Source organism: Musa acuminata, chromosome BXJ1-2 (assembly GCF_036884655.1).
Source record: "Musa acuminata AAA Group cultivar baxijiao chromosome BXJ1-2, Cavendish_Baxijiao_AAA, whole genome shotgun sequence".
Taxonomy (NCBI): Eukaryota; Viridiplantae; Streptophyta; class Magnoliopsida; order Zingiberales; family Musaceae; genus Musa; species Musa acuminata.
Genome location: NC_088328.1, coordinates 4,174,194 through 4,246,282, shown reverse-complemented (window position 1 = coordinate 4,246,282; position 72,089 = coordinate 4,174,194). Strand labels below are relative to the sequence as shown.

Genomic DNA, 72,089 nt, shown 5'->3' with positions numbered 1-72,089 from the left:
ATGATGCTAAGACATTAAAAATTTTAAGCATTTATCACTTCATGCATTAAATCAATATTTTGATCATGATACCAAATATTCATCATTTCTCCCATGCATAATACTAAAGCATTCATGATACCAAACATTAAATTAATATTTTTAAGCATTTATTACTTCATGATTGTTGATACCAAACATTCATCATTTATTTTCTCCCTCTTTGTCATAGGCAAAAAGGAGAATCATTCAACAATGCAAGTGTTTGAAAGCATGTCAAGTAAGTTTTACACCAATTTATCTAAGCTAGCAAAACTATCTCCCTTAATATGCAAGCTTGCAACTTTTGCCTTTCTTAGTAATATGCTTTTCTTGATATGTACATACTAGCAATTCTTTCTCCCCTTTTATCATAGGCAAAAAGAAGGGAATAACACAAAGGTGTAAATATTCAAGTCATCACATGTGAATATAAGGAATTATACAAATCATATCATGAAAGATGAGAATATATAAATACCAAAAGATATGATTAATTTTGACAAATCTCCACTTAAATAATCGAAAGAAAATCTTAGGAGATCAAATGGTAAAATATGTTCAAAAGAAGTTTTAAGTCATGAATTCTGAAAAAGATACTCTTTAGTAAATCACAAAAAGAAACATAGGAAAAAATGATTTCAATTCATGCATAAAAAATCTTATGATTCATATAGAAAATCTCCTCTTTAGTAAATGGTAAGAAGAAACATAGAAGAATAAATAAGAGATCTTGATTCATATAAAATAGAAGATATCTCAAGAGAAAGTTCATGATTTGATTAGAAAAATCCCATTTAGATTCAAATCATCAAATCATCAAAATCTTTTTCATAGACCAAGAGATTCATACAAATAGATTCATCAATCTCCTTTTTGAAAACTCGATAAGATAGGGATTGAGAAATTCTTAAGAAAAATATTTTTCTCCCTTTTTTTGTTTGATTTATTTCTCACAAGCATGCCCAAGTTTTTTATGCTAAATCAAAACATGCATCATCGTTTAAGACCGAAAAATAAATTTCATCATCAAAATCATCATGACAAAAAATATAACACATTAAACATAAGGCTTCTTTAAACAAGAGATTTGATTTATCATTTTAATTCCAATGATAATATTTTTTTTATGTGATTAATTTCATATAAGTATGCTCAAGTATTTCATATGAAAACCATCCATCTTGTTTAAAACAGAAAAGCAATACAAAATTATGAAGATACACGTAATTGTTTCTTATAAAATACAAGGAATTAATCTTATTTGATGTGTAAGCATTATTACAAAACATACAATTGCCATAATATATATATATATATATATATATATATATATATATATGTATATATATTTAAAACTAATCATGAAAAGTACTAAGTAATTTCATAGTAAGGAAAAAGAGATTCGATTGAGTCGCTTACCTAGTTGACGAAAGTCGTCAAAGCGCAATTCGCCACCTTGCCCTTGTTGGTTTGCTCCTCGTCTTCGGATGAGCTTGATTCGTCCCAAGTTACCTTGAATACTTTCTTCTTCTTTGGCAACTTCTTTTTAAGTTCACTTTTATTCTTTAATTCTTATTTCATGAACTTTTTAAATTTTATAGTGAGAAATTCAAAGTAGTCATCATCATCACTTGAGTTATTGCTCAAGTTGTATTCTATTGTTCGAAGTGCTAAATCCTTCCTGTTCTTTGGAAGGTTGTTCTCATGTTCATTTTATGCCATACAACTCATTTCATAGGTCATTAAAGTCCTGATAAGTTTTTCAAGTAGAAAATAGTTCAAATTCTTGACCTCTTGAGTGGCCGTTACTTTAGGGTCCCAACTCTTTAGAAGGGATCTCAATATTTTGTTAACGAGTTCAAAGTTAGAAAAACTTTTACCAAGTGCTTTTAGACCGTTGACAACATCCGTAAACCAAGTGTACATGTCTCCAATGGTCTCACTTGGTTCCATCCGAAACAATTCAAAATCATGCATCAAAAAATTAATTTTTAAATATTTAACTTTATTATTACCTTCGTGTGTGATTTCAAGTATATGCCATATGTCAAAAGTCATTTCGTAAATAGAAACTCGATTGAATTCATTTTTATCCAAAGGGCAAAATAAAACGTTCATAGCTCTAGCATTTAAGGAAAAAGTTTTCTTCTCCAAATCATTTCATTCATTCATTAGAGTAGAAGACTTCTAAAAATTGCTTTCGATAATATTCCATAAATTCAAATTCATAGAAAGCAAGAAAACTCTCATTCAAGTTTTCTAATAAGTATAGTACGTCCCATTGAATAGTGAAGAATGAATGATAGAGTGACCCTCTTGAAAGTAGAAAAGAGTCATTTCTTTTAGGTATTAAACCAAATGAGAAAATAACATGGCTCTGATAACAATTATTAGGATCAAGTCAGCACCAAGAGGTGGGGTGAATTAGTGCAGCGGATAAAAATAATATCGGTTTAAAAATCTTTCGTTCGATAAAAGCTTGTATCGGAAATGTGAGTTTAACTTGAAAATATACGAAAGCACAGTGAAAGTAGTAAGCAAGTAAGGGGCAGTAAAGGAAATTGTACAAATAGAAATACAAACCGAGTTTTATAGTGTTTCGATCATCGTGACCTACATCCACTCCCGATTTCTTTTCCGTCGAGGCCACCGGCATCCACTATAGGTCTTCCTTCAATAGGCGAAGACCAACCACCTTTTTATTAGGAACGAGTCGGCACTAAGAAGGGGGGTAAATTAGTGCAACGGTAAAAATTATGTCGGTTCGAAAAATCTTCATATAATAAAACCCATTTCGGAAAGATATTAACTTTGAAAGCATACGGAAGGGTGTGCAGCAAAAGTAGTGAGGAAGTAAAGCAGTTTGCAATAAAGATAAACAGCAAAACAGAAATGCAAACCATTTTATAGTGGTTCGATCGTCGTGACCTACATCTACTCCACCGATTCCTCCTCCATCAAGGCTACTAGCATCCACTAATTATCTTCCTTCAGTGGGTGAAAATTAACCACCCTTATAACTCGATTCTCCTTTTGATTGGTTTAGGAGAGAACCTTTACAACCCCCTTACTCCTCTCTCAAACTACACTGACACTTCGAGCTTTGAGAGGAGTTTCTTACAAGATTATAATAGCGTTTTTATTTTATTTTGCTCTTAATTCTTATGTATGTTAACCAAGGATGAGAGGAGTATTTATAGGCCTCAAGTAGATTCAAACTTGGAGCCTAAAAAGATCTTATCCTGGGTTTTCCAGGTCCTGGCGGTACCACTGCCTGTGTTGGGTGGTACCACCGTCTGCAACACTAATATTGGGCGGTACCACCACCTAGTCTAGCGGTACCACCGCTTAGGTGATTGTGTCTAGGCGGTACCATTGCCCAAACTGACGATACCACTACCTGACAGTCTCGGAGACTGAGTCTAGGTGGTACCACCGCCCAGACTAGTGGTACCACCGCTTGACACAGTCTCAGAGATTGTGTCATGACGGTGCCACTTGTTGGGTCACTGTTTGGGCCTTGCACTTGGCCTAACACAACCTAATCTTGGGCCTAGTTTGCCCCTAATTGAGTTGGCTCAATTCCAACCCAATTATGTGCTAACTATGAATTTTAAGGCATACACTAAGCAAATGAATTTGATTAGTCTAGGTTTCTTCCAACGAGCTTCTATGGATCTTCTGGCGAACTTCCGACGATCTCTCGGTAATGTTCCAGTGAACTTCCAACAAGCTCTTGGATTTCATGATAATCTTCTTGGTAAGTTATGATGAGCTTCTTTGGTAAGCTCTTGGACTTCTCGATTAATTCTGGTAGAACTTCTAACGAACGTTTGGACTTCCGACAAACTCTAAAACTCCCAACAAAATCACATTCTTAACTCCGGGACTTCATTTTACTTTATGCCTTGCTATCGTAGTTAATCCTGTATACTTAAAACCCACCTAGATCTAGACAATTATTACTAAGCTAATCAAATGTTGTCTGCCATGTCATTGGTTCATCGATGCTTCGTTCGATTCTTCAACGCATCGTCCTCTCTTGTAGCCTATTGCCTAATCGGCCAGTTGACCTCCGCAACTCTGATTTCCTTAGCGCAACATCCACTCTTCTTGGCCTGATGCACGAACTCATGGCCCAAAGCCTTCTGTCGATACGTCGATCGATCTTTCGGTGCAACGTCCAATCTTTTAACATGTTTTTCTCCGGCCTAACATGATTTTTCCTGCTTTATTTGTTTGTCCCTGATTAAAGCTTCTTGCATCACTCAAAATGCAGATCAAATCATAAATACTATCAATTAGTTTAATCATCAAAATATGAGATTCAACAATCTCCCCCTTTTTGATGATGATAACTAATTGATGACGCAGTTAACCTTAACCCCCCCATCAATATGCCATATTGATAGAACTCTGGAATTCAAATTAAATTCAAGTCAAAGCAAATTTAATCATTAATATTTGTAACACATCATCATAAAATTATGCATAATCAAATCATTCAATACATTATTCCATGCACGAAATGGAGATAATATTTTTGATAATAGAAGGAACAAAATAACATGCATCTAATGCAATAATAGCTCCACCAAGTAGATGTAGGGCGACCTCGCTAATAGCTACTACAGCTACTTTTGCTCCATTGCCCATCTTGAGGTCCATCTCGCCTCTCGCTAATCTCCTAGGCCTTGGTAGAACCTACAACGAATTGCATATATAATAAGCACTATCAATATCCAATACCTATGTGTTATCATAAGAGTCTAACAAATGGAGACTGATCATGAATGTACTTGAAGCTTCTCCAAGCTTTTGTTTCGCCCTCTCTGCAAGGTACTCTTTGCAGTTCCTCTTCCAGTACCCATCTTTGCCATAGTGAAAGCATTGCCATTTGTCCTTTGCCGAGTCTTTCTTAACAACCTTTGCTTTACCTAGTCTGCCCTTGCCCTTGCCCTTGCCTTTCTTAAGGGATTTTTCTGCTTTCCTTTTCTTTCTAGTCTTACTAGTGTAGAGAACTGGCTTCTCTTTCTTGATAGTACTCTCTACCTCTCTCAACATATTGAGGAGCTTCGGGAGAGTCATCTCAAGCTTATTTATATTAAAATTTATTATGAACTATGAAAAGGAATCTAGTAGGGACTGAAACACAATGTCCACACACAAGTTATCCTCTAGGACCATTCCTAGACCTGTGAGTTTCTCTATCCACTCAATCAATTTTAGGACATGGTTCTGAACTGGTGTCCCCTCAAAGAGGCTCTTGGATATCTTATATCGCTGAGTCCTTCCCTATTCCTTAAATAGTTTACGGACATGTAGTAGTATGGATCTGGCATCCATCTTTTTATGTTGTCTTTGTAACTCAGGAGTCATAGAGCCTAACATGTAACACTGAGCAATAGTGGAGTCATCAATGTACTTTACATAGCGAGCGATCTCATCATCACTTTCCCCTTCCTCGGGCGTAGGCATAACTGTATCAAGGACGTACGTAATTTTCTCTGCCATGAGAATAATTCTCAAGTTACGAAGCCAATCTATATAATTTGGACTAGTGAGGTGGTTGACATCTAGTATGCCACGTAAGGAATTTGAAAGCCACATTTTCTGAAAATAAAGATGCAACAGAAATAAATAATATGCAAATTTTACAAAAATAAACAATCAAGATATGGACTTCTATCTTAATATGCTACCACTATTTTATTGGCGAGACAAGCGACACCCTCAACACATGAAACGAAAGTCTCCGGCAGACTTCTAGTGGGGATCAGGATTCAATTAGCGTCTTAGTATAACCTCGAGGGACTCGACCAATCACACTAAGCCCGAATGGTATGCAACTCTTGTCGATCACAACTCCTTGTGATTCCTATCCTATTCAGCCTCCGAATCACCATGGTCTCGAGGGACTCGACCAACCATGATGTTCGGTTAAGTCAACACCATCGTTACAAGATGAGTCTGATTCGATGATATACCCTCGAAGGACTCAACCAAGCATACCATGTTCTCAGGTCACCGGTGACATCTCTATTTCATAGGCAAGATAGCAAATCGTAATATAGGTGAGCCTCGAGGGACTCGACCAACTCAGCCTACACCGAGAATCAGTCCCTATCTATAACAATGGAAGGCCACGTGGGTCAATCTAATTGCCTCACGTTTACTGACTTAATATTATCAAGCAAGGGGTTTCTATGATTTGGTCTCCTAATATGGCATGTCACATATATACATATTTAATATATATCTACATCGCATGCAAATATATATACATATCTAGTAGGTGTATAAGCAACCACACCAAATGATCATGGACCACAGCCTAATGTGATTAGGCCCGAGCTAGTGGGCCTAATCACTTACATCAAGATCTATGTGTGCAGTCGTGCATCTCTATGCCCTATGATCGTCCATCTCATCCTTGTCGGTTCCATCGACATCTCGACGCATCTCCATGCATCGCGATTGTCTGTCTCGTGGGTCCCGCTATCGCTTCCATGCTCCCGCTGTGCCTCCTCGTATGATTACAACTTAATCATAGGCACGCAGGCCTGACAATAAATGAGAAATATAATGGAGGCTCGTAGGCCCCAATAATAATAATCACAAATACACACATCACACGGTCCATGATTATTCGTCCACACATTATACATCACATGTATAAATCATCATCATGTAGGACTACTAGATAATAATAAAAATAATAATCAATTAAATATTTTAATCAATTAATATTTTTTGAAATCAGGAACATATAGTGAATTTTTTAAATTTTGAGGGGTATTTTCATAATTTGGACAAAAGGACAGAATCTAGAATTTTTAAAATTCTGAGGGGTAAAACTATCTTTTGTCCGCCCCTCGGGTGGGCGCCCCCATGGGCGGCGCTGCACCCCACGAGCACTATGCTCGGGGGCGGGCGCTCTGCCCGCGGGCGGCACCTCATGAGTGTTGTGCCCTCGGGCGGCACCGCGTGAGCGTTGTGCCCGCGAGTGGCGCTGCCCCTGTGGGCGACACCCCCTTCTTGTTTGCACTAAACCACCCGCAGGAGCTGCGCTCGAGGGTAGGTTGCCCCTGCGGTCGGCGCTGCAGGCGGCAATTGCCTCTACGGGCCACTCACCCACGGGCGAGCGTCGCTGTGGGCACTTTGCTCGCAGGTAGCACCCGCGGGTGCCACCGCCTGTGGCTACAACTGCGCGCAAGCAACCTACTTACATGAAGATGGCAACAAGGCTGCCATCATCGATCGCAGCAAGGGCAGCAACAATTACTGCCCTTTCTCTCCTTTTCCATCAATAATTTTGATGCTAAAATCTTCTCTAAAACATAACACACGTAGTTCAAAACCAATCTATCACACGAACAACTTGGCTCTGATACCACTGTTGGAAAATCTTAGGGGTGACATTACATTCTTAACGGAAGAACAGAAAACAAAATCCCTAATTTTCTAAAGATTTGTTTGTCATTGTGCCAAGATTGGTACATAAAAATTCGTGAAACTTAAAACTGTATATAGAGTAGATTGTGTTACTTAGGGAAATCGTATATCCCTGAATCCTTGTATCTCTAGGAGAGGTTGAAGGAGGTCAAGCACCCTCCTCTCTACCGGTGATCCACACAACAGGGCTATGACGATGCTCCTCAAAACTCCAAGCCTGCTTTGAGATGGAGAGGGGGGAAGAGAATATGAGAGGTAAGCAAAGGCTCTAAACTATGAATCACTAAATCCCTCCTATTTATAGAGGTCACCTATCAACTTAACCCTAATGGATCCTCTCCTATTGGGTATTGGATCTTCATCCAACTACCCAAGTCTCTTAGATTAGTGGATCTCTATCAAATAATCTCTCATGGGCTTTTATTGGATCTCATCCATAGGATCCAATAATTCAAGGGCTTATTGGATACCTAATAAGATAGGAGCTCTAGCGGATATCTCATATTCGAACCTCTACTCATCACAATGCCTACCATTTGTGTGTGACCCTCTAGGCCCAATACCGAGCCGGTCGTGAGTCATACCTGTAAAACTCCTTCTGGTTCAATAATTATTATCTCCATAATAATTCACTCGACTTATTGACTGTGGACATACTAGGCTACTACGCCGCAGTCCCCAAACGATCCTAGGGAATCCAATCCATTAGATATGTATGTCCTCAATTACCATGTGCCTATAGTCCCTCATCCATCTAATATCCCAAATACCATATACCGGGCATGATGCTGTCAAACCCATATGGTTTCTACTCGAGTCTTGCTCTAATTGGATTCTTTCAGAGAATTCTTTCTCTCTCAATCTGAATGACCATGGCTAGGGATTTGTCTGAGCAAGAATACATGGGATATTTGTCTCATAATACTGAGAGTGGATGATCCTTTATCGATACTCAATAGCCCTCGTAAGGTTGACTACCACTCCCAATGACCGGTTATACTAGATCTGGGACATCCAAACCTATAAGTCTAGTATCAAAGAGTGGAGCACTCATACAAGGCATCCTTGGTATCTCAAGTCTAAGGACCAGATACACCACTGATTGTGTGTCAAGTCACACGTGCCATCACTCACGTGATTGGCTTGCTGGACACCTATGACTAGCAGATTCAAACTTGGAGCCTAAAATTGTCACATCCCTAATTTTTAGGGTACTAGCAGTACCACCACTTGCGCTGGGCGGTACCACTGCCTACTACACTAACACTGGACGGTGCTACTACCCAGTTTGGCGGTACCACTGCTTGGGAGACTATGTTTGGGTGGTACTACCGTCTGATAGTCTCGGAGACTGAGCCTGGGTGGTACTGTTGGAAAATCTGCAGGACGACATCACATGCCCAACGAAAGAACATAAAAACAAAATCCCTAAATTCCCAAATATGTGTTCGTCATCATGCGAAGATTGGTGCGCAAAATCCGTGAAACTTAAAACTACATATAGGATAGATTGTATCACCTAGAGAGATTGTATATCCCCGAATCCCTACAGATCTCTAAGAGAGGGTGAAGGAGGTCAAGCGTCCTCCTCTCTAGCGGTGATCCACACAGTAAGGCTGCGACAATGCTCTCAAAACTTTAGGCCTGCTATTTGAGGTGGAGAGAGGGAGGAGAATAGGAGATGCAACCAAAAAGCTCTTGCCTATGAACCATTGATTCCCTCCTATTTATAGAGGTCTCCTATCAACTTAACCCTAATGGATCTTGTCCTATTAGGTATTGAATCTTCATCCAACTACCCAGGCCTCTTAGATTAGTGGATCTCTATCTAATAATCTCTCATGGACTCTTATTAGATCTCATCCATAAGATCCAATAATTTAAGGGCTTATTCGATATCCAATAAGATAGAGGCTCCAACGGATATCGTATATCCGAACCTCTACTCATCGCAATGCCAACCATATGTGTGTGACCCTCTAGACCCAATATTGTGCTATCCATGAGTCATACCTGTCAAAACTCCTTTTGGCTTAGTGAATTATTATCTCCATAATAATTCACTCGACTCATCGACTACGGACGTACTAGGCCACTACGTCGTAGTCCCCAAATGATACAGGGAAATTCAATCCATTGGACCTGTCTATACTTAGTTACCATGTACCTATGGTCCCTCATCCATCAAATATCCTAGAGATAGTGTATCGGGCATGGTGCTGTTAGATCCATATGGTTTCTAATCGAGTCTTGCTCTAATCAAATTCTCTTGGAGAACTCTTTCTCTCTTAATCTGAATGACCATGGCTAGGGATTTGTCTAAGCAAGAATACATGAAATATTCCTTTCATGACACCGAGAGTGGATGATCCTCTATCGACACTCAATAGTCCTTGTAAGGTTGGCTACCACTCCCAATGACTGACTATGCTAGATATGGAACCTACAGACCTATAAGTCTGGTGTCAAAGAGTGGAGTACTCATACAGGACATCCTTGGTGTCTCAAGTCTAAGGACCATATACACCACTAGGACTACAAAATCGTTGTTTGACAATAAGGCATCATCAACCATCCAGCATTCCATAAGCGGATCAATCAGTGAACTCATTCTTCAATGAGCACCTTCACTGTATCCCTAGTGTCCTCACACAAGCGGCTATAAAACCAGCTACATCCATCGTATAGATGGGTATAATGTACCCAAGTTTGTTCGATTATCTCGATGTCCCTCTCGAGTAACCTATGACCGAGATTATTTAGGATATGTGTTTAAGGGTGAATCGGTCTCATTATCTTGATCTCATCACGATCCAATTCCTATTGCATAGATCCATGGACATCAAAATATATTCGAGCAATAAACAATATAAAGTGATAAAGTATCAAATAATAATAATAAGCAAAAAGACTGCGTGTCAAGTCACACATGCCATCACTCACATGATTGGCTTGCATGACATCTATGACTAGCAATCTCCCACTTGACTTAAAGCCAATCACCTATGTTTATGATCCCCATCAAACCCCTGTGATGCTCAAAGACAATTTGAGACAACAACTTTGTTAGTGGATCTGCAATGTTATCTTCGGATGGAACTCTTTCCACTGCTATATCTCCTTAGGTCACGATCTCTCTATAAGCTAGAACCTCCTAAGAACACTTCTGATGAGACTCGAGTTCCCTCATTTGAGAAATCGCCTTATTGTTGTCACAATATAAGGGAATCGGCTCCTCACTGCCCGGCATGACTCCTAGGTCTGTGATAAACTTCTTTATCCAAACTACCTCCTTTGCTGCCTCTACTGTAGTAATGTACTCCGTCTTTGTGGTCAAGTCAGCAGTAGCATCTTGCTTGGAACTCTTCTAGTATACTGCTCCTCCATTTAGGGTGTATACATACCCTTGTTAGGATCAGAGCGACACTAAGAGAGGGGGGGGGGGGGGGGGGGTGAATTAGTGCAGCGGCTTAAAACGTTGGTTTCGACAAATCTTTCGTACGATAAAAATCGGAATCGGAAGTGCTTAACTTGAAGGCGTATTCGCAAAGTTGTGTAGTAAATGTAATGAGGAAATAAAGCAAGTAAGAGGGTTTGCAGTAATGTAAATAGCAGTAATGAAATGTAAACCAGAGATTACGCCATTTTTAAAGTGGTTCGGTCAAGTGACCTACATCCACTTACGAGGCCCCTCTTCGATGAGGCTCCCACCTTCCACTAGCAAATCTCTTGAAAGGGAAGGGTAAATACCCCTCTTACAACTTTTACAAGCGGTTCACTCTCTTACAGATTTTCAGCAAGAAAGAAGGAGGTGAACACTAGCAAATTGAAAACAAGAAAGGCAAAGACTCTTCTAAGACTTTTCTCGCAATCACTTGCTGCTCAAAAAGTTGTATTCTCAACTGAGACTTGAGGGGTATTTATAGGCCTCAAGAGGATTCAAATTGGGGCTCCAAAAATTTGAATTCTCTTATGTTCCCGACGCTGGCGGAGCCACCGCCCAGCGCTCGGGTGTTCTCATCACTTGATGTTCCTTTCAAGTACAATGTCATTGTCACTGTCCTCATCACTTGATGTTCCTTTCAAGTGGTCTTCTTGTGATTTGAGTGCCATATCCTTCCTGTTCTTTGGAAGGGGGTTCTCGAGCTCGTCATGAGCTTGACATGTCATTTCGTAGGTCATTAGAGACCCAATGAGTTCTTCAAGAGGGAATGGTTTAAGGTCTTTGGCCTCTTGAATGGCCGTAACTTTTGGATCCCAACTTTTAGGGAGGGATCTTAAGATTTTAGTTACTAGTCCAAAGTTAGTAAAATCTTTACCAAGAACTTTGAGTCCATTGATGACATCCGTAAACCGGGTGTACATGTCTCCGATGGACTCACTTGGTTTCATTCGGAAAAGTTCGTAAGAGTGCACAAGGATATTGATTTTGGACTCTTTCACTCGGCTAGTGCCTTCATGAGTGACCTCAAGAGTTCTCCAAATATCGAAAGCCAAATCACAAATTGAAACACGATTAAATTCATTTTTGTCTAGTGCACAAAAACCTTCTTCTCCGATTCATTCCATTCGCTCGTCGGAAGAGAAGATTTTTGAAATCCGTTTTCAACAATAGTCCAAAGCTCGAAATCCGTAGAAATGAGGAAGATCCTCATCCGAGTCTTCCAATATGTATAATCCGACCCATTAAACAAGGGTGGACGTGTGATAGAATGACCCTCATGCATGCCGGAGTAAGCCATCTCTCTTGGGTATTAAACCAAATATGAGAGTGAGCCTTGCTCTGATACCAATTGTTAGGATCGGAGCGGCACTAAGAGGGGGGGGGGAGGGGTGAATTAGTGCAGCGGCTTAAAACGTTGGTTTCGACAAATCTTTCGTACGATAAAAATCGGAATCGGAAGTGCTTAACTTGAAGGCGTATTCGCAAAGTTGTGCAGTAAATGTAATGAGGAAATAAAGCAAGTAAGAGGGTTTGCAGTAATGTAAATAGCAGTAATGAAATGCAAACCAGAGATTACGCCATTTTTAAAGTGGTTCGGTCAAGTGACCTACATCCACTTGCGAGGCCCCTCTTCGATGAGGCTCCCACCTTTCACTAGCAAATCTCTTGAAAGGGAAGGGTAAATACCCCTCTTACAACTTTTACAAGCGGTTCACTCTCTTACAGATTTTCAGCAAGAAAGAAGGAGGAGAACACTAGCAAATTGAAAACAAGAAAGGCAAAGACTCTTCTAAGACTTTTCTCGCAATCACTTGCTGCTCAAAAAGTTGTATTCTCAGCTGAGACTTGAGGGGTATTTATAGGCCTCAAGATGATTCAAATTTGGGCTCCAAAAATTTGAATTCTCTTATGTTCCCGATGCTGGCGGTGCCACCGCCCAGCCAAGCGGTGCCACCGCCCAGCCCAGGAGGTGTCACCGCCCAGCTCTCGGGTGCTTGGTGGTGCCACCGCCCAGCCCAGGCGGTGCCACCGCCAAGCTCTCGGGTGCTGGGCGGTGCTACCGCCCAGCCAGGCGGTGCCACCGCCTGGCTCTCCGATTCACTGGTTTGGCTTAATTTTATCCCAAACCAAATCTGACTTTGGGCCCAATTGGCCCCTAACCAGGATATAGGATTATCTCTTAATCCTAATCCTAATTACAAGTGAACTACATAACAAAAAAAACATCCTAAGCAAGTTTTCAACCGCGAACGTCGAGTCTTGTTCCGGCGAGCTTTCCGACGAACTTCTTCCGACGGACTCCTTGCAAGCTCCCGATCTTGCGATGACTTTAACGAGTAGCCGAGCCTTCTCGGTGATCTCCGTGAACCTCCGACGATCTCTTCGGCGAACTTCCAAAAATTCCGATTGGTTCCCGATTTCTTCTCGGTTGGTTCCGGTAGCATCTCCGACGATTCTTCGGACTCTTAAACGTCCATCGATCTTGACTCTGGTATTCTTGCTTTTTGTTTTCTGGTTATCGTAGTTAATCCTGCACACTTAACTCAATAATATGGATTAGATCAATTAACCCATCAATTGATTTTATCATCAAAATCCGAGATTCAACAATCTCTCCCTTTTTTATGATGACAATCAATTGATGACAGAGTTAAACATAACTTCCCCTATCTATATGCCATATTATGAGAAGATGAAAACACTTGAATTCCATCCATAGAATTCAAGCATAAACCGATAAGTTCTAACCGTAGAACTTATCGTTATTCTCATTAAGCAATAGTAAATACAAAACTTCGATGAAAATCATTTTCAAGTAGAATGATAAGAGACAATTTTTACTACGATAGGAGATAAAGATTTTCAACGTGAATTTCATAATATAAATATAAGGCAAGCTTTTAATATGATCAATCAATCTTGCTATATTTTCAAGGATTTTGCAAGGCATATAAGACATTCATATCACACATGCTTTTGAAATTCATATCAGTCATGCTATCAAAATGGTACAAGTCATCACTTTTCTCCCCCTTTGTCATAAAAAAAAAGGGAATGAGACTTGAAGAATATAACTTGTGATTATAATATCAGGAATTCAGCATTGATCATACGAAAATCCATCATTCAAAATTAAGTATGCTCAAATATTTACGCAGAGTTCACCTAAAGGAAAATTCAGCATTCATTCATTTTATCAAATCTCTTCTTTCTATAAATAACACAAATTGTAGGTGTGCAAGGAAGAGATTGTGATTAAAAAATATCAAGTAGTAACTCCAATAAGTCAAGATCATAATTCGAATACAAACTCATTTAAATTTACATCGTCAACTTGAAACTCATAATCAAGCCATCAAAATCAATTTCGAGATTCATAAAATATCATAAAATCATTAATCTTGATCAAATGGGACCAGTGTTTGACTCAAGATAGGATAAGATAATTTAACATGTCATTTAGAATCGAAAGAGAAGGATCAGATTCATCGAGGAACAGAGAGAGGATGAAAAACTTTACGAAAAATCCATTCAAACAAGTTTATTTTTAGGGACAATTTAACATACCTAATTCCCTTCTAATGAATTCAAATTGGTCTTCGTTCAAAGCTTTTGTAAATATATCTGCTAATTGATGCTTTGTGTCAATGAATTCTAGAACAACATCATTGTTAAGGACATGATCGCGTATGAAATGATGCCTAACGTCGATGTGCTTAGTTCTAGAGTGCTGAATTGGATTTTTAGTAAGACATATGGCACTAGTATTATCACATTTTATGGGAATATTTTTAAAGTGAATTCCATAGTCTTCTAATGTATTTTTCATCCAAATAACTTGTGCACAACATGCACTTGCAGCAATGTATTCGGCTTCCGCCGTAGATAGTGCAACTGAATTTTGTTTCTTGGAAGTCCAAGAAACAAGTGCATGTCCTAAAAATTGGCATGTTCCAGATGTACTTTTTCTATCTATCCTGCATCCGCCAAAATCGGCATCTGCATAAGCTATTAGATCGAATTTTTCAGATTTTGGATACCATAATCCTAAATTTGGAGTTCCTTTAAGATACCTAAATATTCTTTTAACACTCTTAAGATGAGATAATTTATGATTAGATTGAAACATAGCGCAAAGTCCTACACTAAACATAATATCTAGTCTAATCGCGATGAGGTAGAGTAGACTACCTATCATTCCCCTATATGTTTTTTGATCGAAATTTTCACTATTTTTATCCATATCTAACTTAGTCGCAGTACTCATAGGGGTGTTTATTGCTTTTGAATTATCCATGTTAAATCGTTTTAACAATTCTAATGTATATTTGGATTGGTTAAGAAATATACCATCACTAAGTTGTTTGATTTGTAATCCTAAAGAGAAAGTTAATTCACCCATTAAACTCATTTCAAATTCATGACTCATACATTTGGCAAATGATTCACATAGTGATTTATCCGAAGAGCCAAAAATAATATCGTCAACATAAATTTGCACAATAAGAAAATTATTTTTAAAATATTTAATAAACAATGTAGTATCAACCTTGCCTTTGGTAAAATTATTTAAAATAAGAAAGGAACTAAGCCTTTCATACCAAGCTCTAGGAGCTTGTTTCAAGCCATAGAGAGCTTTAGTCAATTTGAATACATGATTAGGAAGAAGAGAATTTTCAAATCCGGGAGGTTGTTCGACATATACTTCTTCGGAAATAAAACCATTCAAGAAAGCACTTTTGACATCCATTTGAAATAGTTTAAAATTATTACTACTAGCATAGGCAAGGAGCATCCTTATGGCTTCTAATCGAGCCACGGGAGCGAAGGTTTCTTCGTAATCGATACATTTTTCTTGGTTGAAACCTTTGGCCACTAATCTAGCCTTGTTTCTAACCACGATACCATTTTCGTCTTGCTTGTTTCTAAAGACCCATTTAGTACCAATGACTAAATGGTCACTAGGTCTAGGAATAAGCTTCCATACCTTATTCCTCTCAAATTGATTCAATTCCTCTTGCATTGCAATAACCCAAAAATCATCTTTTATGGCCTCATCAATGCATTTAGGTTCAATTTGATAAAGGAAGGCGTCATTAGCACAAAAATTCTTGAAAGAGGAACGAGTTTGAACCCCTTTTGATGTATCTCCTATAATTAGCTCCTTTGGATGAGCATCTATATACTTCCATTCCTTGGGTAAGGAAATTTCGGAAGAAGGTGCATCCAAGTTGCTATTTTGAGGAGGAGGTTCATTTAAATTCAAATTATCAAAACCAAGATCATCATCAAAATCATTTTTCTTTGAATTAGAAATTTCATTAAAAACTACATGAATAGACTCTTCTATTACTAACGTTCTTTTGTTAAAAATCCGAAAAGCCTTAGAAACGGAAGAGTAACCAAGAAAGATGCATTCATCGGATTTAGCATCAAATTTTCCTAAGACATCCCTTTCATTCAAAATAAAGCATTTACAACCGAAAACTTTAAAAAAGGAAATATTTGGTTTTTTGTTATTCCACAATTCATAGGGAGTTTTTGATAAGGATGGTCTTATTAGGACTCTATTCATGATGTAGCAAGCCGTATTTACGGCTTCGGCCCAAAAATACTTAGGTAAACTATGTTCATTTAACATAGTTCTTGCCATTTCTTATAGGTTTCTATTTTTTTTTCAACTACACCATTTTGTTGGGGATTCCTCGGAGTGGAGAAGTTGTGATTGTATCCATTAACTTCACAAAAATTTTGAAAGTCACGGTTTTGAAATTCGCCACCGTGATCACTCCGAATTGATGAAATCATGAAACATTTTTCGTTTTGAGTGAGTTTACAAAATTTAGAGAAGCACTTGAAGCAATCACTTTTGTGGACTAAGAAATAGGTCCAAGTGTACCTAGTATAGTCATCCACAATTACAAACGCATATTTGCTTCCTCCTAGACTTGTTGTGTCAATTGGTCCGAATAAGTCCAAATGGATCAATTGTAGTGGTCTAGTGGTGCTAATTTGATTTTTTGGTTTGAAACTAGTTTTTATTTGTTTACCTAGTTGACATGCATCACATACTTTGTCCTTAGTAAACTTCATATTTGGAATCCCTCGTACTAATTCTCTAGATGAGATCTTAGATATTAGTTTCATGCTTGCATGGCCTAATCTCCTATGCCAAAGCCAAGCATCATCATTTAGAGCGGAGAAACACATTTCATTACTTAGTTCATCAAGGTTGATGGTGTAGACATTATTTTGTTTTAATGCAATCATAGTCAAGTTATTGTTTAGTTTTCGATAATACACATATTTGATTCGAATCTAACGATATAACCTTTATCGCATAGTTGACTAATACTCAAGAGATTATGTTTCAATCCATCAACTAGTAAAACATCATCAATGGAAAAACTAAATTTGTTACCAATAGTTCCCTTGCCAATGATTTTGCCTTTGTTGTTGTCTCCGAAGGTGACGTACCCTTCTTCTTTGCTAGTGAGCATAGAGAAATGAGATAGATCTTCAGTCATATGTCTTGAGCATCCACTATCGAGATACCATCTCTTGCTCCTAGCTTGTGGGTTTGTCTACAAAAGAGGATGACTTTTAGGTACCCATTTGATTTTGGGTGCCTCAAAAATTGATCCACTAATTTTGTTATTTATTATTGAATCCTTTATAGTTCCTTTAGGAACCCATATTAATTTTTGTGAACTAATTTTCCTAAATAGACATTTGTAGGCAATATGTCCGGATTTGCAATAGAAGTTGCATTTCATATAAGAGGAAACATGTAATGTAGGTCCTTTTATGAAAGTGGTAGGATTTTGATGTAATCCTTTTACAAATCCAATTCCATTTCTATTTGCGACGTGACCCTTGTGTGCAAGGATCATATCTAATCCTTTGTTACCAACCTTAAACTTGTTTAAGGTTTCTTTAAGAAGCAAATTTTCATTTTTTATTGCTTCTAAATGCTCACACTTAGAGCATGGAGGAGTTTGAAGACTATCAAACTTATCGTGTAGCCAAGCATGCTCTTTCTTTAAGATACTTAACTTCTTGCTAACAGTTCTACATTCATCAAATAATTCATGAAAAGCGATAGAGAGTTCTTCAAAAGATAAATCTTCATTAAATAAATCACATACCTCTTCTCCTAAAGCCATTAGCGCGTAATAAGCAACTTGCTCGGTGTTGGACTCCTCTTCTTCGGACGCGCTTGAATCATCCCACGTTGCCTTGAGCGCCTTCTTCTTTGATGTTCTCTTTTTGGCTTGAGGACAATCGTTCTTGTAGTATCCCGGTTTTTTGCATTCATAGCAAATCACTTGGTTCTTCTTTTGTTCAAATTTATTTTTTGTATTATTTTTAAATTTGTTCTTTCTTAAATATTTTTCAAATTTTTGAGTCAAAAGTCCAATGTCATTGTCACTGTCCTCATCACTTGATGTTCCTTTCAAGTGATCTTCTTGTGATTTGAGTGTCATATCCTTCCTGTTCTTTGGAAGGGGGTTCTCGAGCTCGTCATGAGCTTGACATGTCATTTCGTAGTTCATTAGAGACCCAATGAGTTCTTCAAGAGGGAATGCTTTAAGGTCTTTGGCCTCTTGAATGGCCGTAACTTTTGGATCCCAACTTTTAGAGAGGGATCTTAAGATTTTAGTTACTAGTTCAAAGTTAGTAAAATCTTTACCAAGAGCTTTGAGTCCATTGATGACATCCGTAAACCGGGTGTACATGTCTCCGATGGACTCACTTGGTTTCATTCGGAAAAGTTCGTAAGAGTGCACAAGGATGTTGATTTTGGACTCTTTCACTCAGCTAGTGCCTTCATGAGTGACCTCAAGAGTTCTCCAAATATCAAAAGCCAAATGACAAATTGAAACACGATTAAATTCATTTTTGTCTAGTGCACAAAACAAGGCATTCATAGCCTTTGCATTTAAAGCAAAAACCTTCTTCTCCGATTCATTCCATTCGCTTATCGGAAGAGAAGATTTTTGAAATCCGTTTTCAACAATAGTCCAAAGCTCGAAATTCGTAGAAATGAGGAAGATCCTCATCCGAGTCTTCCAATAAGTATAATCCGACCCATTAAACAAGGGTGGACGTGTGATAGAATGACCCTCATGCATGCCGGAGTAAGCCATCTCTCTTGGGTATTAAACCAAATATGAGAGTGAGCCTTGCTCTGATACCAATTGTTAGGATCGGAGCGGCACTAAGAGGGGGGGGTGAATTAGTGCAGCGGCTTAAAACGTTGGTTTCGACAAATCTTTCGTACGATAAAAATCGGAATCGGAAGTGCTTAACTTGAAGGCGTATTCGCAAAGTTGTGCAGTAAATGTAATAAGGAAATAAAGCAAGTAAGAGGGTTTGCAGTAATGTAAATAGCAGTAATGAAATGCAAACCAGAGATTACGCCGTTTTTAAAGTGGTTCGGTCAAGTGACCTACATCCACTTGCGAGGCCCCTCTTCGATGAGGCTCCCACCTTCTACTAGCAAATCTCTTGAAAGGGAAAGGTAAATACCCCTCTTACAACTTTTACAAGCGGTTCACTCTCTTACAGATTTTCAGCAAGAAAGAAGGAGGTGAACACTAGCAAATTGAAAACAAGAAAGGCAAAGACTCTTCTAAGACTTTTCTCGCAATCACTTGCTGCTCAAAAAGTTGTATTCTCAACTGAGACTTGAGGGGTATTTATAGGCCTCAAGAGGATTCAAATTTGGGCTCCAAAAATTTGAATTCTCTTATGTTCCCGATGTTGGCGGTGCCACCGCCCAGCGCTCGGGTGTTGGGCGGTGCAACCGCCCAGCCCAGGAGGTGCCACCGCCCAGCCAGGCGGTGCCACCGCCTGGCTCTCCGATTCACTGGTTTGGCTTAATTTTAGCCCAAACCAAATCTGACTTTGGGCCCAGTTGGCCCCTAACCAGGATATAGGATTATCTCTTAATCCTAATCCTAATTACAAGTGAACTACATAACAAAAAAAACATCCTAAGCAAGTTTTCAACCGCGAACGTCGAGTCTTGTTCCGGCGAGCTTTCCGACGAACTTCTTCCGACGAACTCCCTGCAAGCTCCCGATCTTGTGATGACTTTAACGAGTAGCCGAGCCTTCTCGGTGATCTCCAAGAACCTCCGACGATCTCTTCGGCGAACTTCCGAAAATTCTGATAGGTTCCCGATTTCTTCTCGGTTGGTTCCGGCAGCATCTCCGACGATTCTTCGGACTCTTAAACGTCCATCGATCTTGGCTCCGGTATTCTTGCTTTGTGTTTTCTGGTTATTGTAGTTAATCATGCACACTTAACTCAATAATATGGATTAGATCAATTAACCCATCAATTGATTTTATCATCAAAATCCGAGATTCAACAACCCTGAGTTTGACTTGTTATCATCGACATCGGACTAGAAACTCGAGTCCATATAGCTTTCAACCCTAAGGCTACTACCTCCATATATCAATAAAAGATCCTTAGTCCTTCTCAAGTACTTAAGGATACACTTTACTGCTTTTCAGTTCCCTAAGATTGGATCCACTTGATACCTGCTCGTGACACTCAGAAGATATGCTATATCAGGCTTGGTATATAGAATGACATATTTGATAGACCCTATCACTGAGGCATAGGGTATCCTATCCATGTTTATCATTTCTTCAGGAGTCTTTGGTGATATACACCTAGAACATGATATCTCATGTCTCATCGGTGTAAGACCTCTCTTGGAATTTTTCATACCAAACCTTTTGACAATGGTGTCTATGTACCTGGATTGGGATAAGCCAAGCATCCTCTTGGATCTATCTATATAGATCTGAATCCCCAAGATATAGGATGCTTCCCCTAAGTTCTTTATGGAGAAGTGTCTAGATAACCAAGCCTTTACTGTGGAGAACATTCCTACCTCATTCCCAATGATTAGGATGTCATCCACATATAACACTAAGAAGGTGATAGCACTCCCGCTTACCTTCCTGTACACATAAGGCTCATCTTCGTTCTTAACGAATTCATAAGATCTAATTGCCTCATCAAATCTTATGTTCCAACTTTGGGAAGCTTGCTTTAGTCCATAAATGGACCTAAGCAACCTGCACACCTTATCTGGGCAGTCCTTGGATACGAATCCCTCAGGCTGCATCATATACACCTCCTCCTCGAGGTTGCCATTGAGGAATGCAGTTTTCACATCTATCTGCTAGATCTCATAATCATAGTGTACTGCAATAGCCAATAGAATTCGAATTGATTTTAGTATATTTACGGGTGAGAATGTTTCAGCATAGTCAATACTTTGCCTTTGATAATACCCTTTAGCCACTAGCCTTGCTTTATAGGTCTCTACCTTTCCATCTACTCTGATCTTCTTCTTGAAGATCCACTTGCAACTAATGGGTACAATACTCTTGGGTGCATCAACTATGTTCCAAACCTTATTGGAGTACATGGAATCCATCTCATAATTCATGGCTTCTTGTCACTTCCTGGAGTCTATACTCGTAATAGCCTCCTATAAGACTGAGGATCAATATCCTCAACATCCTCTTCTCTAATATGTCCCACATATCTCTTTGGAGAATGGGATACTTTGTTAGACCTACGTAAAGTTGGAACTTGTGTGCTAGGTACTTAGACAGACTCAGGCTGTGGAGTGGTGCTTGAGCTAGGTTCTCCTACCTCACTCAACTCTATCATGCTCCCACTATCTCCACCAAGAATGTGTTCCTTCTCAAGGAACACTACTCTCTTAGCTACAAAGACCTTTTGGTCCTCAGGATGATAGAAATAATACCCACAAGTTTTCTTAGGGTATCCCACGAACTTGCACCGCTCCGTCCTCGATTCCAACTTATTGGGGTTGTGTCTTTTAACGTGGGCAGGGGAGCCCCAAATCTTAACATACTTAAGATCGAGCTTTTTCCCTTTCCAAATCTTATATGGTGTTGACACTACCGACTTAGTTGGAACTTTGTTTAGAAGGTAAGCTGCGGTCTCTATGGCGTATCACCAAAATGAGATGGGTAGGTCAGCGAAACTCATCATGGACCGCACCATGTCTAATAGTGTATGATTCCTCTTTTCAAATACACCATTGAACTGAGATATATAAGGAGGTGTCTATTGGGCTAGAATCACATGGTCCTTGTGGAATTGGGTGAACTCCGTACTCAAGTACTCACCTCCTCGATCCAATCAAAGAGTCTTGATACTCTTTCTAGTCTGGTTCTCCACTTTATTCTTATACTTTTTGAATTTCTCAAAGGCCTCGAACTTATACTTTATCAGGTACACATTTTCATACCTTGAGAAATCATCAATAAAAGTAATAAAGTAGGAGTAACCACCTATGTCATGAGTTGACATGGGTCCACATACATCAATTATGTATGAGTTCCAATAGCTCAATGGCTCTCTCCCTAGTTCCACAAAAAGGAGAGTTGGTCAGTTTTCTATAAAGGCAAAGCTCACAAGTTGTATATGACTCATAGTCGAATGGATCTAGACATCCACCCTTTAACAACTTTTGGATCCTTCCCTCATGGATGTGACTTAGCCTACAATGCCACAGGTATGCATTATTCACCTCATCTCATTTTCTCTTAGACACACTTATATTCACGATATGTGGAGCAGTGTTTAGCATAAACAAACCATTATGCAATGTTCCTCTCATGATGATCTCTTCATCTAATAATATTGAACAATCATTGTTCTCAAAAACTAATTTATATCCACTAACTATCAAACATGAAATGTAAATAATATTTTTGATAATAGAAGGAACAAAATAGCATGCATCCAATGCAATAATAGCTTCACTAGGCAAATGTAGGGTGACCTCGCTGTTGAATCTCAAATTTTGATGATGAAATCAATTGATGTGTTTGTGATCTAATGAGAGTTTTGAGTAACACAAGGCTAACTTCGATAAGAAAAGGTAAATTAATGAAAGCAAGAGGAATTAGACGTTTGGCCAGAGCAAACATGTCATATGATTGGAAGTCGGGCCGGAGGATCGGTCGACGTATCGGTAGAAGGCTTCATGTCATGAATTCGGGCATCGGGCCAAGAAGATCATACTTTGTACTAAGAAGATCATATGTTGCGAGAAGACAACATATTGATTGAGCAATACACCGAAGGAGAGGACGATACACCCAATGATTGGACGAAGCCCCAGATAAACCAATGACATGTCGGACAACAAAGATTCGCTTATAATCGATTATGACTAGATCGAGTTAGTTTATAGTCTAATTGAGTCAGTTTAAAATATAATTAAGTTAACTCAATTAGGAGCCAATTGGACCTAAAATAGGGTTGTTTTGGGTCAAGAGAAAGGCTCATTCAGTGACCCAAAAGTTGGGTCAGGCAGTGGCACCATCGGTGGCTCAATCTATGAGATATAGCATTTTCTTAGTAAGCTTATAATATTTTTGATATATTATCAAAATATTATAAATCTATTTAAGATATTATAATTAAGTAATTAGACTTATTCATTGTGTGAAAAAGGAATACCTTCGTGAAAAAGCCTTTCTTTTTTTTAGAATTCATCCAAAATGAAACATGTTCTTTTTTTTTAATTCCTACCAGATGAAAATCCAACCTTTAGATATTGTGTCGGATAAAAGAGCATTCTATTTTTTTCTAAATAAAAAAAATATATTTTTGATTGAGGACTAAATAAATAAATATGCCACCATATTTAAAGTTAGTTGAATAATATCAAGGTACTTACTACCAATCATTAAATCATTAATCATTCTTCAATGACCATCAAGCATATTGGTAACCTATATTAGGTTTTGAGATTTTCATGAATAATCTTATTTTTATCTATTTATTATTTACTTTTTTTTATATATTTGATAAATGTTGTTCTTGAAATTGTACTAAAAATTTTAAAAATAAGATTGTAATTCCAAACTAGTAAATATTCACAAGAATGTTGATATATATATATATATATATATATATATATATATATATGTATATATATATATATGTATATATATATATATGTATATATATATATATATGTATATATATATATATATGTATATATATATATATATGTATATATATATATATATGTATATATATATATATATGTATATATATATATATGTATGTATATATATATATGTATGTATATATATATATATATGTATATATATATATATATGTATATATATATATATATGTATATATATATATATATGTATATATATATATATGTATATGTATATATATATATATATATGTATATATATATATACATATATATATATATATATACATATACATATATATATATATATATATGTATATATATATATATATGTATATATATATATATATATGTATATATATATATATATCTATGTATATATACATATATGTATATATACATATATATATATATACATATACATATATACATATACATATATATATACATATATATATATATACATATATATATATATATGTTATATTTGGGGTTGATTACATATTGTCCTTATGTAATTAGCTACCTTTAACATCCCGATCCTTATTGTTAGTGAATAGATGTGTCGTGGCTGATGTGTCAGCACAACTTGTGTTAGGATCAGGGTCGGCACTAAGAGGGGGGGGTGAATTAGTGTAGCGGACAAAACATCGGTTTCAAAAAATCTTTTGTACGATAAAACCCGAACTCAGAAATGCTTAACTTGAAACACGTGTTCATAAATGTATTGAAGGCAGTAAGCCATTAAAGAGGTTTGCATTAAAGATAAATGGTAGGAAGTAAATGCAAACCAGAGAACACGTCAATTTTATAGTGGTTCGGTCGTTGTGACCTACATCCACTCCGTCGATTCCTCCTCCGTCGAGGCCACTAGCATCCACTATCAATCTTCCTTTAATAGGCGAAGATCAACCTCATTCTTACACCTCTCTTCTCATTTTACCGGTTTTAGGAGATAACCCTTACAAGCACTCACTCCTCTCTTACAGAATTCTAACACTTAGACTAGAGGAGGATTCTCCCAAGAGATTTCTACAACGTTTTTCTACTTTTAAACTCTTTGTGCTTATATACTTTAACCAGATATGAGAGGGGTATTTATAGGCTTCAAGTTGATTCAAACTTGGAGCCTAAAAATATCTCATCCCGGGTTCCTTGGGCACGGGCGGTACCACCGACTGCACTAGGCGGTACCACCGCCAGTGTCAGTCTGACACTGACATTGCACTAGGCAGTACCACTACCCAGTCCGGTAGTACCACCGCCTGGCACCCTGCCAGGGTGGTACAACCGCCCAGATTAACGATACCAACGCCTGACATAGTCTCGAAGACTGTGCCACGATGGTGAGACTTCTTAGGGCACTATTTGGGCCTCTTATTGGGCCCAACACAGTCCTTACATAGGCCTAACTGGCCTCTAATTGGTTTGGCCCAAATCCAAACCCAATTACGTGCTAACTACGAAATATAAGACATAATCTGAGCTAAACAAGTCCGTAAGTATATTCTTTCGGTGAGCTTCTAGCGAACTTCCGACGGTCTCTCGGTAATATTCCGGCGGACTCTCGGCAAGCTCCTGGATTTTACGACAATCTTCTTGGTGAGTTCCGACGAGCTTCTCTAGCAAGCTCCGAGACTTCTCGGCTAGTTCTGCCAGAACTTTCGACGAACGTCCGGACTTCCGACGAACTCTCGAACTCTCAATGAAGTCATGTCCTTGACTCCGGAACTTCATTTTGCTTCATGACTTGCTATCATAGTTAATCCTGCACATGTAAAATATACTTCGATCTAGACAATTAATACTAAGCATTAATCATGTTGTCCGGCATGTCATTGGTCTCTCGACGCTTCGTCCGATTCTTCGGCGCATCGTCCTCTCTTGTGGCCTATTGTCCAATCGGCCAGTTGACTCCGCAACTCCGATATCCTTGGTGCAATATCCGCTCTTCTTAGCCCAATGCCCGAAGCCTTCTGTCGATACATCGATCGATCCACCGATTCGATGTCCAATCTTCTGACATGTTTTCCTCCGGCCCAATATGATTTTTCTAGCTTTAATTGTCTCATCCTGATTGAAGCATCCTGCGTTACTCAAAATGCATATTAAAACATAAACACTTATCAATTGGTTTCATCATCAAAATATAAGATTCAACAATCTCCCCTATTTTGATGATGACACCCAATTGATGATGGAGTTAACCTTAACTCCCAGAGTTTAAATAAACTCCCTCTATCAATATGCCATATTGATAGAAACTCTTGGATTCAAAAATTCAAGCAACATGTCATGATCAAATCATGCATGACATCAACATACTTCTCCTCCTTTGTCATCAACAAGAAAGAGAAGTTCCAACTCTCATGTGTTTAGAAATACAAGTTCAAATCGTTGCATATTAAATATAATTTTCAGTTTTATCATTATGCAAGCTAGCAAAAATTTTATAATATGCAAGCCAGCAATTTTGAGATGTGCAAGTTGGCATATTTTTTTTTCTTTTACAATGTGCAAATTGTAAGTTTTTGTTTGTTGAGATAGGCAAGATAGCACTTTTGTTTGAGATTAGCAAGCTAGCAAGTTTGCCTCTTTTCGAATTGTGTAAGCTAGCAAATTTGCTTTCTAGCAAGTTTTGCTCCCCCTTTGTCATTGTCAAAAAGAAGGGAAGACCCTTTACATCAATTTTCAAATCATGATAAAGGACAATAGCATAGATGAAAATTCAAGTCATAAATGTCAAAACAATTATTTTATCATGAATATTTCATTATTGCATGTATCATTATCATAAGTTAAAGTATTGCATGCATAATACCAAATTATCATATATATAAAATATAAAATCATCATTCTAGAGTGTTATTTCAGAAAATGATAATTATCGATTTTCACATTATTTTAAAAAATCATAGTGTTGCATGCATTTTTATCTAAGGAAAAAATCATAGTATTTCATGCATCATTCCAAAACATTTCAAGTCATACAAGCCATAAATACAAAGAAATTATGTCACGAAGGATAAGACCAATTAAAGACCAAAAGACATGATTCATATAGTGAATCTCTTCTTTAAATAAAATACCAAGAAAAAATCATAGGTGTACAAAGAAGAGATCTTGATTAAAAAAAATCTTAAGTAATAAATCCAAGAACTCACAAGAAAAAATCAAGATTCATTTAGAAAATCTCCTCTTAAGAAATAACAAGTATAATCATAGGAGAATGATTAATAAAAAATATTGATTCATAACAAATCTTTCAAGTTATAATCAATTCATGAATACCGAAAGAACATTCATGATTTATTTAGATAATTTTTCTATTTTATAAATGACAAAAAGAAACATGAGAGTTCAAAAAATAAGATCTTGATTCATAAATAATTTCAAGTTATAAATCACGAGAAATCAAGATCGTGATTTCGATAAAACCCATTAAATTCAAACCATCAAAATCAATTTCATGGTTCATAAAATTCATAAATAGATTCATATTTTCCTTTTTATGTGATACATTTTAAGTGATTGATTTCATATAAGCATGTCTTTGTCATTTTATGCCAAACAAAAATATGCTTCATCATTTAAAATGAAAGTGCAAGATTTATCATAAAAATTATCAAGATCAATAAATCACAAACATCATCATGTATAACTTACTTTAAAATCTTATGTATAGAATAAAATCATCAATCATGGTATCAAAACTCTTAATATTTTCATCATTATGCATCATTAAATCATTAAGCATGATTTCATTAAACATTAAGCATCTTCAATCAAAAATCGAGAAATAATATGGAAATTAACATGATACACATTAATGCTTCTTAAAAACATTCATAGGATTTATCTTAAGAATTAGATTTAAGTCTAACATTTTGTTCCTTTATCATGTAATTTTCATGATCATTTTCAAAAAATTACTAGAAGGATAAGCATGATTCCTAATTTTTTACATTTTCATTACACATATAATTTTCAAGAAAAATAATTATTCAACAAAAAAAATATATCATGAAAAGCATCATGTAATTTCGAAATAAATTAGGGAGATTTTGATTATCTCATCGTCGAAAGTCGTTAAGGCGTAGTTTGCCTCCTCGCCTTTGTTGACTTTCTCAATGTCTTCGGAGGAGCTCGATTCATTCCAATTTGTGTTTTTCTTCTTGCGTTCAAAGCAAGTAGTTGCATTCTTTTTGTTCGTTAATTTTTGTTTCATTAACTTTTTATATTTCTTAGTGAGTTCAAGTTCACCATCACTTGAGCTTATGCTTAAGTGGTCTTCAATTGTTCTAAGTACAAAATCCTTCATGTTCTTTGGAATGTGGTTTTGTTCATCATGTGCATTGTGCATCATTTCATATGTCATCAATGAACCGATAAGTTCTTCAAGTGAAAAAATATTTAAATCTTTTGTTTCTTATATTGCTGTTACTTTCGATTCTTAAGTTTTAGAAAGTGATCTTAAGATCTTGTTAATGAGTTCAAAATTTGAAAAAATTTTACCAAGTGCCTTTAAACCATTGACGACATCCGTAAAACGGGTGTACATGTTAACAATTGTTTCACTTAGTTTCATATGAAAAAGTTCAAAATCGTGCATTAAAAGGTTAATCTTAGAATCTTTAACTCTATTCGTGCCTTTGTGTGTGATTTCGAGAATATGCCAAATATCAAAGGTCGTTTTGCACATAGAAACCCGATAAAATTCGTTTTTGTCTAAAGAGCAAAATAAGACATTCATAGCCTTTGCATTTAGAGAAAACGTCTTCTTCTCCAAATCATTCTAATTGTTCATTAGAAGAGAAGATATTTCAAATCCGTTTTTGACTATGTGTCATAAATCGAGATTCAATGAAAACAAGAAAACTCTCATTTGAGTTTTCTAATAAGTGTAGTATGTCCTATTGAAAAAAGGAGGACGAATGAGAGAGTGACCCTCTTGAAAGCCGAAAAGAGTCATTTCTCTTGGGTGTTAAATCAAGTAAGAAATAATAAGGCTTTGATACCAATTGTTAGGATCAAAGTCGGCACTAAAAGGGGGGGGAGGGTGAATTAGTGCAGCGGATAAAAACGTCGGTTTCGAAAAATCTTTCATACGATAAAACCCGAAATCGAAAATGCTTAACTTGAAACACTTGTTCGTAAATGTATTAAAGGCAATAAGCTATTAAATAGGTTTGCAGTAAAGATAAATGACAGGAAGTAAATGTAAACCAGAGAACACGTCAATTTTATAGTGGTTCGGTCATCGTGACCTACATCTACTCCACCGATTCCTCCTCCGTTGAGGCCACCAGCATCCACTATCGATCTTCCTTTAATAGGTGAAGATCAACCTCCTTCTTACACCCCTCTTCTCCTTTTACCAGGTTTAGGAGACAACCCTTACAAGCACTCACTCCTCTCTTACAGAATTCTAACACTTAAACTAGAGGAGGATTCTCCCAAGAGATTTCTATAGCATTTTTCTACTTTTAAACTCTCTGTGCTTGTATACTTTAACTAGGGATGAGAGAGGTATTTATAGGCTTCAAGTTGATTTAAACTTGGAGCCTAAAATCATCTCATCCCGGGTTCCCCGGGCACGGGCAGTACCACCGCCAGTGTCAATCTGACACTGACACTACACTAGGCGGTGCCACCGCCTAGTCTGGTGGTACCATTGCCTGGGGTGCTATGCTGAGTGGTACAACCACCTAGACTAGCGGTACCACCACTTGGCACCTTGCCAGGGGCGGTACAACCGTCCAAACTGGCGGTACCACCGCCTGACACAGTCTCAAAGACTATGCCACGATGGTGAGACTTCTTGGGGCACTGTTTGGGCCTCTTATTGGACCCAACACAGTCCTTACATGGGCCTAGCTTAGTGTTGGGCTCCTTTTCTTCGGATACGCTTGAGTCATCCCATGTTGCTTTAAGCGCCTTCTTCTTTGATATTCTCTTCTTGGCTTGGGGACATTCACTTTTATAGTGTCTCGGCTTTTTGCATTCATAGCAAATTACTTGGTCTTTCTTGGATTCAAATTTATTTTTAGTGTCATTTTTAAATTTATTTCTTTTAATAAATTTTTTAAATTTTCTTATTAAAAGTGTCAAGTCATCGTCAAAGTCCTCATCACTTGAGTTTTCTCTCAAGTGGTCTTCTTGAGTTCTAAGTGTCATATCCTTCCTGTTCTTTGGAAGGGTGTCCTCATGCTCTTCATGAGCTTTGCATATCATTTCGTAAGTCATTAGTGACCCAATTAATTCTTAAAGAGAAAAGTTATTTAAATCTTTGGCCTCTTAGATGACCATGACTTTAGGGTCCCAACTCTTTGGAAGATATCTTAAAAGTTTATTAACGAGCTCAAAATCCGAAAAACTTTTATCGAGTCTTTTTAGACCATTGACGACGTCCGTAAAACGGGTGTACATATCTCCTATAGTCTCACTTGGTTTCATTCGAAATAATTCATAAGAATGTACCAAAAGGTTGATTTTTGACTCTTTCACTCTTCTCATGCCTTCGTGAGTCACTTCAAGTTTATGCCAAATATCAAAAGTAGTTTCACAAATTGAAACTCGATTGAACTCGTTCTTATGTAGTGCACAAAATAAGGCATTCATAGCCTTTGCATTTAGAGTGAAAGTCTTCTTCTCCAATTCATTCCAATCGATCATTGGAAGAGAAGATTTTTGAAATCCATTTTCTACAATATTCTAAATCTCAAAATCCATGTAAATAAGGAAGATCCTCATTCGAGTCTTCCAATAGGTGTAATCCGTCCCATTGAACATAGGCGGACGTGTAATAGAGTGACCCTCTTGGTTTCCAACAAATGCCATCTCTCTTGGGTTTTAATTCAACTAAGAGTGAACCTCGTTCTGATACCAATTGTTAGGATCAAGAGCACATTAAGAGGGGAGGGGTGGGGTGGGGTGAATTAGTGCAGCGGAAAACTTTTACGATTTAAAAGACTTATTGCGATTAAGGCCGATTTAACAAAAGTGGTTTCAACTCAATCCTTTTGGATGAACATTGAACTTGAAACCTTTCGGGACATACCAAGAGAAGACTAAGGTGATTTGCAGGAATGCAAATCACACAACTGAAAAACATCGGTTTCATAAAGCTTTCGTACAAGTAAAATAGATTTCAGAAAATGTTTACGTTGAAGCATAAGTAGATGTAGTTAAGCACAGTAAGGAGGAGAGACAGTTTGCTTATAAAGGAAAGATACTCAAAGTAAATGCAAACCAAGATTTTAGAGTGGTTCGATCAACATGACCTACATCCACTATTGGCTTCCTCCTCCGACGAGGTCACCGGTGTCCACTAGAGGCCTTCCTTCAATAGGCGATGGTCAATCACCCTTTTACAGCTTTTCTCCTTTTGACAGGCTTAGGAGACAACTCTTACAAGTTTTCATTCCTCTCTTGGATGATCTCAAAGACTCAAGATTAAAGCAAGTTTTCATTACCCTTTCATGCAGGAAAGGGTGGGGTTTATATAGGCCCCAATGAGTTTGAAAATGGAGCCTAAAAATATCCATTCCCAGATTTTCGGGGTCCTAACGATACCACCGCCATTACTTGGTGGTACTACCGCCTGTCATATGTCACTGAGCAGTACCACCGCTCAATCTGGGCAATACTACCGCTTGACAACGCTCGAAGACCGAGCTCAGGTGGTATCACCGCCTGACAGGGGTAGTACCACCACTAGCAGTAATAACTGCCGGAGGTACCACCGCTTGACAGGGGCGATACTACCGCCCAGAATCCCTGGGAGACTGAGTCTCCTGGGCGGTGCCACTGTCGGCCCTGACGATGCCACCGCCAGCTAGGAATTCTAGGTCTGAATGGACTGTTCCATTCGGCCCAATTTGGGTCTGTTAACGGCCTAGTTGGTCCTTGATTAAGTTAGTGGGATCACTTACCAATCCTAACTTAATCTACATACTAACTATGACAATTAAGACATTATTACTGTAATTCGTGTTCCGGTGCGTCAATCGCTTCTTCCAGCGAGCTTCCGGTGAACTTCCGGCGAACATTCGACGAACCCTCAGTGATGCTCCGGCGAACTCTCGGCAAGCTCTTGGACTTCGCGATGATCTTCTTGTCGAGTTCCGACGAGCTTCTTTGGCAAGCTCCAAAACTTCTCAGATGGTTCCCACAGAACTTCTGACGAATGTCCGGACTTCTGATGAGCTCTCGAACTCCCAATGTGATCTTGATCTTGACTCCGGCTCAACACCTGCTGCATGTCTTACTGCCACCATAGTTAATCCTACATATTTATCTCAATATATAAATTAGATAAACAAATAACAATTGACTTCATCATCAAAATCCGAGATTGAACAAGGATGACGTTGTAGGCCGAGGTCAGATCGACTACTATGAAGGTAGTCATTATTGTCTTTGCCCTCGGCTCTTCCCCGATGGTGACAGGGAGGATGGTGGTCCCAAGTGGGGAGATGGAATCCCCCCTAAATCCAGTGAGTGCCAATGCCATGGGGGTGAGGTCCTCCTTGGTCAAACCGAGCTCCTTGAAGGCGTCAAGGTACAAGACGTCGACGGAACTCCCAGTGTCGACCATCACCCTTTTAACCCAAGCATTGGCGTTCCGGACGGAGATCACCAAAGCATCGTCATGATGGGAGCGCTCGACTTCTTTAGCCCCGAAAGTAATTTCAGGCTCGAGCTCATGCTGGGGATGTTTCTCAACCATGCTCCGGGCATAGGCCTTCCTCACTGTTGAGCTGTTGCCACCGGTTGCTGATCCACCAGAGATGACGTCGATCTGTCTTTCGCTGGGTCCCCTGGGGCGTGGAGTCACTTCTCGGGGTTCCTTGAGATAGTGCCCGAGGTGGCCTCTCCGGATCAGTTCCTCGATTTGATTCTAGAGGTCGCGGTAATCTTCCGTGTCGTGGCCGTAGTACCGGTGGAACCTATAATATTTAGACCGATCTTTGTGAGTAGTTTTCATGGGGTTAGGCTGTCGTGAGAGACCCTTCTCCCTGATTTGGAGAAAGATCTCGGTACGAGACATGTTCAGCGAGAGAGGCGAGGGCCTCGGGAGCAGTAGCTCTTGTCGGTCGGCCCTCCGACGGGGTTGCGCCGGGGCTACTGAGGTCATTCCCCAGGATTGTTCTGCCCTTGGCCTCTTGCTGTCCATGCGCTTTCCCGCCACCAGAGCTTCGGCGATGATGTACTGGTTGGCGTGCTGGAGCATCTCAGGGATGGTTACTGGCGGCTTCTCGATGAGCGACCAGAAGAACCTTGAAGGCTTCAAGCCCATCAAAAATGCTTGCACGATTAAAGAGGGGTGAGCATCCAAAAATCTCTGGATTTCAATGGCGAAACATGCCACAAACTGAGAGAGTGACTCGTCTTCACGCTGAGGTAATATGAGCAAGGTGGCCATGGAAGGTCTGGGTCGCACGCTGGCGAGGAAATTCTACTCGAACTCCCTAGCGAGCTGGTCGAAGGAAGAGATTGAGGACTGGCGCAACCGGCTGAACCACGCTCGTGCTGGTCCCCTGAAGATGGTCGAGAATGTCTGACACATCAGTGCATCAGAGGTGCTATAGAGGGCCATCTGAGCCCGAAACATGGCGACATGCTTCGCGGGATCGGAGCCACTGTCGTATGTCTCCAATGCCGACAACCTGAAGTTGAGGGGCACAGGCTTGTCCTGTATTTCCTGAGTAAAAGGGGATCCGCTCAAGCTGCCTTCGTTTGACTCGCTCCACGATTTCTGGAACTCACGTTGGAACTCGTCTAGGCGTTGGTTGACCCGAGACAGTTGGATCCTGAACGGGTCATCCGCCAAGTCGGATGATATGGTGTTAGGCTCGGAGCGGGGCAGTGTGATTTGGCAGGGTGCGGGTATGCTCTGCTCGGGCGGACCTCTCGGGTCCATCATTTGCTCTCGGGCTTCTCCCATCCTGACCTGCTCCCTGCCCGGCCTTTGTTGGGTCGAGTCAGTCGGGGGAGCTGCTAGCCACATGATCTAGGGAAGGAGGGGGATGAGTGTCTACATCATCCCTGCCATTGCTTGTACTTGCTTGGTTAGGCTGAGGAATGCCTCGGGCGACACAGCCGAGGGTCCTGTGGTAAGTTCGAGGGGCGACAACCCCGGGTCATTGAACAGGCGCCAGTAGCGATCTGGCGTCGAGGTCGGGATCCCTCTGTCTTTATGGACAGGAAGGGACTAATCTCCAGGCCCGATAGAGGGGTGACCGGTCGGTGGTTCTCCTTCGGGAAGAGCTCTTGCCAGATGCTCCTACGACATGGCCCTCCTTCTAGCGCCAAAAATGTTGGTGAATACATGTGTCGTGGCTGATGAGTCAGCACGGCTTGGTCCATGCGTCGATGTCGGGAGTCTTCTGTCAACTGAGTTGGATGCCGAGGTAGGCCGGGCCCTCGTGACGGGGTGTTGATCAGCGTTTCTTGGTCCGGGTGTCGTCTGCGTTGAGCAGCGTCTCTCCGTCTCTAGGTTGGTTGGCAGCTCGTCTTCGTTCACTAGATGGCAATTCCCAGGTTGAGACGCTTGTGGCTCGAGGGTGGCCACTTTCCTGTAAAAAATGACCTTCATCAAGTGATTCCTAACTTTGGCCCCTCCGACAAGTAAGTCAGTAGTTGTTTTTCTCTTATTTTGTGTCCTCTCCCCCTTGGCCGGATACCGATTAGGGGCTTTTATATTATTGTACGAGGGTCGGTCGCACGCGGGTTCAACGTGGTGGCTGATCCTCGGGGAAGGAGACGGTACTTCTGTGTGGTGGCCGTCATGTGCTTTCGGGACGTGACATGCCAAACAGCACCTCGGTACAGATTCTAACTTAGCACGTAGGGCTGCTCCTCTTGCTGACTTGACTGTAGCGTAGCGTGGCATCGATTGTGATGTGTCTTGGATCCAAGATATACCTTATCACTTATAATTTCAAAAGTTATATTACTATCCTTATACTTATGAAAGTTAAACATTTAATTTATTATTTTAAATTTTTAATCATATAAAATTTTATTTTTTAATCTTATATAATAGGGATTTTAATATTTTATTTTCATAAGTATAGAACCCTAATGTAACTTTGAAAGTATAGGGATTAAAATACTAAAGCGAGCTAATTAAAAGAAGTAATATGTAATTAATCCATCGGTGACATAAGCATTTGTGAGAAAAGCTAAGTCTTAAAAGGAACATATTTTGAGATCAAATAATAAGAGGTTTGCTCGATTTCATATGAAAAACAAAATAAAAGCTAAAAAATCTCTTTCGAGTTTATAGAATCCCGTCTCAAAGAGGATATAAAGAATTCTTTATCGATCTTTCTAGATCTAATAAAGAAAGAAAACCTAAGACTTTCTCATTCTTTATAATCAAAATACTAGAATATATACGAATTTAGATGACCAATCCTTAAATTTTAAGGATTTATTTCCCTTAGAATAATAGTATTTCAAATTTCCAGACATCAATTTATTGTTGATGAAGGAAACAAATCCCCTAAATCAATCTTGATAACTCTAATCTTGTTGAATATTTTTGTTAAGAATACATATAAAATTCATTAATCTAGAAAAACATCGCAGCTACATAAGCATGACTGCTTTTACGGTCTAACGCCTAACTATATAAGCCATCAATGCTAAAATAAAATTAATGATGATGCTTGATTCAACAAAGAACTATTCTCCTATCTACAGCCTGAAAATAATACATATCATCACCCTTCAATTCAAATGAATGCAAATCATCTCTCGGATGTACATACTATTCTAGTTGTTATGCCCCTTCTGAAATGTATTATTTTAATGATTATTTTATGAAATGCAATATCAAGTAATCTTTAAACAAATCCACTTTTGTTTAATTTATTAATTATTTATTGTATGATTATTTTTTAAAATAAATAAAATCAAAATACCGATTCTTTTGAAAAGTTACCACAATATATCATTATTATTTCATCATCCTTCGTGTCGTGTAAAAGGGTACACTTTACGGGTATGTATGTTATTAAACTTTATTCAAATATTTGAATTTAGAAACCCGTTATGCCGTATTGGTATTGATCTCTATCAAATAATGGCCTTCATTTTTCCTAACCTTTAGTATATGGTATTATCATCTATATTGAGTTTATTATTTTTCACCAGTGTGATAGCATGGAATACTAGATTTTCTTGTATAAATTCCAGAATTTTGCATCTTTCTCAAATAGAAGCATAAAAAGTATAAAAGCAAGTCATTATCTTCTTCATTTATAAGGTTATTCTAACTGACTTATCTAAATAACATTATTTATAGTTTATTTTTTTAGTAATGGGTTGGGATTTGATCCTAAGACTTATTAATTTAGTTTTATACGATAATATGATATAAGGCAAATGATAGTTACACGCTCTTTTAACTCATGTTTCTCCGAATCAACATCATTTATATCTTTCGGCATGACTACCCACCCTTTTAATTTTTTCAAGCATTTTTACAGTAAAACTGGTAGAAATATTGAAAATTTCAATTATGTTGGATCCTTTGGAATTAATTGAGTACTGTGGCGTGCAAAATCTTTGCTTTGATAACACTTTTATATAACATATGGCTTAGTGCCAAAATATAATATTTAAGTTATTAATCAATAAACTAAAAAAATAGTGCCTAAAATATTTATATCCACAAATAAATAACCAAATTCTTTACTATGATATGAACAACAACAAGTAAGTATTTAGGGTTTGTATCTTATATAGCCTTGTATAAAGTAGTATTTCTAATTAAATTAAGAGAATTTAATATTTAATTTACAAGTTTTAGTTAAAATTTCTTATAATATCTCGCTTTAAGTCTCCTCATACCATTTGTATTAATTATCTATCTTATATCTTCTAATTACAATATGTATAAATCTCTTAAGCGTATCACCTATACCAACTTATTTTAAACAATTATTATTTATCTTTTAATGAAGCAGCAGCACCTAATTGTTGGCATACTAAAAAAAATATTTTTCTTTCTAATTTTCCTAATAAATAAATATACACATACATTTCAATATTATTTATCCAAAGGACATAAATATTTTGTACATATTGATTGTCAACCACCCAACACTAAGATTCTTACTACACCATTGGCCTACAAACTATGCCATATATTTTTTAATCTTAAAGGTAATGTTGTCACATGAAACTTCCAACACACCTCTGTTCATTTTAACCATCAAAATTTAATTTTGATAAATCATATTTTTATTAATATCATTAACCTGTTGAATAATTAAAACTATATCTCGTATTCAGTTTAAGTCTTAATTAAAAATTTTTAGTTATTAGGTTTCTCTTTGAAACTCAAGCTTAAGATAAATTTCATTTAAACTCTCATCTCATCACTTAAGGAGATGTATCTTGTACATGACTAATAATTGTGCCTATTTCCAAATGCAAAATAGTATGAACTTTGATAAACTCTCTTACTAATAAAAAACCTGACATAATTTTATTTAGTTTTAGTCTTGATTAAAAACCTTTAGTTAGTAGGTTTCTTTTTGAACTCAAGTTTAAGATTAATTTTATTTAAACTCTCATCACATAATATCATTGGCAAATAAAATATATACTAAGGAGGTGTATGTAAGACATGTAAGATGTACAAAAGGCTACTTACTTGGTTGTTCGACATTTAGAAATTAAAACTAATTCGAATGGTGTTGCAGGGAAATTATTAACCTAAGTGTACAAAGTTTTAGAAATTTTGTACTATATATAAATTTTAGAAATAAACCAAAAAGTAGTAAAAATACCAGCCAAATGAGTAAAATACTTTTACGTTTCGCCAAGTATAGCTTCCTCGAGCAAGCATCGGACCTGGTCACCGCGAACGGGTCGAAAGAGTACGTCGGATTCGAATGCTCCGGAACACGATAGCGATGACGGGCATGCACGTCCAGCAGCCAGTGGGCCGCAAGCGAGTCGACCAAATCCGGGGGTACTTTCCGTGCGGGTCCCTCAGCAGTTTGAATCGATCGATGCGGACTGGGGGGGGGGGAGCACGTGGGACCCACGTGCCCCGAACCATTATCATTGTTACTTGTCTCTCGATTTTTTATTTCCTATACACCATATATATATATATATATATATATATATATATCACAATAGATAACAGTATATACGTCATTCAAAACACTTCCGCTCATGTCATTAATTCAGGTTCTCTCACGAGAGATAGATAAAGACTATATATATATATATATATATATATATCAGAATTAAAAGAAATATTAAAAAAATAAAGTGTCATGAAATCCCTCCCCCCCCCCCCCTTTCACCTTTTCAACGTTCGAAAAAGTCCGGTCATCACCCACTCCAGAACACGAAGCACACCTCCACCGTTTCCAAATCCTTGCGGTTCTCCTCCTAAATTAATACATGAGATTTGATCGGGAAAACAATGGACCGCCACAACAAAATCCATTCCACCCTCTCCCAACTGTCTTCTCTAACGCGCTTCCCCCTTTCCTTTGCTTTCATCCTTCTTCCTTCCTTTGTCTTCTTCTTCTTTCTCCTGCTTCATTCACCTCTCTCACAGAGAAGTTGAGTCGCACGCGTAGGAGTGTGCTTGCGTGTGCTTGCGAGAGAAATAGTTGCTGAAACATGGATTGGTGTTCTCGCCCGTCTTTTGTGATTCTTCTGGTTGTACTTTTGCTTTCCGTGGACGATTCTCGGTCTCAAGCGCCGGCAGCCACCCCCACCCCAGCCCCTGTCCCCGCGCCCTCGCCGGACGCCATCTGCAATGGCATCTACCTCTCCTACGTGCTTGAGAAACGGGAGAAGATCCACCCCTTCACCTCTGACCCGGCGGACCAGCCTTACTCCTTCGGTGCCACCGCCACCGTCCTCAACCACGGCGCCTCCGACCTCCTCTCCTGGACCCTCCTCATCCCTTTCCGCCACCGTGAGCTCATCGTCTCCGTTGGCGGCGGCGTCCTCACCAATGGCTCCACCTTCCCCTACAACACCACCCTCGACGCTAACGCCACCGCCTTCTCCGGCTACCCCAACACCGACCTCAAGACCGCCATCGAGACCGCCAACGACCTGTCCCAGATCGAGGCCAAGATCACCCTCGTCGGTACTTTTTTCGGCTCCCCGCCCCCCTCCGTGCCACTCCCCGAGTTCCTCGTTCTGGACGATCCCTCCTACAGCTGCCCGCGGCCCACCGTCTACAACGATTCCTATGCCGTGGATACCTGCTGCCTTCCCAATCCCAACTACGTCCCCAAGGAAATCAACGTCACTGGCTTCCTCCCTCGCCTCTCCGGCGACCTCATCATCTCCTACGACGTCTTGCAGTCCTACGGCAGCAGCTACCTCGCCCTCGTGACCATCGAGAACCACAACCCGCTCGGCCGCCTCGACCGCTGGCAGCTCTCCTGGGAGTGGGCTCGCAACGAGTTCATCTACTCGATGAAGGGCGCCTACCCGTCCGTCGTCGACGTCTCCGACTGCGTCTTCGGCAAGCAGGGACAGTACTACCAGGATCTGGACTTCTCCAAGGTGCTCAGCTGCAAGCGCAATCCCACCATCGTCGACCTCACCCCTTGGCAGTACAACAACACCGATCTCGGCCGCATCCCGCACTGTTGCCGCAACGGCACCATCCTGCCGCCGGAGATGGACCCGGAGCAGGCCGTCTCCGCCTTCCAGGTTCAGGTGTACAAGATGCCGCCCGACCTCAATCGCTCCGTCCTCTTTCCCCCGGTCAACTGGAACATCTCCGGCACCCTCAACCCGGACTACCAGTGCGGCCAGCCCAACCGCGTCAGCCCCACCGCCTTCCCCGACTCGAGCGGCCTCGATTCCGACAGTCTCGCGCTCGCGAGCTGGCAGGTGGTCTGCAACATCTCCCGCCCCAAGGGCGCCAGCCCCAAGTGCTGCGTCTCTTTCTCCGCCTTCTACAACGACTCCGTCGTCCCCTGCAAGACCTGCGCCTGCGGCTGCCGGGCCGGCACCAGCGGCCCCACCTGCAACGCCACCGCGCCGGCGCTGCTCCTCCCGCCGGAGGCCCTCCTCGTGCCGTTCGACAACCGGACCGCCAAGGCCGTCGCCTGGGCGGAGATGAAGCACTACAACGTCCCCTCCCCGCTGCCGTGCGGCGACTACTGCGGCGTGAGCATCAACTGGCACGTCCTGACCAACTACAACAAGGGGTGGAGCGCCAGGGTGACGCTGTTCAACTGGCGCGAGGACCAGTTCGCGGACTGGTTCCTGGCCGTGAGAATGGACAAGGCCTATGCGGGGTACGAGCAGATGTATTCCTTCAACGGGACGGCGATGGGGGACAACACGATCTTCATGCAGGGCCGACCGGGGCTGGACTACCTCAATGGGGAAGCGAACGGCAACAACCCGGACAACGATCCCAGAGTGCCCGGGAAGCAGCAGTCGGTCATGTCCTTCACCAAGACGAAGACGCCCGGGATCGACATCACTGCGGGGGACGGCTACCCCTCCAAGGTGTACTTCAACGGGGAGGAATGCTCGATGCCAGAAATGATTCCTACGAATTGGGCGCCCAGGAGCGGGGGGGGGATTGGTCTCGTCACTCTGTTGTTGCTCGTGCTGGCCGTAGTAGCTCTGGTGATCTTGGAGCCGTAGCTCTGTTCTCCTCCCGCAGCTGCCAATTCTTTGATTCTTTCTGTAAAATTGGATTGGATGATAGTGTATGCATCTGCTATCACTGTTCATGTACTTTTGCATCTGCTCATCTGATTACTTTTTGTCTGTCTTGAATGGGTTATGGATCTTCAGCATTTTACCTGTTGTGTTTTCTGCATCAGCTTCGATTAACTTTGAGACTTTATTCATCATCAGTTTCCTGTGTGAATGATACTTCAAATGAAATTTGTGTATCGTGTAATCTACAAAAGCATGACTTCTTTCATGAGAGCACCAAAGTAATTTACTGTTCCATTATCATTTTAAATTTTTACAAACAGTTGGAATGTCCCTTCAAAATCCTCATAACATATATATATATATATATATATATATATATATATATATATATATATATATATATATATTGGCTATAATTGTTGATGCACATCGCTCTATGATGAATAATGTAGGGACAAGATGATGCCGAGGACCTTTTCTCATTCATAGCTGAAAACATGAAATCATGGACAATCAATCAATCACTTTTGATGTCTTCAACCGTCCCATCCATAATTGATTAGTTCTTGACATTGTGCACCTAATTATCGTTGATCTTTTCGTGGTCGACTGAGTGAAGAAGAGCCAAAGAAAGAAAGAGTGGTTGATCTTTAGATTCTAAGAACATGTCCCCCGAGAAAAAGAAAAGACAGCTTGCCTGCCATAGATTAAATTATTTATAATATATGTTTGAGGTTGACCACTTCAGCCGGGGAACTTTTCTTGGATGGTTCAGTCAACGGAAGAAATATTGTTTCGCCGAGCAATTAAGACAAAAACATGCAAATTGCCGTCTCTCTCATCATGCTGGCCGGCCGGTCTTTATTCTTAATTATTTTTGAAAAATAATTGGGTGAATTCTTAAAATGAATTTTTTTTCTTCCACTGAACATTTAAACTTTTATCCTTTTACTGAAATATCCCTATACCGTTTCCTTTTTTTTTGGGGGGGGGGGGGTTAAGAAAAGTCATGTTTATAGTTTGAAGGACATTTTGATATTATTATAAAAAATTGGATGCTCTAAAAAAAATAAAAAAAAGAAAAAAAAAAAGAACCTTTTCCGGCTGAATTCATCCAAAATAACTCTATTTGAGATTTAGTATTTGAGTTGAAAGAATGAAACAAAGAAAAGGAGGACAATTGTAATTTTGCTGAAATGATACGATTTTATTCATAACTACCTATCTATCACCCATTTGATTGGGAAAAAAAAATGTAAAATACAAAATAATTATTCTTTTTGCAAAAAAAAAAAAAAAAAAACGAAAGACGACATTCTTTAATGTATGTAATGTGGATTGTGTTGATGATGACGACTCCTCCACCGCATGCAAATTAAATTGTATTTGTTGTGTTATGCACTCTTTCTTTCTTTCTTATTTCACATCACTACGAAACTGATGGTTTTGGGTCCGATATGTTAGTTGAGCACATGATGCTGACTTCTTCTTTCTTCGTGGCTTCAAACACGAGAACAACTTGGGATGTCTTGGACGAAAGGGTTCGCAGACATGAATTGATTGATCTTTTATGTGATGACCTTGTCTTGGACGAGTAGGTAATTCTGAGATGTAATTTGATAGAGAAACAGCAGCATGGATGACATCAACGTGAACAAAAGGAGCTAAAGAAAAGCATGGATGCATCTATGCTTTTCCTACCCATGTATTCAATAATATCTATCTTTTGCCAAGTTACTTTCACCCATTCATTATACATCAATGTTGTAACTATTATTATTACCTCCGAGAATTTGTCATTCGTTCCATCAAAAGGAGACTGGAAATGGATTGATTATATGGTGTAACTTGTATCCCATACCAATGAGTTTGTACATAGGCATATGCATAAGCATGCCATGACATGATGGGATTACATGTGGATAAGTGTATGATACATATGAGTTATTTTTAATGCATTCAATGAAATATGTGATCCTTAGATATGGATTCAAATATAAAGTCCATCACTAATGTAATAATGCACTAACAAATCCATATATTTCAATAGAGACACATGAGTTTTTTTCTTAAAAAAATAAAGTGATAAGCTTAACTATTCATAACAAAAAAAATATTATTATTATTATTATTATTATTATTATTATTATTATTATTATTATTATTATTATTATTATGAAAGTAGAGGATATTACAAAATTGGTTTGGCAGCAATGCAATGAGCTGCTTTACTCACCTCATTGTAAATATAAATGTGAATAATTCATATCTCTTCAAAATTAATAAATAATTGCTAATACTATGGTCTTCAAAATTCATAAAAGTGAGATGTTTCATTTGTTGGAAAGTGTCCATCGGTAGGATCGAATCACTTTCAAATAAAAAGGACTAAATAAATAAAAGCTGTACTCCTTTAATAGTTCGTTGCCCAAAATGCTCTCTAGCATCGCTAAGAGCCTTGCAAGTCTCCTCATCTCCTTCATCAATATACATACCTACCTACCTACCGATCAGTAAGTAAATAATTGCCAAAAGCATCTTTAATAACAAAACCAATGCCCTATCATTACTTTTTTCAAACAAAAATTCATCTGAATTCATTTTGAACAATCCTCGACTATGTTTCTTTCTCCCATTTAGTAAAAAATTAAACGAAATTGATCATTATTTGTAGATAGTAATTTAATCGTTCAACATAAGAGGCTGCTGCGGTTACTAAGACATATTATGATGGATAGATAGATAGTAACGAGAGTAATTTTATTATTATTATTATCAATTCTAACCTCATTCTTTGCTTTCCGTAAGGCCCACAAAGCGATTTGCAACAGTAACTTTGAATATTCATATAGTTCATTTGATTGTTCAAATGGTATCCTCATCTACTACTATGAGATGGTAATACATATTGAGCCTGGATATTAGTTCATGCTACAAAATAGAATGTACGTTTTGGGTTCAACACATTGACTCAGCGCTTAGGCATTCATCTTGGAAAGATCTCTGATCGCCCAGAATTCAGCTTATACATGAGATTAAACTTTATGAGCACTGCATCCAAATTCCCAACATATATCTTAAAAACACAGCCAACTCCTATAAACCCTGCGTTAGCTTTAAAGGAACCCACCATCACATTCTAAAATCTGCGATACAAGTAACGTATGCTCTGAAGAATTATAAACATTGATGAGAACAACTCTACAACATATAAGACATTGGCTGGATATGATGGTTGCGGAAAAAAAAAAAAAAAAAAAACCTATCGCACTCCCAGTGGCTCATACAAATTTCAAATTGGGTTAGTGATTACACTATCACAATCTTCATATAACTGCAGTTAGTTCAGCAAACATCACTTGAGCAACAGCCTTCAGACAACAGCCAACACTTTATTCACCTCACCCTTTTTACATTTAGTGGTAGAGTGACCCAGCTGAATACAAACACACTCGACACACTCCATCAGTACCTTCACCGGGACATGGTTGACTCCCTTGGCCGTTTTCCCTCCATGGCGTCCTTCTTTCGCCAGCAGTCAGCACAAAGATATGGACCTTCCCATGGGTTCGATGCTGGGCAGAAGCCATCGACAGAAGTCACCGATAGGTCATTATTTGGTGCCTGGTCCATTTGGCAGATTGCACATCTTAGATGCCCTGAGTTCTTCAAATGAATTTTCCCCAGCCTGCACTTGGAATTGGTCACAATGAAATTGATTTTCCATGTGAAATATTTCCAGTACCTAGAATAATGCGTGTCTATTCATGTCAATGATGTGAGAGCTACTTATATGGCAACCTGGATTACTACTAGACAGCTGAATCTTGTTCATAAGAGATTTGAAAGAAACAGCTTAGGAACTTTGAGACCTAATTTGTTCACAGCAAACTGTGTGATATAAAGCAGGACATGATTTTTGGTGGTAAGATAATATAAGAGTGACTCACTGATCATTAGATATACCTAGAATTAAAACAAATCAAGTGCTAAGTTATTGCAAAAAGAAATTGCAGAAAAGTTAATAAATCATACCTGGAGCACTCCGTAATTCCATCAATAAAGTATTATATGATAAAAACACATAATTTTATCAGGACAGATCCTCTACCAATATCAATACCCCTCGACACTCGTTGAGGCTCCTTCATAAACTAAGAAGTCTTACAATCACTTGTGGCTCAATGTGGCCTCTGTCTTAACTTATTTGACCAAAAGATTTTCCCTGACCATTTCTGTTCCGCTAAAACTGGATGCATCATTAATAGCTGATGCACCTCAACAACTTAGTCCATCTGTAATTCTAGATCATTAAAGAGATAGGAGTATTTGCTGACAACATAGGCATCACCTCCACCAACAATCAGCTCAGCAGGCAATAGAAGCAGAATTTGGTTTCCCCATGGATTGTGACCATGAGGCGTTGTCCTCACTTATATTGTCACATTTTGTTTCATATAGCCAATGAGTCAAGCCTCCATAACTTGTGGCATGGTTCCAAGGAGGTGGCCACAAGGGAAGTCCAACTCTTAACGAAGTGAATCAATCAGCCACTTACCTTTAATTTGAATGAAGTAGCTGCCAACTGGTGATGTAGAATTCCAAAAAGGGGAAAAAAGCTTTCTTTATTTTTTAATTTTTCTTCTTTGGGTTGCAGGTGCAGCCAAAGTCTTCCAGGACAAGGAAGCGGAAGTTTTAACTGAACACAACCTTAGTTAAACTGAAAGAAAAGAGACAACTAAGATATTGTAGGATCATCATTACTGTCAGTGCAATCAATTCACTCTGTCTGATCTGTTTTGTGCTGTTCAGTGTGACAATCAGAAGTCTGTGTCAGATAAATGCACTGGACATCGGATATTAGATCCCTGTTCCATGTGGCAACCATCAATCACTAGTTTCATTAATGATTCACAAGATGTAGTTTTTCCATGGTACAATAATATTAGATTCATATAGCAAAATATTCAAGACTTAATCAGCATATGTAACATGTCTTTGTCTAAAGTTATAAAAGCCTAACAGTCCAAATACTCATTGTTTCATAGGTGGAGAGCATATATACCTCTCAATAAAGCCTACAAAATTGTAACAAATAAGCCTAACATTGGTCATGATAAAGAATATCAAATGATTTAATTTAACAAAATTATTACAAACTTCTGAACTTGCACTTCTTATACCCTTTTGTTTTAACTTTATCTTATATTAGAAAAGGGAGCTGAAAGGCATCAAATTTCTTACAAAAGCTTTTAGTGCATTTAAGAGCCAATAATCAATTTCCTTGTAATACTCAAAACTAACAAATCTTTTCTATATTGATCTGGAAATTCTAATACTTTCCCCATATTTCCTTCATAGAATAAAATTTGTAGCATAGCATAAGCTTCCTGTAGGACCTCACTTGGCATTTTCAATTCCAACCCATCAACAAATTGCCAAGAAGTTTAACAACTTCCCCAACTTCATAAACTTGAAAGAACCTCATGTATAGCTTGATTCCAAATATTAATCACAAGTTGAAGTCCAGAAACTCACCAAGAAACCAGCAGAATATACATAAGGACAATGGTCCAATGCAAAATACTATACTTTCATTCTAATTGCTTCTTGACCATCTCTTGCAAAGACAAGATTCTGAAACTGGTCCTTTCTATTACTTGACAAGAATACCAAGGCTATCAAAGGCACTCTCGCAAATGTGTGGCACATTGACTGGTCAAAGATGGGGAAGGATATCTAGTGTGAACTTGCCTTGAACATTAGCAAGACAAGATGGAGAGACAGAAACCCATAGATCCCTTACTACCTTGGCTCGTGCTAGAGCAACCTTGGAAGACCTTGAAGGGTTGATCGGTGGTAATATAAAAGGAGGACAATTATTCCATTAGTCATTAAAGAAGTGAACATTGTGCTAGACAATATCTCTAATTTGTCAAAAGGGGAGACTTTGGATCAATCTTATTTGTGCAACTGATTCTCAAATGCATTCCTTCCAACATCCCTACTTTGTGGAGTAGCCAAACTAATCATGAAGAACATGGTTCCATATTCAGGAGTTTCACAAAGCATTGTCCGTGATTGAAAATCTAGATTCTTGGGATGAGTTTGGACAGAGTTGTTCAAACTGTTGAGTTCAAAATTATATTTCCACAAATCGTGACCCCCTAGGTAAATGGTCAAACCCAAAGAATAAATGTTCTTTTGGATTAATATTTTAGGCCAACCAATGAGATTGGGCAAAGATCCTAAATGTAGTCCAATTCTTGAATAATTTGTACTGAAGTTATATGAAAAAGAAGTATCCCTTACCACAGTTCGGTCCGAACCGAAACTGAACCGGGCCGAAACTGAAACTGAACTGGCCTTGCGGTTCACTGGTTCCAAACCGAACTGGAACTAGCCAGGGGCAGTTGGTTTCGATTCCTAGGTTTAGGAAATCAAAATTATGGATTGCGAAACCAATGATTCCAGTTTTGGTTTGAACCATCGATTCGATGGTTTTCTAAACTAAAACATAAAAAAAGGGAGATCAAATGGGGCTTGATCGACAATTGGACTCAAATGATCAGCTCAACTATCACGGACTTAGCTGAAATTGCCTAAGTTGTGAGGTACTCTTGCATTATCCATCCACAAAGGGTCAACTAGTTGCAACCTCGCTAGGTCCCGAAGGACCTGTAAAAGAGCAAATTAATTAGTTTGAAAACAAGTGAAGGACAAGTTCCGACATCTCATGAGATAGTTTTACAAGCAATTCAACAAACACTTGGTGTACAAGAGAGAAAGAGAGAATGGAGAAAACAAGGACTTTAAAAGGCAAATGAATAGTCACAAGTCCGCAATGACTGTTCATCGGGTGTCGAGCACATAGGCAAGTTTTTGTAGGCTTAACGTGTGAATTTGTGAATTCTATCAATGCTCAACACTATCCTAAACCTCCATCCAGCCCTACACCACCCCAAGGGTTCATGGGTACTGAGGTGGTTGACATTTTGCTTAACACTATAGTCTACAGAAAATAGACCTTGGCATGTGAAAACAAGACAATTCTGGGGCAGTTTTGCCCATTCTAGTAAGCGATCGCTCTATAGCATTGCAACTATTCCTATTCATAGTTTTTAAGCAAAAACACACAAAAATAAGGCAAACATACTACCGAACATATGTACAAGCAAACAAAAACGATAAATGATTCGTTGACAAAGGTGTTATTGTTGAATCTCGGATTTTGATGATAAAATCAATTGATGGGTTATTTGATCTAATCCATATTATTGAGTTAAGTGTGCAGGATTAACTACGATAACCAGAAAACACAAAGCAAGAATACCGGAGTCAAGATCGATGGACGTTTAAGAGTCCGAAGAATCGTCGGAGATGCTGCCGGAATCAACCGAGAAGAAATCGGGAACCTATCGGAAGTTCGCCGAAGAGATCGTCGGAGGTTCACGGAGATCACCGAGAAGGCTCGGCTACTCGTTAAAGTCATCACAAGATCGGGAGCTTGCAGGGAGTCCGTCGGAAGAAGTTCGTTGGAAAGCTCGCCGGAACAAGACTCGACGTTCGCGGTTGAAAATTTGCTTAGGATGTTTTTGTGTTATGTAGTTCACTTGTAATTAGGATTAGGATTAAGAGATAATCCTATATCCTGGTTAGGGGCCAACTGGGCCCAAAGTCAGATTTGGTTTGGGCTAAAATTAAGCCAAACCAATGAATCGGAGAGCCAGGCGGTGGCACCGCCTGGCTGGGCGGTGGAACCTCCAGCACCGGGAACCCTAAGAGAATTCAAATTTTGAAACCCAAAATTTGAATCCTCTTGAGGCCTATAAATACCCCTCAAATCTCAGCTGAGGTTACAACTTTTGAGAAGCATTTTGATTGAGAGAAAAGTCTTAGAAAGTCTTAGCAAGTCTTGTTTTCAATTTGCTAGAGAGTTCTCCTCCTTCTTTCTTATTGAAAATTTGTAAGAGGTTGAGCTGCTTGTAAAAGGTTGTAAGAGGGGTGTTTACCCTTCCATTTCAAGAGACTTGCTAGTGGAAGGTGGGAGCCTCATCGAAGAGGGGCCTCGCAAGTGGAGTAGGTCATTTGACCGAACCACTCTAAAAATCGACGTAATCTCTGGTTTGCTCTTTATTATTGTCATTTACATTACTGCAAATCTTCTTACTGCTTTAGTTCCTTATTATTCTTGCTGCGCAACTTCAAGAATACGTCTTCAAGTTAAATTTCTCAAGTTTCGTTCTTAACGTACGAAAGATTTTGATTAAAATCGAAGTTTTAATCCGCTGCACTAATTCACCCCCCCCTCTTAGTGCCGCTCCGATCCTAACAAGTGGTATCAGAGCAAGGTTATCTCTCATATTTGGTTTAATACCCAAGAGAGATGGCTTACTCCGGCATGCAAGAGGGCCATTCTATTGCACGACCACCTTTGTTTAATGGGTCGGATTACACATATTGGAAGACTCGTATGAGGATCTTCCTCATTTCTATGGACTTTGAGCTTTGGTCTATTGTTGAGAATGGATTTCAAAAATCTTCTCTTCCGATGAGTGAATGGAATGAATCGGAGAAGAAGGTTTTTGCTTTAAATGCAAAGGCTATGAATGCCTTGTTTTGTGCATTAGAAAAAAACGAATTTAATCGTGTTTCAATGTGTGATTCGGCTTTTGATATTTGGATAACTCTTGAGGTCACTCATGAAGGCACTAGCCGAGTGAAAGAGTCCAAAATCAACATCCTTGTGCACTCTTACGAACTTTTCTGAATGAAACCAAGTGAGTCCATCGGAGACATGTACACCCGGTTTACGGATGTCATCAATGGACTCAAAGCTCTTGGTAAAGATTTTACTAACTTTGAACTAGTAACTAAAATCTTAAGATCCCTCCCTAAAAGTTGGGATCCAAAAGTTACGGCCATTCAAGAGGCCAAAGACCTTAAAGCATTCCCTCTTGAAGAACTCATTGGGTCTCTAATGACCTACGAAATGACATGTCAAGCTCATGACGAGCTTGAGAACCTCCTTCCAAAGAACAGGAAGGATATGGCACTCAAATCACAAGAAGACCACTTGAAAGGAACATCAAGTGATGAGGACAGTGACAATGACATTGCACTTTTGACTCAAAAATTTAAAAAATATTTAAGAAAGAACAAACTTAAAAATAATGTAAAAAATAAATTTGAACAAAAGAAGGACCAAGTGATTTGCTATGAATGCAAAAAACCGGGACACTACAAGAACGATTGTCCTCAAGCCAAAAAGAGGACATCAAAGAAGAAAGCGCTCAAGGCAACATGGGATGATTCAAGCGCGTCCGAAGAAGAGGAGTCCAACACCGAGCAAGTTGCTCATTACGCGCTAATGGCGTTAGGAGAAGAGGTATGTGATTTATTTAATGAAGATTTATCTTTTGAAGAACTATCTATCGCTTTTCATGAATTATTTGATGAATGTAGAACTGTTAGCAAGAAGTTAAGTATCTTAAAGAAAGAGCATGCTTTGCTACAAGATAAGTTTGATAGTCTTCAAACTCCTCCATGCTCTAAGTGTGAGCACTTAGAAGCAATAAAAAATGAAAATTTGCTTCTTAAGGCAACCTTAAACAAGTTTAAGGTTGGTAGCAAAGGATTAGATATGATCCTTGCACACAAGGGTCACATCGCAAATAGAAATGGAATTGGATTTGTAAAAGGATTACATCAAAATCCTACCACTTTCATAAAAGGACCTACATTACATGTTTCCTCTTATATGAAATGCAACTTTTGTTGCAAATCCGGACATATTGCCTACAAATGCCCATTTAGGAAAATTAGTTCACAAAAATTAATATGGGTTCCTAAAGGAACTATAAAGAATTCAATCATAAATAACAAAGTTAGTGGGTCAATTTTTGAGGCACCCAAAATCAAATGGGTACCTAAAAATCATCCTCTTTTGTAGACAAACCCACAAGCTAGGAGCAAGAGATGGTATCTCGATAGTGGATGCTCAAGACATATGACTGGAGATCCATCTCATTTCTCTATGCTCACTAGCAAAGAAGAAGGGTACGTTACCTTCGGAGACAACAACAAGGGCAAAATCATTGGCAAGGGAACTATTGGTAACAAATTTAATTTTTCCATTGATGATGTCTTACTAGTTAATGGATTGAAACATAATCTCTTGAGTATTAGTCAACTATGCGATAAAGGTTACATCGTTAGATTTGAATCAAATATGTGCATTATTGAAAAACCAAATCATAACATGACTATGATTGCTTTAAAACAAAATAATATCTATACCATCAATCTTGATGAACTAAGTAATGAAATGTGCTTCTCCGCCGTAAATGATGATGCTTGGCTTTGGCATAGGAGATTAGGCCATGCAAGCATGAAAACAATATCTAAGATCTCATCTCAAGAATTAGTACGAGGAATTCCAAATATAAAGTTTATTAAGGACAAAGTATGCGATGCATGTCAACTAGGCAAACAAATAAAAACAAGCTTCAAACAAAAAAATCAAATTTGCACTACTAGACCATTACAATTGATCCATTTGGACCTATTTGGACCAATTGATACAACAAGTCTAGGTGGAAGCAAATATGCTTTTGTGATTGTGGATGACTACTCTAGATACACTTGGACCTATTTCTTAGCTCACAAAAGTGATTGCTTCAAGTGTTTCTCTAAATTTTGTAAACTCACTCAAAACGAAAAAGGCTTCATGATTTCATCAATTCGGAGTGATCACGGTGGTGAATTCCAAAACCGTGACTTTCAAAATTTTTGCGAAAGTAATGGGTACAAGCACAACTTCTCAACTCCAAGAAATCCTCAACAAAATGGAGTAGTTGAAAGGAAAAATAGAAACCTACAAGAAATGGCAAGAACTATGTTGAATGAACATAGTTTACCTAAGTACTTTTGGGCCGAAGCCGTAAATACGGCTTGCTACATCATGAATAGAGTCCTAATAAGACCATCCTTATCCAAAACTCCCTATGAATTATGGAATAACAAAAAACCAAACATCTCCTATTTTAAAGTTTTTGGTTGTAAATGCTTTATTTTAAATGAAAGGGATGCTTTAGGAAAATTTGATGCTAAATCCGATGAAGGCATCTTTCTTGGTTACTCTTCCGTTTCTAAAGCTTTTCGGATTTTTAATAAAAGAACTTTAGTAATTGAAGAGTCTATTCATGTAGTTTTTAATGAAATTTCCGATTTAAAGAAAAATGATTTTGATGATGATCTTGGTTTTGATAATTTGAATTTAAATGAACCCTCTCCTCAAAATAGCCATTTGAATGTATCTTCTTCCGAAATTTCTTTACCAAAAGAATGGAAGTATGTAGATGCTCATCCAAAAGAGCAAATTATAGGAGATACATCAAAAGGGGTTCAAACTCGTTCTTCTTTCAAAAATTTCTGTGCTAACGCCGCTTTCCTTTCTCAAATTGAACCTAAATGCATTGACGAAGCCTTAAAAGATGATTTTTGGATCATTGCAATGCAAGAAGAATTGAACCAATTTGAGAGGAATGAGGTATGGAAGCTTGTTCCTAGACCAAGTGACCACTTAGTCATAGGTACTAAGTGGGTCTTTAGAAACAAGCAAGACGAAAATGGTATCGTGGTTAGAAACAAGGCTAGATTAGTGGCCAAAGGTTTCAACCAAGAAGAAGGTATCGATTACGAAGAAACCTTCGCTCCCGTGGCTCGATTAGAAGCCATAAGGATGTTTCTTGCCTATGCTAGTAGTAATAATTTTAAACTATTTCAAATGGATGTTAAAAGTGCTTTCTTGAATGGTTTTATTTCCGAAGAAGTATTTGTCGAACAACCTCCCGGATTTGAAAATTCTCTTCTTCCTAATCATGTATTCAAATTGACTAAAGCTCTCTATGGCTTAAAACAAGCTCCTAGAGCTTGGTATGAAAGGCTTAGTTCCTTTCTTATTTTAAATAATTTTACCAAAGGTAAGGTTGATACTACATTGTTTATTAAACATTTTGAAAATAATTTTCTTATTGTGCAAATTTATGTTGACGATATTGTGTTTGGCTCTTCGGATGAATCACTATGTGAATCATTTGCCAAATGTATGAGTCTTGAATTTGAAATGAGTTTAATGGGTGAATTAACTTTCTTTTTGGGATTACAAATCAAACAACTTAGTGATGGTATATTTCTTAACCAATCCAAATATACATTAGAATTGTTAAAACGATTTAACATGGATAATTCAAAAGCAATAAACACCCCTATGAGTACTGCGACTAAGTTAGATATGGATGAAAATGGTGAAAGTTTCGATCAAAAAACATATAGGGGAATGATAGGTAGTCTACTCTACCTCACTGCGACTAGACCGGATATTATGTTTAGTGTAGGACTTTGCGCTAGGTTTCAATCTAATCCTAAATTATCTCATCTTAAGAGTGTTAAAAGAATATTTAGGTATCTTAAAGGAACTCCAAATTTAGGATTGTGGTATCCAAAATCTGAAAAATTTGATCTAATAGCTTATGCAGATGCCGATTTTGGCGGATGCAGGATAGATAAAAAAAGTACATCCGGAACATGCCAATTTTTAGGACATGCACTTGTTTCTTGGACTTCCAAGAAACAAAATTCAGTTGCACTATCTACGGCGGAAGCCGAATACATTGCTGCAAGTGCATGTTGTGCACAAGTAATTTGGATGAAAAATACATTAGAAGACTATGGAATTCACCTTGAAAATATTCCCATAAAATGCGATAATACTAGTGCCATATGCCTTACTAAAAATCCAATTCAGCATTCTAGAACTAAGCACATCGACGTTAGGCATCATTTCATACGCGATCATGTCCTTAACAATAATGTTGTTCTAGAATTCATTGACACAAAGCATCAATTAGCAGATATATTCACAAAAGCCTTGAATGAAGACCAATTTGAATTCATTAGAAGGGAATTAGGTATGTTAAATTGTCCCTAAACAATAAACTTGTTTGATTGGATTTTCCGTAAAGTTTTTCATCTTCTTTCCATCTCTCATTCTCCTTCAAATTCCATATGACATGTTGTGAAATCTCGAAATCGACTTTGATGAATTGATTATGAATTTCAAGTTAGCGATTTGATTTAAATAAGTTTTATCTAAATCATAATCTTGATCTTGCAAAATTGGAATCACAAATAATATCTTTTGGCATTCATGAATTGATACTTACAAATATGAAAGTATTGGCATTCATGACTTGAATTTGATTGAAACATTGTATGCTTAAATTCATCATTCTCCTATGTTTCAAAAATTCTTTAAATGCCTTATGTGATGATTAAAAAGTAATGTTGAGATTTTCATGAATTTGACGATTTGAATGAGTTTGTATTCGAATTATGATCTTGACTTCGTGAAATTACTACTTGAATTTTTTATCCCAATCTCTCTCTTATACATCTACAATTTCTATTATTCATAGAAAGAAGAGATTAGATAATATGAATGCATGCTGAATTTTCCTCTAAAATGAACTCTGCGTAAATATTTTTGCATACTTAATTTTCAATGATAAAATCGTTGTATGACAAAATATGTGCTTCAAGTCTCATTTTCCTTTTTGTTGATGACAAAGGGGGAGAAAAGTGATGACTTATATCATTCTTAATAGCATGACAAAATATGAATTGCAAAATCCTTGAGAAAAGTGATCGATCGATGATTATCTTATATGCCTTGCAAAATCCTTGAAAATATCGTAAGATTGATTGATCATATTGAATGCATGTCTAAAATGTATAATCATGCAATTCAAGTTGAAAATCTTTATCTCTTGTCATAGTAAAATTTGTCTCTTATCTTTCGACTTGAAAAAGATTTTCATCAAAGTTTCGCATTTACATTATGCTTAATGAGAATAACGATAAGTTCTACGATTAGAGCTTATCGGTTTATACTTGAACTCAATGATGAAATTCAAGTGTTTTATCTTCTCATAATATGGCATATAGATAGGGGGAGTTACGTTTAACTCTGTCATCAATTGATTGTCATCATCAAAAAGGGGGAGATTGTTGAATCTCGGATTTTGATGATAAAATCAATTGATGGGTTATTTGATCTAATCCATATTATTGAGTTAAGTGTGCAGGATTAACTACGATAACCAGAAAACACAAAGCAAGAATACCGGAGTCAAGATCGATGGACGTTTAAGAGTCCGAAGAATCGTCGGAGATGCTGCCGGAACCAACCGAGAAGAAATCGGGAACCTATCGGAAGTTCGCCGAAGAGATCGTCGGAGGTTCACGGAGATCACCGAGAAGGCTCGGCTACTCGTTAAAGTCATCACAAGATCGGGAGCTTGCAGGGAGTCCGTCGGAAGAAGTTCATCGGAAAGCTCGCCGGAACAAGACTCGACGTTCGCGGTTGAAAATTTGCTTAGGATGTTTTTGTGTTATGTAGTTCACTTGTAATTAGGATTAGGATTAAGAGATAATCCTATATCCTGGTTAGGGGCCAACTGGGCCCAAAGTCAGATTTGGTTTGGGCTAAAATTAAGCCAAACCAATGAATCGGAGAGCCAGGCGGTGGCACCGCCTGGCTGGGCGGTGACACCTCCTTGGCTGGGCGGTTGCACCGTCCAGCACCCGAGTGCTAGGCGGTGGCACCGCCTGGCTGGGCGGTGGAACCTCCAGCACCGGGAACCCTAAGAGAATTCAAATTTTGAAACCCAAAATTTGAATCCTCTTGAGGCCTATAAATACCCCTCAAATCTCAGTTGAGGTTACAACTTTTGAGAAGCATTTTGATTGAGAGAAAAGTCTTAGAAAGTCTTAGCAAGTCTTGTTTTCAATTTGCTAGAGAGTTCTCCTCCTTCTTTCTTATTGAAAATTTGTAAGAGGTTGAGCTGCTTGTAAAAGGTTGTAAGAGGGGTGTTTACCCTTCCATTTCAAGAGACTTGCTAGTGGAAGGTGGGAGCCTCATCGAAGAGGGGCCTCGCAAGTGGAGTAGGTCATTTGACCGAACCACTCTAAAAATCGGCGTAATCTCTGGTTTGCTCTTTATTATTGTCATTTACATTACTGCAAATCTTCTTACTGCTTTAGTTCCTTATTATTCTTGCTGCGCAACTTCAAGAATACGCCTTCAAGTTAAATTTCTCAAGTTTCGTTCTTAACGTACGAAAGATTTTGATTAAAATCGAAGTTTTAATCCGCTGCACTAATTCACCCCCCCCTCTTAGTGCCGCTCCGATCCTAACAGTTATAGGTGCGAGACAAACATCCATGACATTCTCCCCTACTTAAATTGTCGACGCCCTCATCAATGCTTATTGGTAAGCTTTGATGGCTGCTTCTTCGTGTTGTAAGGCGTCTTCAGGCTCCCAACTGACTTCTATTCAGGGAAGCTTTTGCAACTTCACCAAGTGTTTGATATGCTCTGTTCTGTTGGGTAGCTTTGTCTTGCGATCTGCTAAAATGACTTAACTCGCTTTTCGTAGGAGGCTTTGGTGGAGGGTAGCCGAGTTAAAACACTTCGAGAAGCATCTTGCGAATCTGAATGGTAGGCTTTCAAGAGTTAAACTCTCTCAAGAGTTCACGCCTCAGGTTGTTCACTTGAAGAAATAAACTCTATTCTCTTTTGTATAGATGAGTCTCTCTTGGCCAAAATCATCATGTTTTGCCTTCTTTGATCAGTTGCATCAGGGTTACTGCTTGGGGATCATTGTACAGTCCATCCCTGATCCTAGAAAGGAAATTAGAGTGCAGTTGACTTACTTGGCCTCTGCCTTTTAATTGCACGACATTCATTAACTCCACTTTCCTGCTCAATGGATCGGCTATGGCATTTGCGCTTTGGGCTTGTATTGCATTGTTATATTAAATTCAGCCAGGAAGTCCTACCACCATGCTTGCTTTGAGGAGAGCTTCTTTTGAATTTGGAAGTAACTCAATACGATATTGTCTGACCTTAGCACAAATTGTGTTTCGAGGGAGTCGTGCCACCATACTCGTAGACAGTGGACCACCATTGTCATCTCCTTCTCGTGCATTGAATACCGCTGCTCGGTCTTGTTGAGCTTATGGCTCTAGGCCATCGGGTGACTCTCTTGCATAAGTATTCCAATAGCGAAGTTCGAAGCCAAGGATTGCAATTTCAGTTCGTACTAATGTATCGAGCCTTGCTTGGTATGGAACATACCGAGGTTTACCGATGGTACATGCTAGGGCGTACCGACAGTATAGCCAAAATCATTAAAAAAACCTTCAAAAATACATAGAAAATAGAAAAAAAATTAGATTAGGATTTTTAAGTTAGAAATAAATATAAATTTAGTATAATTTTAATAAAAATAACACAAATTAAGAAAAATTAGTGTCATATATCTTTTTTAATTACATTAAATTAACCTAATATCAATCAAATTTTGATTAAATCATCATTAAAATCACTAATCATAATATTAAAAACCTAATAAAACTTAATTAAACCTATTATACCATTATAAACATATGATCCAATCTTTAATATGCATGAAATATAAAGATTTGACCTATTGGGTGTCTAATTTTGAAAAAATCAATATTAAACACACTAATCAAAACATTAAAGACCTTAATTACTCCCTAATTAACACTATTCTACTATCAAAAATATATCAAAAAATATATTAGACATTAAGTCATACATCTATAGAATAAACTTAATCATTTCATAAATCAATAAAAATCTAGAAAGAGAATACATATCTCTTGATTAGAGTGTTCTTCCTCTTAATCCTCCCAAATTAGCCTCTTAAACTTGATCCGATCCACAAAATATAACTTTGTTGAGTTTAGGAGAGTAAAAATATAAGACTAGGAGAGAGATAGAAGTGAAAAAAAGTTTTAAAGAGATTGAGAGAATGAAATGAATTAAAAGAGGGGGAAGGAAAGGATTTAAAAACCCTTTACTAAGCCTCAAACAATCAAATTGACTATTTGAAACAGGGCAATCTTAGCCCTTGATCGGTAATGGTTGAAATTTGACTATTACTGACTAGTACAGGTCGATAATGGTTGGATTTCAACTATTATTTCCTTGTACAAACCTCGTATCCCTCGATACGGAGTCAAATGATCAGTACCACCCGATAGAGGGTGATCCGTGTACTAGTATCCTATCGAACCAATACGTATCGCATGTACCGAGAAGTATGCATTGATACAACAAACCCTGTTCGAAGCATTTGTTTGGGCTTCAAAAGGCTTCCCATAGTTTGGCAATTTAAGTACCGGTTCTTCCAACACAGTAGCCTTTATGTCTTGGAATGCCGCTTCATATTTGTCTGACTATTGCCAAGGTTGCACTTTCTTTAGCAACTCCATCAGTGGAGCTGCGTCTTCGAGTACTCAATTATGAAGCGTCGATAATAGTTGACGAAACCAAGGATCTCAGCTCCAATACTTTCTTTGGTGTTCGCCACTCTGCCAAAACCATTTTAGCATATTGCATTCACATTGTTTCCATTGGAGCTACATAGACAGAGTACTTGGTGAAGTGGTAAGAAATTCCCAAGGGAAAAGCAAGCTAGGAACTTGAAGATGCTTTATGACATCATGAAAGATTGATGGTTATGTATAAAAAGACAAAAGCATCAAAGGAATCACAAGGAGAGAACATTAGACTTAGGGTGCTGTCAATGTTAATGTTTTTATAGTTGCAAAGACAGTTGCCTATAGTGTCTATCATGTGGCGTTGCAGAGATCATTGAACCAAGTCACATCGAAATTTTTCCTATAACATGAGTATGCTTACTAGGCTGATGGTAAAGCTGTAAACAACAACCCTCTTGATCAAATTTTCTTAGCCATTGCAGCACCTTAGAATCCCCCATATGGTAAATGAAAGGGAGACCCCTGCCAAATAGTGCCTTGGAGATATGCATTCATGATTAAGTCAGCCTCTTCGCACTTGTGCGGAGTTTTTAGCTGAAAATATTTCCTTTCTATATGCTCTTTGGAAGCCTTGTGACACCACTTTAGCATTATTATGTTGTAAAGTGAGCCATAAAATATTAAGTTTCCTTACAATTATGTGAGACCATTCTTTGCCAACCAAAGTTGTGCATTTATGCAAGCAACCAAGGTATTTTGTCCTTGAGATCGTCACGATGGAAAACTAGATTCTATCGGTGCATGCCTAGGAGTGCCTTACAAATTAGCCTAGAAAAACAGTAAATCCATGACCAGTGATTTAAAAAGCGCTAGGCGCCAAAAGGCGCCAAGGTCCAAAAACGCCCGAGGCGCTAGTCGCTCGCCCGAGCGAAGCGAGACGCTAAAATATAAAAATATATAATATAATTAATAAATATAATTATTTAAAATTTTAAATAAAAATATGCTATTTTAAATAAAAATTCTAGTCGCGAGCAGAGGGAAGGCTTGCGGGAGGGCTCGCGGGAGGCGCGAGCAGCGGGAGGGCTCGCGGGAGGCGCGAGCAGCTGGGAGGGCTCGCGGGAGGCGCGAGCAGGGAGTCGCGAGCAGAGGGAAGGCTCGCGGGAGGGCTCATGGGAGGCGCGAGCAGCGGGAGGGCTCGCGGGAGTCGCGAGCAACGGGAGGGCTCGCCGGAGGCGCGAGCAGCTGGAGGGCTCGCGGGAGGCGTGAGCAGCGGGAGTCGCGAGCAGAGGGAAGGCTCGCGGAAGGCGCGAGCAGCGGGAGGGATCGCGGGAGTCGCGAGCAGCGGGAGGGCTCGCGGGAGGCGCGAGCAGCGGCAGCGGGAGCAGGAGCGACGAGCAGTGAGATCAGGAGTGGCAGCGATAGCGGGTTAGGGTTGGGTAAGGGTTATATCGGTTTAGTTGGTTCGATTGAACCAACTAACAACCGAACCAGGACCGAACTAGACCTAAAATCCTGGTTCGGTCACTTGGTTTACCTAGGCGCTCGCCCGAAGCGCCCAACGCCTGGGCTCGGGCGAGCGCCCAGGCGGCGCCTGTTTGAAGCGCGCCGCCTGGGACATTAGCGAGGCGCTCGGGCCTCGCCTCGCCTCACCCGAGCGCCTAGGCAAGCGCCCGAGCGCCTCTTTCAATCACTGTCCATGACAATGTGTTGATTAAATGTATAGCAAATACCATACTAGCCGAATTCCAATACAGGTAGTCCTCAAGCACACTAAGTTGGGTTAGGTAAATGTATCCCTTTTACATTAACTTCACTGTAAAAATTAAGCCTTTAGCTTGAATGGGAATGTATAATCAATGCATAATTCCAAGTATATAGACCACAAGACATCCTTGTTCTGAGATAAATCTCAGGGAATGTTGAAAATTAAGCAGGTTGTGTGCTTGTAGCATTGGCATAGGAATGTTGTGTGAGGATAAACCACATGAAAATACAACCCAAGGCCTGTTAGCTATTGACAGAAGTATTACTCATCTTAACCAAAATATATGCTCTATTACATCAGTACAAAAATAATATCCACTAGCAAATAACAAGGTGTCAAGCACACTGAAGGCAAAAGCATGCCTTTATGCCATACAAAGTGGAGGTTGATTAATGTCCTTCAAAATTGTATAGTTATCCAATATGTTATATCTATTAAAGTGTTCATCTTGTAAATAATTTGGATAATATGCTTTTGCATGGAACAAATCAAATAAGTCAACAATCTCCTCTAGGATAGATTGTCGTAGAGCATGACTCATGATTCTATAACCAAACAAACTGAACAGCCATGATTGTATAACCTTGGCTTATGGATAATATATTATCCATGAGTCATGGTTATACAATCTTCCAGAGATGTATATAACCAAAGGAGGGAACAAATACATTTATTTGAAAAAATATATTTTGATTGACTAACCAAACAAATTGATCCAGATTCTTCCGTAGAAAGGCAACTGATGAGTAACAACCAACTCAAATGATCAGCATAGGTATGACCAGAGATGCTGTACACTTATACTGCTCTCCTAACTGTAGGCACAAGTGTAAACACAAGGTGAAAGAACTTGAAATTTTGGTTGATCTGACCAATATTTGTTGATACAGAGTGCAGTTGGACAAAATCAGATAGTAAAAAATATTGGTAATCAGCTGGAACAAGCAAAATCATTGGCCAAATCTGAGGTAAAATCCATAGCCTTCCAAAAGTAGGGAACCAGACAGAACCAACTAGTGTTGTTGTTCTCAGTCATCTGGTCGATTCTAGGGTGAGTTTGATTGTTCCATATTGATTTTGGCTTAATCTTTAGCCAATTTGATCTGATCTAACAAGATCCTGCTTCCAATATTGATTTTGGTTCTAAAAATGCTCATAAAAAGTGCAATTTAATATTCAATCTATATTTCATTTTCTTTCAAATTATTACTGGCAAAAGTTTTCCCATAATTACTCGATGCAATGCAACAGAACCTTCTTCTTCTCCCTAAGATTGTCATATTTGCCATTAATGAGAAGCAAAGTATATATCAACAGAATATAATAATTATTCTCTGTCATTTTAAAAACCAAATATATTTTCCTTACATTAAATGACACACATGATGATCACACATGAACTCGAATATGAGAACTGTCAATTGTGTAACAATGTATTAACTAACTCAGATGTCTCGACAAATCAATATCTTGTCTTAACTTGAAAAAAATCTACTATAAATAAAAGAATTAACCATGAAAAATAAAGTTCAAGTTTCAAGATAATTTAAGTTTGTCAAAGAGATGGCCTGTGAAATTGTCTAGCTAATAAAGAGGCAGAAAATCTGAAGATCTTTAATTCCAAGCACCTTAGCTCATTTTTAAGTGGACTTTATATCCTCGACAACTTATTTATCCAGCACAATGAAGAAAATAATGAGGGCTTCAAACTCAAAAAGTAGTCTCTTGACAGAGAGAGTGGACAAAAGAAGTTATGAAACAGAAGAAATAGCAAATGAGAAAATGACTAAACAAGAAAGAATAATAATGGAAAGGGGATGACAGTAATAGGTCAACAGTACCTTTCTTCCAGCATCGCTGACCCCTCCTCAAATAATTCCTCGACAGAGCCAACAGAAGAAAGTTTATTAGGTTTACCACTGAAATTCTGTGACTTCTTCCTGAAAAGAAGGGATTTGAATTTGTTTTGCTGCTTTCTTGGTGATAGTGGGAGATGAGTATGATCAGTTGGAATTATATCAACAACTAGGCAAGTTGTGTCATCTTTCAGGCCACTTGTTCTCAAAGCTTCCTAAACCAGTATATTATACAAGCTAAATCAGCTCAAAAAAATATACCCACAAGAGTGTTACCAGAAAGAAACTGACAATAAACAAACAGAGGCTGGTTGCATATGCATGTCATCACCTTAACAACAAGTTTTGCAGAAAGTTCTGCAGGAAGTCCTCTGCAAGCTTTGGCAGCAAGCTCAGACGAAAGAGCATCCCATATGCCATCAGAAGCAATTATCAAACGTCCTCCAGCACTTGAAAGCTGATCATTCAACATAGTAAAACATATTAGTTCAAATAACATAAACAACAACAAATCATGTAGCACCCACCTTGACTTGCTTCACATGTGGAATTGGGACAATGAACTCGCCCACATCTGTATCCCCAATTGACCTTGAAAGACATAATCCTCCCGGCCAACACCGAAGTGGCCCAATCTGAGAATCAGCATGCACATTAATCATGCAATCCACATGAGACAGAATATTTCAGTCATATCATAATTTTGGACATCAGTATCTCTATTATCCCTACCTCTTTGCCACCGCAAAGATTAAGCCTTCCGACCTCTCCCCCACTAGCAGTCACCCGTTCTCTCTCCTCAATATTCTCTTCTAGCCTATGGTCAACCGTGAGCAATGAAACCACACCATCCTGCGAGTCCAGAATGCACCTCGAATCACCCACGGATGCCACGGTGACCGTCCACCCATCAACGACAACGAGCGTTGCTGTCGTCCCAGAAGTCTCTCCTGCAAAAAGAACAAAAGCTCAGATTTTTCATGGGGCAGATGAACAAGAAGAAGAAAAGCAGATGAACATAAAACTTGCCCTTGCGCTGGAAATCGATGTCAGTCTTGACAAAACCAGCGACAAGTGCGCGTTGAAGGGTTTCAAGCCACTCTTCTCTACCGATTCCCTGAGGGATCGCGCTCATAACGTGGTCCAGGAGGTGCTCTTTTGCGAACACGGCAGCGGAAACTCCATTGTGTCCATCAAAGATCTGTCCACGAAGAGCTGTCAAGCAAAAGGATACAGAAGAAGAACAAAATGTACGAGAAAACCGAGACCGAAAGGGGGATCGGGAATACCGCAAAGACCGAAAAGGAGGAGGAGGCGTCGCCGGGGACCCGGAGACAGTCGGGCCGGACGAGGAAGTAGTCCTCCCCCCTCTTGGCGAAGGCGGCGTGGCCATACCTGATGGCAGGCTTCTCGGACTTGCCACCGCGGAGCTCGCGGCCGATGAGAGTCGCGAGAGGGACCATGGTAGGTGGCAAGACCGGATCTCGAGGCCGTATGTCGGTCGCCATCGGTGAAGGGCGGGCTCCGAGGTGCCCCCCGATGAACTCTAATCCATTCCCTCTCCCCTCAAGGGATCACTCACCTCTCGCTCATTCCCATCAATCTCATCCCAGCAACCCACATTACTGCCCTCTCATTCCGATCCAAGATCCAATATTTTTTTTATGAACGAAAAGCCTCACCAAGAACCGGTTTTGACGACTGGAAGCGGCAATTTCTGCCGCAGAAATCGACGTCCGGGGTTGAGAGAATGCCAGAGGGACTGGGAATACGGAGAAGTAGAGGACCCAATACGCCCAAGAGACCGAGAGCGACAGCAGAGAGAATAGTCGAGTCAAGCGGTTTCTCTCTTCCCCTGTCGTCTCGAACAGAGAGCGAAAAAATCACTAGGGACGGAGGAATTCGCGAGAAAATAAAAACCTTCGTTTTTGGATCATTTTGAGAGGTATTTTTTTTTTCTCACAGTATTTACGTGGTGCATAGGGTAAAAATCTATCTCATTATTTAATTATAATATTTTTTAAATAGATTAAATAGTATTTTGATAGAGATATCAAAAATATTATAAATTTATTAAAAAATATTATAAAAATCTGATTTTTTTTTTTAATTCCGAAACTCATAAGGGTATCTATTCGAAATCTTATTTTTTTTAGATGATATGATTTTTGTTGAATTTTAAGCTTATTTATTTTAGTTATAAACTAATATTTTTGAATACATTTAAGTGTCTTTTCATGAAGATATTAAAACTATTATAAATTTATTTAAAAATAATATAAATTATATTAATAGATGGGGATTAGATCGATTCACTTATGGATCAATTCATAAGTGTAAATAACTTCGATTATCTTATAAGATGATATTTTAAAAATTAAGATAAACAAGAAACACATTTTCAGAAATATATATATATAAATAAAAAAAAAGAGTAGCTCGGTGAGAAATATTAAAAAAAAATCTTTGAAATTCGCTCAGGATTTATTATTTAAAAAAAAAAAGAGAGAGAGAGAAAATAGTGAGCCAAGAATGCGGTGGGGGGACCGAGTCATATGGTAGTTCTAATAAATGCGTTGTTTTCCGGTTGTGCTATCCACAACTCGTCCCATGATTGGGTTGTAGCTGTATAGTCTTCCGTAGGTGCATGTGGATGGAGGACGCAAGGGGACCACTCAGTCGTAATGACTTTAGTGCCCTCATTCGGCATCGTATTGGAAAATAGATACTCCAATTATATTTAAAAATGACAACCTTAGATTAAAATTGAATTTAAATTCTCAGATGTTGAATTACTGTCGTGCCTATCTATCCAGGTTACCAACGAGAGCGGATTGGATTCTTTCGAGTACCTATGTCTACAATTGGATTAGAATTTTCGTTAATTAGATTTCGATTATATTTAGGGTAAGAAGTAGATATTTGAATTAGATTTAAGATGATTTTGATTATTAAAATAATTGGTTGCGTGATATAAAATTTTTGACAACAAAATTGAGACTAAGACAGATTAATTGTTTGATAATTACAACTCAAAACTTCCATAATTCAGAAACGGAAATAAACGGCAGGGGCAGTATAGGAATTATTCGGAACAGCGGGGACCCCACCCCCACGCGGTTTTCTCGCATGACGGACCCCACTCGGTGACGCGACCACGTGACAGCGGGCCCCGGGGGGTCACTTTCCCACTCGGGCGCAGGCCGATGCGTCCACCAAGACAAAAAGGAGAGAGAAGCAGAGAAAAGTTGGCTGTCATTCAGCTTTCTCGCCTTCCTCCATCATCGCCACCGTGGAAGCGCATGCACGACAACTGCCGGCAACTTCGTTTCCAGGAAGAACGAACGGCTTAAGCTGTGTGGAGGTAATGTGGCAATGTATCAAACATCGCAAATAGGATTGAAATCGCCGACCAACAGAAATCGTGCCCATCTGATGGGATGATGTCCTTCGTTTGGTCCTGTTCTAAATCTTTAGATTGGGCCCGACGAGATCATGCTCTTCCACCATGATAGCTAAAGCAGGTATCCTCGTGAGATGGGGGGGGGGGGGGGGGGGGCACGGCCAGATGATGGCCTCAACACAAAGTTCATGTGAAAAAAGTAAAAGCTGAAATCATTAAGAGAATGGAAGGCAAGCAACGCAATTATTAGGGCCTGTGCACAAACTACTTTATGAGAGATCTTTGCCTCACTATTCTTTTATGCTTTATATCTCAAACTAGACATTCAGATCTAACAGAAGATCATCAAATAGCGTGATCACATAACGCGATATCATCAAAGTCGGAAAATTGGTAACTAGCTTACGAACTATTTATTTGATTTAAGTTCAGGTATTATTCAGTCATGGCATCCCTGTTTGTACGATCTAGAGAAGGATATTAGTCTTTGTTTCTTAGCACAACGCCAAGTTTAAGTAAGCCAGTCCAAATTATTTATGCCGTCATTGCAAAAGGGATTAAGATCCTGTGCTATGACTTACTACTGCCGGAATACTTTTTTGGTGACAAGCAAAAGATATCAGCATAGGAATACCTTCCTTCTCCCCTTTGTTGCTATATCTCATATGATCTCCTCGACTCCATGCATGTTTGTAATAAATAGATCTCAATGGATTGCAATTGCTCCCAAGAATTTTCACATTGATGGGCTTCATATTCAAGACGATGAATAAGTAAAACAACAGTACCTCCAACGTTGGTGAATATTGTGTATAATAAGATAATCAAGTAATTCTTTATACTTCAATATTGTGTATAATAATTAACTTAAAGATTTATAAAATGGTCGCCTTCGTGTTTGGAGATTTGAAATTAGGTAAGAGATGGACTTTTTTGTGTTGGGGTAAAACTTGAAAAAAGAAGAAACAAACTAGATTTGATCTGATTAAAAGATGTGCATCCTTAGATTTATTTTGTGAAGTATTTTATCCGATTTTATTTTATTTTATTTGAGGGGTATTATTCCATGTGTCTGGTTGGGATTCTTCTTCATTCTTCATTGCTAATCTTCCTGAAAATATATTTAATGGGAGATGACATTGTGAAAGATTGTTGCTAATCTATTTTAAACACAATTTATGACCATAAGCATATACTTACTTAGAAATTATTGAAAACAAAATCCCGACCTTTGCTTCATCTCCAAATCTCTTAATGTATTTACTCAGTTTCTAATATCAGAATGAGTTTTCTTGAACAGTGCACAAGTTTTGTTGGATGTGTTTGTACGATTGAGATTGGCATCACAATTGCTACGTGTGATTAATTAAATGGTCTCGTAAAGTTCAAGAGATCTCTGCATCACTAGAATTTTGTTTAGGATATATTATTATTATTTTTGTTGAAGTTTTCTTATACGGTTAACGTTGTCGACGGATAAGATTAAATGCACACATGTGTTCACTCTTAGTAAAGATTAATTTGCAATCTAAAGCTCAAGTAGTCGAAGTATTCAAAAATACCTAAATCAAATCAAGCTCCATGACAAGTGATGGTGAGAAATCCCAAGAGGAAGAAGCTTTCCAAATGACTATCAATTTGGTACTTCATTTTTTTTTTTTTACTTTTATCATATTTTCATTAACATTTTTTATCGACAAATATTGCGATAAAAAAGGAAGACACGAGCATATACTCATCTAACTGATGCATGGAAATTATCACCTGGAGAGCATATTTCTATTTAATTAGGTACAAACCCGATGGTCTTGAAGGAAAATTTTTTGGCACAATCGCTAGAAATGTGAAGATTACATCATTAAATTGCAAATCATGGAAACAAATACCAAATTTGTTTAAAAAAGAGATGGTGCAGGCTGTGGAGGTACTAATTACTTTCAATTTAGCTATCACACATATTCAACTATTAGTGCATATTTTATTTATTGACGTTCATAATATCTTTTGTATGCAAAGTTTGATTATTCTCATATTACAAATATGACTAAGTGGATACTACAATCGATCAAAAAGTGATTTAAAGGCCATCCATTATAATAACTCAAAGTCCATATTGTATCATTTGAGTAATATTTCTCAAAGAGTTAACGAAGATCAATAAGCAAGTCTTGTTGTTGTTACCTTTTCAAATTTTTAATGAGGGACAAGTATATATTACTTTCATATTTATTTAGCATTCTAAGCTTATATTTCTGAATCTTAGTAAGAAAAACAAGGTTAACAGATCAAAGCGAAAATAAATGCCTTAGGTATGTATACATTAGGAACGAAAAGTTATGTTAGATTGATTGATGAGAAGCTAAACCATTTATTTATTACTATGTGTTTTAAAGATTTTACTAATTTTATAATCAAAGATTTTGCATTCAATTTTGCTAACATCATTTATGTCAATAAGTTAAGAGTGGTGAAAAGTTGGCCAGAGATGATATTTTTATCATTAGCCGTAAAAAAGAGAAAAAAATATAAGATGCCAATTGATGAGGTTGCAGCAAAAATAATTATATGCATCATCTGAAGCTTTTCATTTAGATTTCGTTTTCTTCATTTCTATTGATTTAAGGAATAAATACTGATTTGTTGTTTGATTTTGTTGCAAGAAATGAAGGTTTTAATGGCACAACATCTTGAACTCTCTGCAAGTAATATTCCTTTGAATGAGGACTTTGTTTCTGAGTAATATGACCAAATAAATGGGGACTAGTATCTCCATCTCCTTCGTATGACATTAATGAATATGTACTACGATAACGAAAAAGATAAGAAATTCAAGAAAAAACTTGAAAGAATACTTAAGAGATGCAAGCTCAATTGCAAATACTTCTATATAAAAGAACTTCTCGAATAAATGATCAATGTAAAATTTTATAATATTAAGCTTACAATGTTTTGTTTGCGTGGGTTTGAGTGGGATATAATCTTGTCATGGAATAAAACTATAATTGTTTAAATTTTATGATATCAAGAATTATGGTTTATCACATGCTTTTTTTAATATTTAGATACATATTTTGGGATAATATATATAACATCCACACAAAATATAAGTTCTTAAATGTGATTTTTTTTTTCATATTATCATATAAAAATTATCTAATTTTTAATATTTGTTCAATTTAGGTGTTACACATTGAGGAGCAGAGAACTATTTTGGATGATTTTGGTGATATTTTGCTACAACGAACTCATATTAAATTGATCTTTCTTTTTGGAATGTGTATATGATTGACATGAATATTGAAGACAATATTTTTTGGTGTATTTAATATAATTGATGAAAGATCATTGTTGATATTTATTATCGTCTACTACTACAATTAGGTCATGTATTCCAATTGTTGATTGCAAGCTTAATATACTATTACAGTAGGTTGTTGAATGTAGGCTAAAAATGCCTAATAGTACATTTATTGATTGTAAGATGAAATTAATTAACTATGGTTATAATTCATAGGTTAAAATAATCCATTATTATGCTTACTAATCATATGGTTGATAGTAAAGTGTAACATGATAGACACGTGACCATCATATGATGACACATGGCCAACGGGTCGATCGTCAGAAGATCACATTGGTCATACATGACCAATACGTGATAGTTGGATCTAAAGACACATTGGGTAATATGAGACATAGTAGTCAACCATCTGAACATGATTGGCATAATTAGATATTGTGGGCATTAAGCGTGGCAAATATTATGTCATACCTATACCTAAAACACCACATGTTCCCCTCTCTTGCCATTAAGGCACTAGGTATAATTGTCTCTGAGGCTACCTATAAAAAGGACTCTTATATATATTTTCAAACACAATTCATCATCAACTCTAACTGACTAGTCCGACTATTCTAAATGATATGAATCCCTAAAACTAACTTGATTGTCACAGGGGCATTCGTTGGGAATGCCCCTAACAATTAGCATATCATGAACTGTGACTAGGACTAAGGTATACTTAGAGTGGACCTTGGTTGGATTTGGATCATCACCCTAGCTTAGATACCAAAATACCTTAAGGAAACTTCACGGGACTATCCAGTCTAAACCTTAAACTGCCCGACGGTTTGAATGAATGGGGGAAGGGAGGGCAAGTATAACCATGTTGAATGCCCCACTACCAAACCTACTAATCTTAATTCTCCCAAGATTGGTTCAACCCGAGCATATAGTTAGACCCACTTCCCCCACCTTCCAACTATTTCATCTTGTACTCTTTTGTTGGTTGTTACAAGACTCGATAGCCAATCTACTAATTGCTCAACCTACAACTCCACTAGTTTAAATTGTAACTGTACTTATCAAAACTTTTCATAACCCGACTCAGTAGGTCCAATTCCCAGTGGGAGTGTTATGATCTATAGCGTCTTACCTTCTATAGTTAGTCTAACTATCACACAAGGGGCACACTTGACTCCACACACTCTCTGTTTTCCAACTCTAATTCTACCATCAACTCTAACCCCCTACGATTGATCTACCTCAAGAAAATAATTCTTCAATTCACTCCTCTTTTGTTTCGCTCAACAATCCTCCTCAAGAAGTAGAGGAATCGAAAGAGTCAATTTCTCAATCATTCAAGCTCCCTACCAATGTATAAATCTATCTCTTAGAGATAGACTAACGGTTAGAGAATATCAAAATAGAGATAAGATAGGAAAAGTAGCCTAAAATCTAACCATGTTGAATGCCCCCCTACCAAACCCACTAATCTTAATTCTCCCAAGATGAGTTCAACCCAAACATCTAGTTAGACTTGCTTCCCCTACCTTCCAACTACCTGATCTTGTACTATTTTGTTGATTGTTATAAGACTCAACAACCAATCCATTAATCGCTCAACATACAACTCCATCGGCTTAAACTGTAATTGTACTTATCAAAACTTTTCACAACCTGACTCAACAGGTCCAATTCCTAATGGGAGTGTTCTGGTCTGTAGCATTTTACCTTCTGTAGTTAGCCTAACTAGCACACAAGGGGCACACTTGACTCCACACACTCCGTTTTCCAACTCTAATTCTACCACCAACTCCAACCCCCAACCTACGGGTAGACTCACATCCCCCTATGATCGATCTACCTTAAGAAAATAATTCTTCAATTCATCCATCTTTTGGTTCGCTTAAGAATCCTCCTCAATAAATAGAGGGATCGAAAGAGTTAATTTCTCAATCAGTCAAGCTCCTTACTAATGTATAAATCTACCTCTTAGAGATAGACTAATCATTAGAGAATATCAAAATAAAGATAGGTTTTCAACGAACGAATATCTTACAAAATCGATGATTTTTTATGCTACACTAATCACCCCCCCCTCTTAGTACCGCTCTTGATCCTAACAATTAGTATTAGAGTAAGGTCACTCTCATTTTTATTTGAAATCCAAGAGAGATAATATTTATCGGCAACCAAGAGGGTCACTCAATCACATGTCCACCCATGTTCAATGGGATGTATTACACCTACTGAAAAACTAGAATGAGGATTTTTCTAATTTTTATGGATTTTAAGTTATGGAACATTATGGAAAATGACTTTCAAAAGTCTTCTCTTCCAATGAATGATTAGAATGAGTTGGAGAAAAAGACTTTTGCTTTAAATTCCAAGGCTATGAATGTATTATTTTGTGTTTTAGATAAAAACGAATTCAATCAAGTGTCTATTTGTGAAACGACTTTCAATATTTGGCATATACTCGAAATCACTTACGAGGGCACTAGTAGAGTAAAGGAGTCGAAAATTAATCTTTTAGTCTATACTTATGAGTTGTTTCGGATAAAACCAAGTGAGACCATTGGAGACATGTACACCCGGTTTACGGATGTTGTCAATGGTCTAAAAGGACTTGGTAAAAGCTTTTCTAATTTTTAACTTGTTAATAAAATATTGAGATCCCTTCTAAAGAGTTAGGACCCTAAAGTAACGGTCATTCAAGAGGCCAAGGACTTAAATAATTTTCCTCTCGAAGAACTTATCATGTCATTAATGACCTATGAGATGACTTGCAACACTCATGAAGAGCTTAAGAACAACCTTCCAAAGAATAGGAAGGATATGACACTGATAACTCATGAAGACCACTTCAAAGAAAATTCAAGTGATGAGGACTATGATGATGACTTGGTGCTAGTCGTAAGTGCCCTACAAGCCAATCACGTGAGTGATGGCATGTATGACTTGACATACAGTCTTTTTGCTTATTATATTTTGGTATTTATCACTTTATATTGCTTGTTGTATATATGTATATATATATATTGTGATGTCTTTGGATCTGTGCAATGAGAATCGGATCGTGATGAGATCACGATAATGAGACCGATTCACTTTTAAACACATATCTTAAATAATCCCGATCATAGTTTACTATTAGGATCGGAGCGGCACTAGGAGGGGGGGGGGGGGATGAATTAGTGCAGCGGATTAAAACTCGTAAGTTTGAAATCGATTTCGTAAATGTGTAGAGATTTTGATTCGATGAAGCTTGCTTTTAGCGCTCTCACTTACCTTCCTGTACACACAAGGCTCATCTTCATTTTTAATGAAGTCATAAGATCTGATTGCCTCATCAAATCTTATGTTCCAACTTCGGGAAGCTTGCTTTTAGTCCATAAATGGATCTAAGCAACCTACACACTTTATCTGATCGAAGAGTTTTTATACTTTTTTCAGTCTGGTTCTCCACTTCATTCTTGTACTCTATGAATTTCTCAAATGCCTCAGACTTGTACTTCATTAAGTATACATATTCATACCTTGATAAATCATTAGTAAAGGCAATGAAGTAGGAGTAACCACCAATGGCATGAGTTAACATGGGTCCACATACATCACTATATATGAGTTCCAGCAGCTCCGTGGCTCTCTCTCCAGTTCCACTAAATAGAGAGTTGGTTAGTTTTCCACGAAGGCAAGGCTTGCAAGTTGCATATGACTCATAGTCGAATGGATCTAGATATCCATCATTTGGTAACTTTTGAATCCTTCC

The 72,089-nt window shown here is 38.4% G+C and overlaps 2 protein-coding genes across 2 annotated transcripts; one reads left to right on the top strand and one right to left on the bottom strand.

Moving 5' to 3' along the window:
- The first annotated feature begins 38,313 nt into the window (after positions 1-38,313).
- LOC135595290 (COBRA-like protein 7) lies at positions 38,314-40,819 on the top strand. The gene has a single exon (XM_065086015.1). It carries the CDS (start codon positions 38,607-38,609, stop codon positions 40,608-40,610), a length of 2,004 nt encoding a protein of 667 aa, XP_064942087.1. The 5' UTR covers positions 38,314-38,606; the 3' UTR covers positions 40,611-40,819.
- A 2,977-nt stretch (positions 40,820-43,796) lies between these two features.
- On the bottom strand, positions 43,797-63,493 carry LOC135595282 (probable protein phosphatase 2C 33). Its single transcript, XM_065086006.1, has 7 exons — positions 62,921-63,493; positions 62,661-62,832; positions 62,364-62,581; positions 62,159-62,266; positions 61,963-62,088; positions 61,617-61,846; positions 43,797-44,319 (listed from the first exon to the last, which is right to left on the bottom strand). Exons 1-7 carry the CDS (start codon positions 63,137-63,139, stop codon positions 44,106-44,108), a joined length of 1,287 nt encoding a protein of 428 aa, XP_064942078.1. The 5' UTR covers positions 63,140-63,493; the 3' UTR covers positions 43,797-44,105.
- Positions 63,494-72,089: the final 8,596 nt, after the last annotated feature.

Bases quoted from the DNA above. Each gene is read 5' to 3' on its own strand.
- LOC135595282 (XM_065086006.1), bottom strand. From the start codon at position 63,139: ATGGCGACCGACATACGGCCTCGAGATCCGGTCTTGCCACCTACCATG. The intron at 62,267-62,363 runs GTAGGGATAATA...GCTGATTCTCAG, and splicing joins ATCTTTGCGGTGGCAAAGAG to ATTGGGCCACTTCGGTGTTG. The intron at 44,320-61,616 runs GTACTGTTGACC...TTCCAAGTGCAG, and splicing joins TCAGCGATGCTGGAAGAAAG to GCTGGGGAAAATTCATTTGA.
- LOC135595290 (XM_065086015.1), top strand. From the start codon at position 38,607: ATGGATTGGTGTTCTCGCCCGTCTTTTGTGATTCTTCTGGTTGTACTT.